This window comes from Henckelia pumila, chromosome 1 (genome assembly GCF_033568475.1).
Source record: "Henckelia pumila isolate YLH828 chromosome 1, ASM3356847v2, whole genome shotgun sequence".
Lineage (NCBI taxonomy): Eukaryota > Viridiplantae > Streptophyta > Magnoliopsida > Lamiales > Gesneriaceae > Henckelia > Henckelia pumila.
The window spans coordinates 100,606,118-100,678,206 of NC_133120.1; the positions used below are offsets into that span (position 1 = coordinate 100,606,118).

The window sequence follows — 72,089 nt, forward strand, 5'->3', positions numbered from 1 at the left end:
ATCCCTGTTATCTCTGACTCGATCCTGCCCCACCTGTTGCCAAGTACACATACAAACAAAGACAACAGCCGAATAATCCGGTGAGAATATAATTCCCAGTAAAAGAGACTATCATGCATATCAATTAAACATATAAATAAATACATGCATCAATCCAAGTCATATATCAACTTCAGATATAAATCACGTAAACATATCAAGTCATGACATGTATCAACTTCCATATATCTATCACATCAAGATAGAATTCAAGTAATTAATCCAAGTACTGAATTAAAATGATATGCATGTCTTTAAAACTTTTGGATTATCAGACTCAGATAATCAAATGAAATTCTTCTTTCTTTCTTTCTTCGGTTTGGGATCCCGAGGTTAAAATATCCAACAATCACACCGAACTCCCCTCTCGAGGTAGACGAGATATATTTTAATCCTCTAGACTCCAGAGCATTATAGAGAGTTTATTTGATAAGGTATAAAATCTCCAACCAGGTCACTCAACTACAATATCTAGATCATCTAATCAAATTGAAATGAATCAAGGCTCAATATGAATGCATATGTTATCTCATGCATTCTAATATCATTTCAATCATCAGTTCATATAGAATTCAATCATGCTTTCATTCATCAATTCAAATAATCATTCAAACATAATTTCATCAATATAAATACATATATAATCTCATGCATTCAAATAAACATTCAATCAAGCAAGTATGTGATTTCTTCGGAACACTCGAATAAAGTCTAATTCGAGTTAATCATTCCATTCAATTCTAAGTCGTCTTTTACCTTATTCGCTTTGAAGGTACTTCAATCTGAAATCAATAACAAGGATAATAATCAATATCCAATCAAGTTCATTCAAAACACAATCACACTTCTTCGATTGATAAATCAGAAAATCGATACTGTACCGACTTCAATCTTCCAACTGACCCAAGCTGCTACCTCGCAACTCTGCTGACTTCAATTCAATCTATCATAAGAAGTCATAAGGATCAATATCGACATCCAAAAGCTCAATCAAACTCGATACGATCAAAATATTGAATGAAGTCCAAAACTCAAACTGACGGCATAACGGCTATAAACTGATCAAACCGGAAACGCAGACAGCAAGATATCAATCCAATAAACTCATTTCAATCAGTACATATCATTTCCAATCCAATCCCAACACGTCTCAATTTCAAAGATTTTGAAAATCACTCAGAAAATCATAACAAATCCGAACGTCGCTCTATTTCAAAACTGACAGATAATAAACGATCAGAACTCCGCTAAGAACAACATACTCAAATCTCAATCAATTCTAACAACATCCAAAAACTAGAATGTATCTGATCGTAGAAAAACTTACGATAAAACGAAGCTCTCGCAGTCGTGATCGCTAATCTGCCTTCAGAAATAAATTCCAACGGACGGATCGAGCTCGGGAAGAAATCTGGAAGCTTGAGAAAGCTTGGAGTCGGCTCTAATGGAGGAAGAGGCGATGGAGGTGATGAAGAGTGAAGAAAATCAAGTCAAACATGCTTAAATATCTAACAAATCCAATATTTGCATTTTAGTCCCTGAAAATTCTAAAAAATTGCATTTTAGTCCCTGATCATAATCAAATCGGCCCTCGACTTCTAAAATCTCTGATTATCTCAAATAAAGTCCATTAAAATAATTTTTGGAGCGTTACAATTCTCCCCCTCTAAGAATAGATTTCGTCCTCGAAATCAATCACTGTCTATCACAAGGTCGAGGATAGTCAAAGGACTGCAATAAGAATTTACATCTCGGAACTAAGTCCAGAATCTTCTTCCAATCAAACTCTGAATCGTTCATCTCAATAGTTCGGCATCTCAATCAATCAGAGAAGTCAGAAACTCTGGTCGATTACTTCATCAATACTCCGTCCGTCTATCAAAAGTCAACTCATCGTCGTCAGAAAATTCTTCTAAACTCAGTCACAATTCGAATCATCTTACGTTCTAAACCAAGAGACAAAGGGAATTAATCTCAAAATTCAATTCGATCAACGTCTACTCTCGCACAACTTCTATAATGTGCCTCCAATAACTCGTCAAACTTTGTCGTTGCACGAAATTTCTACAAACCTCAAGAATTCTGTCAACTAGTGCTAAGTCGAGCACTACTACTCAAAGCAATTCTTCTAAATTTCGACTCATCTGATCTGGCTGTCCGTCGTTCTGAGGGTATCGAATCAAAAGTAGTTGAAATCGACAACAAAATTCTCTTCAAAGTTTATGCCGAAAGGACAATGCATCAAAGATCTCATTCTAAACTGACAGACTTCGGCAATTCATGATATCTGATAACATCTGACAAGATATCAATTCTCTGTTCTTCATCAAAATCATTCTGTACAGAACTGTAACGGATCCTATCTATCGGTCAATCAAAATCAGACAGTAGATAAAATAAGAACAAATTCTTTGGTTTTAAACATCAGTTGTTGCATTCGCTCCTTCTGTTAAAAAGAATCAAATCGGAATTCTCAATAAGAAGAAACCAAGTACTGCAAGATCATCAGTACTGAAACACAGAATACAGAAGAACGGATAATCAGAAATTCCATCATTAGATCATAAGATCGAAGAAATTCATTCGGTTCAATCAAAATTCAAACATCGAGATTATTCTACAACTGATCGGCGTATAATTCTGAAAATATTGTAGAAGGCTCTGTACGATCAGTACAATTCTCATAACCAGAAAGCAAGAAATTCATCAATAAGAATTCCTAATTCCAACTAATACTTCTGAGAGATTCGGTCAACAGAAAATTTTTCATCAATACAGGATTATTCGTCAAAACAAACGGCCTGTCAAAAGTTCAAAACGTCCATACCTCAAATCGGAAACGATTCTGAGAAAGCTCACTTCACAAACTTCCTGTAGATAAAAATTCGGATATCAATTCAGTTTCGAACTCATTCTGACAATCGGGACCAATCTAGAAGTTCAATCCGAACAACATCATTCGTTCAAAAACCACTGGCACATCAACCAGTTCAGGTTACAATTCAATACATCAACTGTAAAGCTTCGAGAGTTCGTTCATACTATTCTGTAACAACAGTCATTCAACAGAATAAATCAAGAATTCTTAGAATCGAGAATTCTTAACGGAGTATTCCATCACTCGCTCAACGATACTCAGATAACATCTTATCTCGAACTCAACAAAGTAGTCTTACTACTAAATCAACGAATTGTGATCCCAACTCCATTCTGAATCAGAATAGACTGTACAACAGAAAATTGGATCGTTCTCTTTCTGACTGCTGACAGTTCACAACAACAGAAACTATACTTCGAACCTCATACTTCATCATCCTCTATTCAATCTGATTCCTCAATTTATCAAACATCTTTCGATCATCTGGAAGAACTCTGAATAAACTTCAAAGTACCAAACTCCTGATACTCTGTCTCAAACCGAAACATCTGGCACCACAAAAGTTATTCGCTAATAATACATCAATAAAAACTTGTAACTCAGATTATACTCAGATCTGATCTATATTCATCGGATTCTGAAAGGTCGAATCAGATTCCAAAGCGTTATCAATCTTCTCAATCAACTCTGGTTCGAAGTCGAATGAAGGAGTCAAGATAAACGTTCCATCTTTTCCAGACTCTAACAAAAGTGCAGCAATCATCTATCAAGAAGACAACTGAAGTAGATAAAATAAGATCAGATCATACAGCTTACAATTGTAGCTGTTACCATCAGTTCTCCGGATAATAATAAAATTCGCAGTCAGATTAATCGTCCTCTATAACTCTCTTTCCCAACTCATAATCAGTTCGAACTGCGACAATCAAAACTTCTATCTTCCAGGATCAGAATAGATTACTGAAATCTTCCAAGCAATAAGATCTCTGTGAGACTCGAATCGGAAACTAATAATGCATCTCGAGCGTCTTCAACTTCTTCGATGCTCAAGATAACAAGGAGTTCTTCTGAACAAAAATAAGTCTCAACTCTCAATAAGAAGGAGTGCAAAGCACCGAAAGGTCATTAATACCGAAGAATCAATAATACTGAGGTGCTGATCAATCTCTCCTTCAATTCAATAAGAACTGGTCTCAAGATACAAACTAAACAGAAGAACATAATCTGCTGAGTATTTGTCTAATCAACAATAAGAATTCTTCAAAGTATTCGCGATAGAATTCGCTAAATCCAAAAATCTTCAAATTCAGATAAGGACGTCGATCCAGATCAATTCATAACAGCTCTAGTCTTGAGGTATTCAATAAAATTCCATCTTCTTAGAGAAAAGATCGAGGAAAAGACAACTTGTTCTCAACAAGATTCAGACATCAGAAGAATAGCATAATTGATCGACAAGAAAATCTGCGAACAATCCTTAAAGAATCTGAAAGATCAATACGGCTCTTCGGAGGATAAGAGATCCATCGATAAGAATACTCAAGAACTTATCTACAACTCTCTGGAAGATTCGGTTCAAAGGACTCATAATTACTGCAGATGCAATTCCAACTCAATCTGTACGATAAAAATTCAAATCGATCGTACCTCATTCCGAATTCAATCTCTGAAACTTCTTCCCTTCAGATTATCAGTCGATGATGTCTGATCTAAAATAAATGCTGAACACATCCTCTCGACTCGGAGGCAAATCTGGAATCTCAACCAGAACAACATCAGCAAACTCAACAACTCTGTTAAATCAACCGACACGGCTGATTGAAGACATCATCTGCATACCTCAAACATTCCTCCGCACCTTTCTATAACAAACGGTAATCGATAATTAATAAGAAAGGAATTCTTAACTCAGTCATTCTTACCTGAGGAAAAATCCACTCGTCTATCATCTCGGATCCGAATCTGGCAACAATCTGAAATCAACTTCGGTTGCCCTGTACTTGGTTAATACACTACATCGATAATATAATCAAAATCTGATAACCGAAGTATAGTACTGTTCAGTAAAATCAACTCCCATCGAATCAAGATTCAAAAATTCGAACTAAACTCACCGCAACTAATTCAGATACTCAAAAGTAGAGGAAGTATTAATCTAACTTCTCAATAAGAAGAAAAAGTTGCATCAATATCTAACAGCAACAGAGTCGAAAGACTAGAATCGAACAGTTACCTGCTTCATCATCGTCAAGAGCAGTTAGAGTCTGTGAATCCTCGAGCAAGTACTAAAGCCTTGCAGTTGGTAACCAACTAACTGAATCCGTCGTTCGTCGCTGTAGTTTAAAAGAATCAAACAACTGATCAATCTCTTCTAATCAGCTTTCACACCCAAACTCATTCTCAGAACTCCTCAGGGTTGAAGGGTTAACAGACTGAAATCTCATCAGTAATGCTTCCATCAATTCAGTCACAAAACAAATCTGTACAATCGGGTTCACTACTAGTTGAATCCTATTCAAACTTGCCGAGTAGAAAATCTTATTCAAGAAGATTAGGACACAACATCTCAATCACATCTATCCAGTGTCCAACAATCTCAGCTCGACATACTCATTCGATCTCAAGAGTATAAAATGTAACCCGAAACAGTTCATATCTCAATTAATTCATGCTTTAAAAATTAAATCACATATCCAAGTAATTTAATAATTCTCAATCATAAAGCATGCTCGCATATTCTTCAATCATAGAATTAATCAATCACATGCGAGAAATTAAATTCAAGCGGACTCAATCTACCCCGCTCTCTTCTAAATTCAGTCCAAGAATCTTATCGCTCTGATACCACTTAATGTGAGACCTCGATTCTAATCATCTAATTGGTAATAATCCAAACTAAATCATACAAGAACCAAGATGGAAAACAAATAAACAAAAAAAAAATTTTTTGCTGAAGAACAGTGCCCGCTCGATCGGTTAATTCTTACCGATCGAGCGGCCGAGAATTCCAGTTCTCTGCCCAAACTAAAACAGGACCCCCGCTCGATCGGTAAAATCTTACCGATGGAGCGGGCACAAAATATCAAAACCTCTGCCTCGCTGAAAGGGGTGCTCGCTCGATCGGTGAAAGTCTGTCGATCGAGCGAGACACTCTGCCCAGAAAAAGTTGGTTTTTCTTCTTTCAAAATTCTATTTCCAACTCAATCCAATATCAATCTAACATGCTCAATTCTGAATTCAACAACATGCAATCAACATACAAACTTCAATGCTCATCATTCATAATCGATTATAATATTCCATACTATAAACTTAATACAACATTCTAGTTCTAAACATGCTTTCAAAACATAAACTAGATTGACACGCATTCCGATTCTAACTCGAAGTTTCACTTCTATTCTTCATTCACATTCCATCCCTGTCATCTCTGACTCGATCCTGCCCCACCTGTTTCCAAGTACACATACAAACAAAGACAACAGCCGGATAATCCGGTGAGAATATAATTCCCAGTAAAAGAGACTATCATGCATATCAATTAAACATATAAATAAATACATGCATCAATCCAAGCCATAAATCAACTTCAGATATAAATCACGTAAACATATCAAGTCATGACATGTATCAACTTCCATATATCTATCACATCAAGATAGAATTCAAGTAATTAATCCAAGTACTGAATTAAAATGATATGCATGTCTTTAAAACTTTTGGATTATCAGACTCAGATAATCAAATGAAATTCTTCTTTCTTTCTTTCTTCGGTTTGGGATCCCGAGGTTAAAATATCCAACAATCACACCGAACTCCCCTCTCGAGGTGGACGAGGAATATTTTAATCCTCTAGACTCCAGAGCATTATAGAGAGTTTATTTGACAAGGTATAAAATCTCCAACCAGGTCACTCAACTACAATCTCTAGATCGTCTAATCAAATTGAAATGAATCAAGGCTCAATATGAATGCATATGTCATCTCATGCATTCTAATATCATTTCAATCATCAGTTCATATAGCATTCAATCATGCTTTCATTCATCAATTCAAATAATCATTCAAACATAATTTCGTCAATATAAATGCATATATAATCTCATGCATAATAAACATTCAATCAAGCAAGTATGTGATTTCTTCGGAACACTCGAATAAAGTCTAATTCAAGTTAATCGTTCCATTCAATTCTAAGTCATCTTTTACCTTATTCGCTTCGAAGGTACTTCAATCTGAAATCAATAATAAGGATAATAATCAATATCCAATCAAGTTCATTCAAAACACAATCACACTTCTTCGATTGATAAATCAGAAAATCGATACTGTACCGACTTCAATCTTCCAACTGACCCAAGCTGCTACCTCGAAACTCTGCTGACTTCAATTCAATCTATCATAAGAAGTCATAAGGATCAATATCGACATCCAAAAGTTCAATCAAACTCGATACGATCAAAATATTGAACGAAGTCCAAAACTCAAACTGACAGCATAACGGCTATAAACTGATCAAACCGGAAACACAGACAGCAAGATATCAATCCAATAAACTCATTTCAATCATTACATATCATTTCCAATCCAATCCCAACACATCTCAATTTCAAAGATTTCAAAAATCACTCAAAAAATCATAACAAATCCGAACGTCGCTCTATTTCAAAACTGACAGATAATAAACGACCAGAACTCCGCCAAGAACAACATACTCAAATCTCAATTGATTCTAACAACATCCAAAAACTAGAATGTATCTGATCGTAGAAAAACTTACGATAGAACGAAGCTCTCGCAGTCATGATCGCTAATCTGCCTTCAAAAATAAATTCCAACGGACGGATCGAGCTCGGGGAGAAATCTGGAAGCTTGAGAAAGCTTGGAGTCGGCTCTAATGGAGGAAAAGGCGATGGAGGTGATGAAGAGTGAAGAAAATCAAGTCAAACATGCTTAAATATCTAACAAATCCAATATTTGCATTTTAGTCCCTGAAAATTCCAAAAAATTGCATTTTAGTCCCTGATCAAAATCGAATCGGCCCTCAACTTCTAAAATCTTTGATTATCTCAAATAAAGTCTATTAAGATAATTTTGGGGCGTTACATCCCTAAAGGGAGGTGAGATTATCACCTAAAAATAAACTAACACCCGGAGGCATTGAACTGAGCTTAGCTCCCTAAGGGGAGCAAAGTACGTATTTAAAAATAAACTAACACCCGAAGGCGTTGAACTGATCTGAGCTCCCTAAGGGGAGCAAAGTACTTATTTAAAAATAAACCAACATCCGGAGGTGTTGAACTGAGCTGAGCTCCCTAAGGGGAGCAAAGTACTTATTTAAAAATAAAATAAACTCCCGGAGGCGTTGAACTGAGCTGAGCCCCTTAAGGGGATCAAAGTACTTATTTAAAAATAAACTAACACCCAAAGGTGTTGAACTGAGCTGAGCTTTAGGAGCCGAGCTGAGCTGCCGTAGCCAAACTTCCGAACTGACCTGACATATGTTCTCATATCGCCTAAATGGGCTCCCGAGCTCCCGAGCTCCCAAGCCAAATTGCCTTGACTCCCAGATCATCTAAATAAGAGCAATGTGAAGTGACCCCTCATAATTACCAAGTGCGTGTTTAATTAACCTACTAACACCATTTGTACTTGAGTATCTAAAATGGGCTAAGGGCTGAAATCAAAGTGTTGTAACTGAGCTGAGCCCAAAAATCAGGGTCGAGGTGACGTGACTAAGGTAGGGAGCTGAACCAAAGTCAGGGGCTAAGAGGCGTGACTAAGGTAGTGAGCTGAGCCAAAGTCAGGGGCCTAAGACGCGTGACTAAGGTGATGAGCTGAACCAAAGTCAAGGGCCTAAGAGGCGTGACTAAGGTGATGAGCTGAACCAAAGTCAGGGGCCTAAGAGGCGTGACTAAGGTGATGAGTTAAACCAAAGTCAGGGGCCTAAGAGGCGTGACTAAGATAGTGAGCTGAGCCAAAGTCAGGGGCCTAAGAGGCGTGACTAAGGTGATGAGCTGAACCAAAGTCAGGGGCCTAAGAGGCATGACTAAGGTGATGAGTTAAACCAAAGTCAGGGGCCTAAGAGGCGTGACTAACGTAGTGAGCTGAGCCAAAGTCAGGGGCCTAAGAGGCGTGACTAAGGTGATAAGTTGAACCAAAGTCAGGGGCCTAAGAGGCGTGACTAAGGTGATGAGTTAAACCAAAATCAGGGGCCTAAGAGGCGTGACTAAGGTAGTGAGCTGAGCCAAAGTCAGGGGCCTAAGAGGCATGACTAAGGTGATGAGCTGAACCAAATTCAGGGGCCTAAGAGGCGTGACTAAGGTGATGAGTTAAACCAAAGTCAGGGGACTAAGAGGCGTGACTAAGGTAGTGAGTTGAGCCAAAGTCAGGGGCCTAAGAGGCGTGACTAAGGTGATGAGCTGAACCAAAGTCAGGGGCCTAAGAGGCGTGACTAAGGTGATGAGCTGAACCAAAGTCAGGGGCCTAAGAGGCGTGACTAAGGTGATGAGCTGAGGCACATTTACATCAATATTTCCGAAAAAGTAACTGCTCATAGATAAAAATAGAATGTAACTTGCATGAATTACAACTTAAAGAAAAATTGTACTTGCAACATTAAGAATAATATTTTCGTAAATTGTAAGCGCTCCAAGGCCTCTTCAGCATCTTTTCCTTTAAATCTTCCAGGTAGTAAGCATTCGAACTGAGCCTCATCACCACCTTGTACGGTCCTTTCTACTTAGGGTCGAGCTTCCCTACAGCCACCTCCTGAACTCTCATGAGCACCAAATCTCCTACCTGAAAACCCTTCCTGTGCACCCGACGATTATAAGACCGAGCTATCCTGTTCTTGTATGCCTCCATTCTGATAGCAGCAGCTTCTCTCTTTTCATCCAAAAAGTCTAAGTCTTCCATCCTCCTTTCTCCATTTTCCTCATCATAGAAAATGATCCGAGCCGACTCTTCTCCAATTTCTGCTGGCAGGACAGCCTCATTTCCGTACACCATACTAAATGGAGTCTTTCCAGTCCCAATTCTCGGTGTGGTACGATATGACCATAACACACTAGGGAGCTCTTCCACACAATTTCCCTGGGCTTTTCCCAAGCGCGTCTTCAAGCTTTGCACCAAAGACCTATTAATCACCTCCACCTGACCATTACTCTGAGGATAATGGACAAAGGTGAAGTGTTGCTGAATTTTCATTTATTTACACCAAGCTTGCACTCAAGCCCCTTGAAACTGTCTCCCATTATCAGAAATAAGCTTCCTGGATACCCCAAATCTGCATACTATATTCTTCCATAGAAATTTCAGCACTTCCCCTTCAGTAATTCGAGCCCAGGCCTCCGCCTCCACCCACTTAGAGAAGTAATCAATAGCGACCAACAAGAATTTCTTCTGAGCTGGAGCTGGAGGGAAAGGACCCACAATATCCATTCCCCACTGATCGAAAGAACATGCTTCCACGATTCCTTTCATTAACGCTATTGGATGATGCTGAAGTCTGCTATGTCGCTGACAACTGTCACAAGAAGTCACCAAAGCTATGGCACCTTTCAAAATAGTAGGCCAAAAATATCCTGCTAAGAGAACCTTACGGGCTAGAGAATAATACCTCAAGTGATTGCCACAACACCCTTCGTGTATCTCCTTCAGGACATGATGAGCTTCCTTAGGGCCTAAACACTTGAGAAGAGGTCCAGAAAATGACCTCTTATAAAGAACTCCCTCCACCACCACAAAGCGGAGACTCCTCTGCTTCAACTGATATGCCTTCTTTGGATCTTTTGGTAACTCGCCCTTCTCCATGTATTCCAAGAGCTCTTTTCTCCAGTCACTCTCTTTCTGAGCTAATGGTGCGAGCTCAGTAGAGGGTGTTAATTCCACTTGCACGACTACCTCTCTGTTTTTCCAGTTATGAAGTGAGCTAGCCATCTTGGCAAGATAATCTGCTTTTTCATTGCTCTCCCTCGGAATTTGTTCAAACATTACCTCATCAAAGAGACCCCGAGCTTCCTTTATTGCCCTCATGTATTCCTTCAACTTTTCATTTTTGACTTCGTATGATCCATTCACCTGTTGAGCCACCAACTGGGAATCAGAGTAAAGGTGCACCCGAGCTGCCCCAGCTTGCTTAGCTGCCCGAAGACCTATTAATACAGCCTCATACTCAGACTCATTGTTGGAAGCTCGAAAATCCAACCTAACTGTCAATCTAATCTCATCCCCTTAGGGGGAGATCAAAAACACCCCCACTCCACATCCTTCATTATTAAAAGATCCATCCACATATACTTTCCACAAATCCTCTCCTTCCATATGTCTTGTCTCGGCCAGGAAATCGACCAATGCTTGAGCTTTAATGGCTGACCTGGGTTCATATTGGATGTTGTATTCGCTGAGCTCCGTAGTCCATTTTACCAATCTACCAGAAATATCAACTCGAGTCAATATTCTCCCAATAGGACTGTTGGTTAGCACCACAATGGGATGCGATAAGAAGTAAGGCCTGAGCTTCCTCGCTGTCATAACCAAAGCTAATATTAACTTTTCCACCTCTGAATACCGGAGTTCAGCACCCTTAAGGGCATGTGAGAAGAAATAAATAGGGTGTTGAGTGGTTCCCTCTTGCCGAATAAGTACTAAACTGACTGCCCCTTCTAAAGCTGATAAGTAGATATACAATGGTTCACCCAGAACTGCCTTAGCCAACACAGGGAGTTCAGCTAAGTAATTTTTTAAGTCATCAAATGCTTTCTCACATTCATCATCCCATTCGAATTTCTTGACTTTATGAAGCACCTTGAAGAAAGGTAAACTTCTATGAGCTGATCTTGATATGAATCGGGATAAAGCCGCTATCCTTCCTGCCAACCTCTGAACTTCTTGCAAATTGCGAGGAGGAGACATGGACTGGATGGCTTGCACTTTCTCCGGGTTAGCCTCAATTCCCCTCTCAGTAACCATGTATCCCAAAAACTTTCCTCCCCTGACTCCAAATACACACTTCTCCAGATTGAGTTTCACCCGATAAGTCCTCAAAGTTGAGAAAGTCTCCTCAAGATCGGCCACCAATCCCACATCATCCTGAGACTTCACAAGGATATCATCAACATAAACTTCCACATTTCTGCTAATTTGAGATGCGAACACTCTGTCCATGAGCCTCTGATAAGTAGCCCCTGCATTCTTCAGACCAAAGAGCATCACTTTGTAACAAAAAGTTCCATGAGAGGTAGTGAAGCTCACTTTGTCCTGATCTTCTTTCGCCAAAGGAATTTGGTGATACCCTTTATACGCATCCATGAAGCACAAGTATTGATTACCTGCTGTAGAGTCAACCAGCTGATCAATTCGGGGTAGTGGATAGCAATCTTTAGAACATGATTTATTCAAATCTCTGAAATCAACACACATCCTCCACTTTCCTGAGCTCTTAGGGACCAAGACCACATTTGATAACCAAGTAGGGAACTGCACTTCCCTAATGTGTCCTGCCTTAAGGAGCTCATCCACCTCTTTCTTAATGACCTTATCCTTTTCTAGTCCAAAGTGTCTCTTCTTCTGCTTTATCGGCCGCACCCCCACAAGAGTGTTGAGTCGATGAACCATAATTTCTGCACTAACCCCTGTGAGCTCTGATATAGACCAAGCAAAAACGTCTTTGTTCTTCTTCAAGCAATCAACCAATCTTTGCTTCACCGATGGGCTGAGATCAGCAGCTAATTTGACAATCTGAGCTCCAGGGCTTAACTCCACCTTCTCATGGCCTTCTTCAGACATCAGAAGCACCTTCTGACCAAACATCCTCGGTGTACAGCCCATTGAAACCATTCCTACCTCCCTCCTACTTCTCTTGGCATCAACCTTTACTTCGTTCACATAACACAACCGAGCTGCCTTTTTATCACCCCGAACGATCCCCACCTCTCTTCCACTTGGGAACTTCAACTTCTGATGATGGGTGGATGCCACGGCTCGGAAATCACTCAGGGTCAGGCGTCCCTATAATCCATTGAAAGAGGAGGGTGCATCCACCACAGTGAAACAAGCCATTTTGGTTACTCTATGCTCCCCATTTCCAAGAGATAATGGGAGCACTATTTGTCCCAAGGGTTGTAAAGCATGACCCGTGAACCCATACAACTCCGTGGTGACTGGATCCAACTCAAATCATTCCAATTTCATTTGATCAAGGGTCTCTTTGAAGATAATGTTCACCGAGCTCCCAGTATCCACGAAGATGCGAGCCACATCATAATTGGCTATGGTCAAAGTGACCAATAAAGGATCATTATGAGGCATAACCACATCTTTTCAATCTTCCCTTCCAAAATTGATGTTCGGGGATCATTAGGACAGCTAAGCTGAGAATTTACCTCGAAGTTTTCCAACCTACGCCCATGAGCTTTGTGAGCCCTTCCCGAATCTACATCCGTAGCACCCCCTGAAATCATATGGATCATACTCCTGTGAGGGTGATTCGCAACTTGCTGAACCCTCTCTTCTTGGCCGTTTTGAGGAGCTCTTCCTTGACGATCACCTTGATTTTTCCCGTCTTCATTCCTCTGATTTCTCCATTGTGGAGCTCGGCCATGACGAGGAGGATTTTCTCTCCGAGTCAGCTCAGCCCTGATTCGAGCATCCTCAGAAATAATTCTTTGCACCTCCTCCCCTAGCCTCTGGCAGTCATTAGTGAAATGCCCATATTCTTGATGAAAATCACAAAACTTATTAGATGGAGGCAAACGCGGACCTCTTTCAGCATTCCGGGGTCTCACAAGCACTTGCCTTTCCTCACATACCTGCATTGCTTTTTCCAGGCTCACTGAAAGAGGTACATAAGGATAAGGACCTTTACTTCTGCTGGATTCTTCCGCATTCCTCTTTCTCCCAACTTCCACTTTACCTTCTATCTTTAGTCCTGATTTACTTCCTGACTTACTTCCAGATGTTCCTTCCTGCCTTCTCTGTCTCTGTGCATCCTCCAAATTCACATACTTCTCAGCTCGGCCAAGGAGCTCATCATAAGTCAAAGGAGGTTTCTTGATCAAGGATTTGAAAAACTCTCCTCCCCTCAACCCTTGAGTGAAAGAGTTAACCAAGGTGTCAGCAGTGGCAGCAGGCACTTCCAGAGCTGCTGTATTGAAGCATTGAACGTACTCCCTCAAGGGTTCCACCTCATATTGCTTCAGATTAAACAAACTGAGGGAAGTCTTCAAATATTTTTTACTACTCGCATATTGGTGTAGAAAAGCTGAACTGAAATCGTTGAAACTTTGGATGCTACCAGGCTGTAAGAGGTTGAACCATTGTAGAGCTGACCTCACTAAAGTAGTGAGAAAAACCCGACACTTAATGACATCCAAATATCTATGTAACAGAGCTGCATTTTCAAATCTTCTCAAATGCTCTTCCGGATCTGAGCTCCCATCATACTCCCCTAAAGTACGCTGTTTGAAATTTGCAGGGAGTTCCTCATCTAAAATAGCCCGAGAAAAGGGGCTCTCCCTATGCATAAGCCCAGGCCGACCTCCAACCTACCGACCCAATCTCCCAATCTCCTCCCACATTGCATCCATTTGGTTCGGCTGCCCTCCTGCTGGAGGGGGAGGTGGTGGTGGGTTCTGACCCATGGCCACTTGTACCGTTTGAGTGATGAACTGACTAAGCTGATCCACAGTCATGTCCGTCACGTTCCCCACTCCTCCTCCTCTACCTCTTCCTCTTCCTCTTCCTGCCATATCTACGTCTTAACTTCAATTTCCCACAGACGGCGCCAATTGATATACCTCAATAAAGTGATCTCCTTGGATGAGCTGATGAAACTCCTCCAACAGAAGATGAGCTGCTGCTGACCTGAAACCACGAACAAGAGTGTTAAGGGGGGGCCGGAAGGTGCTCTGGCGTATCCCCACCGACGCTCAAGTCAAATGCTAGAATAGCGAAATATAGAGAGTGGTGTGTGCGCACGAGTGAAAAAATTAGGATCCAAATAATGAAAGTGAACCTGGTATTTATAGGAGAGGACTCCGAATCTTACGCTTACCTTCCTTATCAGGAACCCGATAATCCCGGGATTGCAATCCCGAATATATAGGCGGATATCTCGTCTGAATCTAGCTTGATCGTGAAAATATCGACATGTACATTTTATCCGAGCTGACCTATCATCACTAAAAATCTATATTGTTGCTCCCCTGGGGTCATATGAAAAGGGGTGAGTGAGTTATTACTGAACTCCTGAACTCGCCCTAAACATTGATCCTAACATCTTAGCTAGCTCACCAAGGTTGTCGAACCCATTTACTAAGCTAACTCCCTACTAATATTGGGGCTGAGCTGAGCCCCAAACTCCTGAACTGGGCTCCCGACCTGAGATGGGAATTATGGTGGGGGAGCTTGGCCGAGCTCCGAGCTCCCGACCTGAGCTCCCGATCCGGTTCTGGTTGATTAGGGATGTTCCTTTTATATTAGGGTCATCGATGAGCTGAGGTGGTTTCCTCCTCCGGGTATGAATATATATGTTTATATAAGAAATATCTATAATCAAAATTAAATATGAAATCTCTATATATATTACTATAATTCTCGCAGAATTTTTAAGTTAATAGCTCGTTGTGATTTCAACTTTAGCACATGCATGATGCAACATCCCAAGTAGCGAGCTATCTTTTTTCATTTATTTTTTTTTTTGTTAATAAAAACTAGATTCATTGCAATAATCATGATACATTACTTCATAAATTAAAGAAGGTATAATAAGGGACAATTGAAAATCTCGTCTTTTACTACTAGTCAGAGAACCAGCTGTTTGGCTAACAGATGAGCCGCTTGGCTCACTTATTTTTAGACAAAAGATTAAGAAACATAAGATAGTTTCAAAGGAAGGAATTTACAATCTTAACCACAATCAATCATACACTAGAAGCATCAACGATGACTTAATAATTTAAGATTATTTTAATCATTTTATTTAATTCACAAAAAAAAATAGAAAATTTGCAATAGTCAGACCGTGTTAAAAAATATACGTGAGAAACAAAAGCGTGTATACTAAAAAATTTGAAATCATGGAAAGCTATAAGAATAAATGTTCATGAAATATGAGCAATATCAAAAATTTCACATGTATGCCATTTTCCCTAGATAAATACATCAACAGTCTTTAAAATTTTAAGATAAGACAATAACTAATAAGATGATTTCACCATTTTTTAGTTATTTTATTAAAATAATTTTTTTGAGCGAAAACTTGTAATTTTATAGAGAGCAATCGTATATTACAAGTTTAACCAACCAAAATGGAAATTCATTGTTCACCCAAACAAAAGTTGAAGGGAGCAAGGAACAAAATGTGCCACATTGTGTGCTACAGTATTTGCGGATCAACGTTCATGTATCATCTCTGGAAAAATCGGATCTTGTATCTGCTTGTGTACATCATGAGCACATGTGCCAACGTAGTTGATATTTTCTTGCTTGGTGACTTGGTCATGATTGATTGTACTACTAGAAGGGAGTATGGATATGATTAAAGATATCACAGCTCTTATTGATTTAAAAAACATTCATGTAAATCAAACAATTTCAGATAATATAATATATTTATTTGACTTTTTTTAAAATTATTAAATCAACAAAAAAAATTATGAAAATTAAGAAAACCTTTTCATTTATTTTGTCGAGGAGATGGAGTTTCAAAACTTCACCTCCTAAGAAAGCAGGATTTGAAACATCAATGGTACTCACTAAAATTTTATGGTCCGAATTCAATTCAAACCCAAAGCTTCAAGTTCGAAAATGAACCTGAAATCAAGCAAAGAATGTTAGAGGAGGCCGAAAGGGTATCCCGGCGTAGCCCCTCCGACGCTCAAGTCAGAGACGTGAACGAATAAGAGAAAGATGAGGCAAGATAGGAGACCACGAATACTTTGTATGAGACCACGAGTGTGTAGTTCACGAGCCTCTCCTTCAAGGCTCGCCCTCCCAATACTGTCATAAGCTATTGACTCATCTTATGGACCCCCAAGGATAGAGTCCAATTTGATGGGGCTCACGCTCACCCTCTAGGAGTCAACATCCATGATATCCCCATAAATACTTGAGTCTTGAAAGATAAATCATATATATTATTTATTTTCTAGATACCCGCATATCTAGTAAATAAGTAAATAATTTTTGATAAAGATGAAAGTTTGAATTCAACTAGTAAAGTAAATATTTATTGTTGGTGGGACTCTTATAGGTTTCGCCTATAAATACCAGGTTTGATTCATTCTTGACAGAATATTGAGAACATACACAATCTAATACACAATATATTGCTCGTCTGAATGTATATTTCTTGAGTTTTCATCTCCAATAAGCCTTATATTGACTTAGGAATCGGAGTGGCCACGCAGGAAAACTCTTTCGGCGCCTATTCACGAGTTATTTCTCTGTGCAGATAACCGGCCTCCGCATATAGGCTATGGTGGAAAGGAAAGATCTCATTGGAAAGGGTTGCCATGTCTACCCAAATTTTTTCGGTGATAACATTTGGCGCCGTCTGTGGAAATCGAGTCTAATATGTTGTTGAGGAACATGAGTTTTTGGATTTTCGTATGGTATACACATCATCCAACTTGCGAAATTCATTTGGAAGAATTGAACCGTCGGTTCGGGTTCAAACTTGGTATGCATATTAATTAATATGTTTTATAGTATTTGAACGATGGAGAACATGAGTGGTGTCTTGTAAAATTGTCTTTTGACCTCTGAACAGCAGTTGCTTACTCGCATAGTTTATGTATGTTTTCGCAAAGCTTGCACATCAGCAACTTGCGAAAATCATTGTAATAAATTGAACCGTCGGATCGGGTTCAAATTTGGTTTAAATATGGATGATTATGTTATCAAGGATCTACATGGTGAAGATTGGGATTGGTGGCTTGTATGATTAGCTTTTGACCTCCGAACAACAGCTGCTCACTCGCACAGTTTATGTACGTTTTCGCATGGCTTGCACATCAGCAATTTGCGAAAATCATTAAAATTAATTGAACCGTCGGATCGGATTCAAATTTGGTATGCATATAGAATTTATGTTATCTAGTATCTGGACGGTGGAGATTGTGATTGGTGATTTGTAGGATCGGATTTGGACCACCGAACAGAATCTGCTCATCTCGCACAGTTTTTGTATGTTTTCGAGAATGAGGTATCCGGGTCCAGACCCACTTGTTTAAATCGGGACAGCGAGTTTTACTCTAGACCAACTAGGAGGAAGGAATTGTGATATCCCTATAAATACTCGGATGTTGAAAGATAAATCATATATATTATTTCTTATCTAGATATCTGCATATCAAGCAAGATAATTAAATAATCTTTGATAAAGATGAAAGTTTGAATTCAACTAGGAAAGTAAATATTTACTGTTGGTGAGACTCTTATAGGTTTCGTCTATAAATATCAGGTTTGATTCATTCTTGACAGAACATTGAGAACATACACAATATATTGCACTCCTGACTGCATACTTCTTGAGTTTTCATCTCCAATAAGTCATATATTGACTTAGGCATCGGAGTGGTCACGCCGAAAATGTAGCGGCCCAACCCGGATCCACTATTAATCAGATTTCTAGAGCATAATTAAGAATACAATTAAACTACTCAGAATACACTGCGAAAAGCTTAAATAAATGTTGACCGACAGAATACAACTGGTTGAATAAATTCGATATACAACCCAATCGAATAAATAGATCCTACAACTAATCCTGCTGTCCTCCCTGGTCACCGAATACTCCGAGTATCTGGGCGCACTACCTGCACCTGTACATGTCCCGTCGAATGGAGTGTCTAGACATACGAAAAACACTGGACTTGAGCGACTATGCTCGGTACGGAAGCAATGATATATAAAATATATGCAGTACATGGATGACTTAAAAACCCCGATAAAACAGTTTGCTCAGGGGCGCCATGAATATACAGCGCCGTGCTGGATAGCTAGTCCGTGGAACACTCGTATATTCCCCTATCACTGTAGCGTCTCCTCCGCCGTCACAGTCACTCCCAGTGATAGCAAAACCGTGGGCTGAGTCTCCCCAAAACCTGAACCGAATCCCTAAGGAGAAACTCATCGCATATGGAAACTGTCATGACTCACATCGTACGAGATGCAGTCCAGTGTAAAAACATGCATGTGTTAAAGTAGTAAAACATAATAAAATATATAGCACATACTCATGCAACACATATATCATATATCTCATGATGACCATCTCAGTTAGTACTTATGTACCTCACTAAAGGTAGTCCTAGAAGTCTCACTCTAGGTTCCAAGCTTATCATCAGCTCTACAATGCAAAATACTCATGCATCAATATTTATGGTCTAAAAGCCTTAATTAAGCTATAGCATACTCCTAAATATTTTTAGGAAGTCAAAGTTATACCTTCGTCCGTCATCACTCCGTTGATGGCGACAGTCCCAAACTTAGGCACAGCTCCGCTACTAGTCCCGTAGCGCGTTGCCACGTCCGGCCATTCAATAAAACGCCTAGAAAGCCCCTAAAAAAGCTGAAATACTAACTAGAAGAGGAGAAAAAAAGAGTAAAGGTGCACTTCATAAATGAGCTCGGCACCCCTATTTATAGACAGCGATCGGAGCGTCCAATCCCACGTTCGGAGCCTTCGATCCCGATCGGAGCGTCCGATCCCTGCGTCCGAACTTCCTCATGTAGTGACCCTGCATAGAATCACCTACTAACTGACAACTAATAGCATGCATTAAACTTAATATAGCAAAATGCTTAACAGAGTAAAACGTACGGAAACATAATCCATAATTTATATATCAGCTTAGAAAAACAAGTCCAGGCTTAGTAATGTAGTGATACAACCATATCGAAAAGCTTAAAGTAAACTTTCCAAAACATTTATACAGCTAAACAAATCCTGCTGTATAAAATCTCCTGAAAAGCTCCGGCTCCCTAGTCCTGCCTTGAGCTACTGGCTCCGTCCATCCTGCGACCTGCCCCATGGAATAGGGTGTCCAAGATAATAACCAGGAGGTGAGCGCTAACACCCAGTACATAAACATGAGTACACATATATATATGATGCAAGCAACATGATGACTGATAAAGGGTTATCTGAAAAGTCATGCTCAGTACTGGCGCCACATAAGTGCTGCCACCGCACGGATCAACCTTTGGGTGCAACCACACTCGTCTAGTACACCAGAGTAGTCAGACATACATGTTCCCGCCGTCGCGGTACTCTCAGTGACAGACTATCGAGTATAGAGTTGAGCGGTTCTATAATAAGGTATATCAAGATTTATGCTCAACGTGTATATGCACATGACATATGAGTATAAAAAGCGGTAAATCATATATCATGCCATATAATAATGTCAAATAAATGCAACATATAAACATGTATACTCGCTGGCAATCTTAGTCAATGTGTACGTACCTTTAGGCTAGTTCGAGTCTAATAAGATCCTAGGTTTCAAGCCTATATTCAAAAGTTCACCGTATCACTACACAAGTTCTATAAGCCTTAATTAAGGTAATAAGTACTCCCAAAACTTAAACATATTCTCGGACCATACCTTCGTCCGTAGATAGCCCTTTGAAGTCGCTGACTCTGGATGACTATAACAACTTATTTGTTATTCCAGAATCTCACTATTACCGATAGGGCCCTCAAGTGTATATCTCACACTATAAAACTGAAGAAGGAAACTCGGGAATTCGTATTCAAAAATGAACTCCGGAGACCCCTATTTATAGGCCAAGACCCGGCTTAGGTTCGGATCGTCCGATCCAACTCACTGCCTGCATGCGAGACACGTCGAGTTCGGACCGTCCGATCGCCACTTCGGGTCGTCCGAAGTGTCCATAATCCGACACTTGTCAAAAACCATGGTTGAGTAATCCTACCTACTTGTCATAGGGGAAGTTCGGGCCGTCCGATCCTGGTTCGGACCGTCCGAACGTGCCTTAACTCCGAAGTCAACATGTCCTCTTCGGAGCCTCCGGGTGCTTGAGTTCGGGTCGTCCGAAGTCCGAAGTCAACATGTTTAACATATTATTATCTTAAAATGGAATCTGGGTTACTACACCTCAGCCAACCATGTGTCTAGCTTCCAGAGGACGCCTGCCGACACTCGTTCGGAGCCTTCGATCCACCTTCGGAGCGTTCGAAGTCTCCTTAGTGATGTCATTGATGACGCAATATTTCCGACAGTTGGCCCTGAACGATCGAAGCCTCCTATCTGAGTTTGGAGCCTCCGATTCCTCCGAAGACTCGGAACCTTCCCAGCTATTTTGAGTGTTCTAAATCCATTTTTGAACTCCTTAGACTTGCCTTGAAAATTTTTGAATCATGTTTTACTTAATCTAAACATGATCACTTGATCAATTATCAATTAATTATAAATTTCGAATACGGGTTACTACATGAAAACTCTTCCGGATCCCATTCACGAGCTATTTCTCTGGGCAGATAATCGGCCTCCGCATCTGGGCGATGATGGAAAGGAAAGATCTCATTGGAAAGAGTTGTCACGTCTACCCAACTTTTTCCAGTGATAACAATACCTTTTCTTCAACTCTTTTCTCATAAGCCGACCCTACCATACCTTTTAAAATGAGACTAAAACATTAGTCCAGGGTAATTATGAACCTTCATTGAGCTCAAGCATATGATGGACCCATTCGTAGGGTATCAATCAATTTATAATAATTATTTAAATTTTTGGTTTTTTAATATATTTTTAATTTTAATAATTTATTATTTATTAAAAAAATTAAAATGTACAACACAGAACAAAAATATCAAAGAAAATCCGTAGATTTTGTTTTTTTGCCCCAAGTGTTTAGCTCGATTAATTAATTAATTAACGATAGAAAATATATCTATCCAAAAAAAGTTTTATTCCGAAACCTAAAAAAATCGAAGGATCTAGAACGGGAAAAAAACCCAAATATCACGGGTCACACAATGTTGGTTTGAAAAAAAACCGAAGGATCTAGAAACCCTAGAGATTAGAGCTATATAAATCCCCCATTCATCCCAGCAGTCCGTGCCTCCAGCAGTCGCGATTCATTGCGTTGGAACAAAGTAATCTTTGCTTTTCTTCTATAAGTTTCCTTGCAGATTGTGTTTTGGGAAGGTGAGATCCAGAGGTCGCAGCAATGGCGGATACCGAGACGTTTGCATTTCAGGCGGAGATCAACCAGCTGCTGAGCTTGATCATCAACACTTTCTACAGCAATAAGGAGATCTTTCTCCGTGAACTCATCAGTAACTCCTCTGATGTAATGGCTCCCTCCCTCCCTCCATGCTTTATGCTTTTGTTTTGCTTACGTTTTAATCTGTTTCACCTGTCTTGCTTTGTTTGGTACATGCCTCATGTTAATCCCGGTTGTCCGAGATCTATCGTCTTAACATGTTTGAGCGTCATCTACTGTCATTTGTTGTTCCTAATTCAAGTTTGATGGCCTATCATTGTGTTTTTTAGCGTAAGTATATTGTTGTTAGACGGTGGTTTGATTTTGATATTGGGATCGAACAACGTAACAAGTTCTCTGTACCGAGAACGAAGAAGCATTGGATATGTGATATTTGTTGGCTAATTCCATGAAATGAGTTTTCGTGTGGTTTTGTCTTTGAGTAAGTTCTTAGTTTTTTTTTTTGATACCGTGCTTTATGCTTTCAGCATTCTGTGCGATTATTGATATACCTGCAGAAAGTATACAATATCATTTAGAAAATGCCACTCGTGGTCGAGTGCTGGACTGATGCATGTGATTTGGTGTTGAAAAACCATTTTACCTGTGCTATGATAATGCTATAACCGTATCATTGTTTGTAATTAACTTTGTTAGTGTAGTAAAGAATGTTATTTCCCAAATTCACTTCCTGATTGCACTTGGTCATTGTTTATGATGATGGTGGAGGAATATTTTATGTTATGATGGATAACTGAATGATATATGATGAATTCAGGCTCTTGACAAGATCCGCTTTGAAAGCTTGACTGACAAGAGCAAGCTAGATGCTCAACCAGAGCTCTTCATCCACATCATCCCTGATAAGACCAACAACACACTAACCATCATTGACAGTGGTATTGGAATGTCGAAGGCTGGTAAGTGTGCGATCGTGCCAAATATTGCCTTGTTATATATGATTTAGTGTGTAGTTATGCGGTGGTTCTTTGTGCTGACATCTGTCATTGAACAGATTTGGTAAACAACCTTGGTACAATTGCAAGATCTGGAACCAAAGAGTTTATGGAAGCCATTGCAGCTGGTGCTGATGTCAGCATGATTGGGCAATTTGGTGTTGGTTTCTATTCTGCTTACTTGGTAGCTGATAAGGTTATTGTCACCACAAAGCATAATGATGATGAGCAGTATGTCTGGGAGTCCCAGGCTGGTGGTTCATTCACGGTGACCAGAGATACATCTGGGGAAAATCTCGGCAGGGGTACCAAGATCACCTTGCATCTGAAAGAGGACCAGCTTGAATATCTTGAGGAGCGCAGGCTGAAGGATTTGGTCAAGAAGCACTCTGAGTTTATTAGCTATCCAATCTCCCTTTGGGTTGAAAAGACTACAGAGAAGGAGATATCTGATGATGAGGACGAGGATGATAAAAAGGATGAAGAAGGAAAGGTTGAAGAAGTTGATGAAGAGAGTGAAAAAGCTGATAAGAAAAAGAAGAAGATCAAGGAGGTGTCCCACGAGTGGGATTTGGTGAACAAGCAAAAGCCCATCTGGATGCGGAAGCCTGAGGAAATCACCAAGGAGGAATATGCTGCTTTTTACAAGAGCCTGACCAACGATTGGGAGGAACACTTGGCAGTGAAGCACTTCTCCGTTGAAGGACAGCTTGAGTTCAAGGCTGTTCTATTTATTCCCAAGAGGGCTCCATTTGATCTATTTGACACTAAGAAGAAACCCAACAACATTAAACTTTATGTTCGCCGAGTCTTTATAATGGACAACTGTGAGGAGTTGATCCCGGAATACCTGAGCTTTGTGAAGGGGATTGTGGACTCTGAGGACCTGCCACTCAACATCTCTCGTGAAATGTTGCAGCAGAACAAGATCTTGAAGGTCATCCGCAAGAACCTGGTAAAGAAGTGCCTTGAGCTCTTCTTCGAAATTGCTGAGAACAAGGAAGACTACAACAAATTCTACGAGGCTTTCTCAAAGAATCTCAAGCTTGGTATTCACGAGGATTCTCAGAACAGGACTAAGATTGCTGAACTGCTCAGGTACCATTCTACTAAGAGTGGTGATGAGTTGACCAGCTTGAAGGATTATGTTACCAGAATGAAGGAAGGCCAAAGTGACATTTACTACATTACTGGTGAGAGCAAGAAGGCAGTCGAGAACTCACCCTTCCTTGAGAAGCTAAAGAAGAAGGGTTATGAAGTCCTGTACATGGTTGATGCAATTGATGAGTATGCCATCGGCCAATTGAAGGAATTTGAGGGTAAGAAACTTGTTTCTGCTACCAAGGAAGGTCTAAAGCTTGAGGAAGGAGAGGATGAAAAGAAGAAGGCTGAGGAGTTGAAAGAAAAGTTTGAGGGCCTGTGCAAGGTGATCAAGGATGTTCTTGGTGACAAGGTCGAGAAGGTTGTGGTATCTAACCGTGTTGTCGACTCCCCCTGTTGTTTGGTGACTGGAGAATATGGATGGACTGCAAACATGGAGAGGATCATGAAGGCACAAGCGTTGAGAGATTCTAGCATGGCTGGATACATGTCCAGCAAGAAGACAATGGAGATCAATCCCGAGAACTCCATCATGGAGGAGCTTAGAAAGAGGGCTGATGCTGACAAGAACGACAAGTCGGTGAAGGACTTGGTTATGCTGCTCTTCGAAACTGCTTTACTGACTTCGGGGTTCAGTCTCGATGAACCTAACACCTTTGGCAATAGGATTCATAGGATGCTTAAACTTGGGCTGAGCATTGATGATGATGCTGGAGATGCAGATGCCGACATGCCCGCGTTGGAAGAAGATGCTGATGCTGAAGGCAGCAAGATGGAGGAAGTGGACTAAACCCCGGGTTGTTTTTGGTTGAGTTAGTGGGAAGTTTCCTTTCTTAAAATTTATGTAGTGGTTTAATCGTGCAAGACAAATTTTATAGCTTTTTTCGCACTCGAGTTCGTGATAACTCCTTTTTTATTATTATTACTATTATTTTGTCTGCCGTTTCTGTTTTACTTTCGGACTTGTTTTTTACCAGCCGATTAAAAAGTTGGTTCCATTTTAACCCTGAACTTTTTAAGCAGCCGATCCTTGGCGCGTTTATTTAACATTTTTCTTTAGTCTGAAATTTTTCGATCTGATTTTTGTTATTTCTCAAGAACTCGCCTAAATTTAATGCATTTGGAAGGATTAAATATGTCGTTAATACCTGTAAACTCGTTAATCATCAAACTATTATCTCTCTTTTAACGTATTAGCCTTACTTTCTTGCACCAATTGATATATATGGGGTCAGTTAATGGTGGCCCTCTACACCCAAAGAAATTTAGGTAGTGAATTTGGGTACTTGGGTTAATTTCAAGTTTATGGTTATCAATTAAGGCGCAAGGCGGCGTGGTTAGATCAGATCAGTAGTTGGGAGACGATCATGTGTTTTGTTCTATATTTAATTTTAAAACAAATAAATAGTAGTGGTTATTATTATTTTGCACTATTAGTGTTATTCTATGCTACATTTGAAGTATTTCTCTTTTCATAATATGATCAAATATCAACAATTAAATCATTAACACATATGTTAATTTTCATAAAAAATATAAGGATCACACGTTATATAATAATATTGAAATAATGGAGAAAGACTCTCGACTATACTAACCAATAGATTCCTTTGATATTGGATTGGATTGTGTTAGACGGAATTTATGAGCTCGTGATTTGTATACGTACGTAAAACAAATCTATCAACTTGTCATTTTAAAAAATATATACAAACGTTTCTAAACTTTCCTTGTTTGTCTATACCGGATTTTCCTAGATTTTGTTTTTATGTTTAAAAAAATTATCTTATTGGATATATTGTACGATGAGTTTGGTTTGGATTATAGTATTATAGATATGATAAATTCTACAATCATTATTAAAGTAATTAATAGAAATTGTAATGGTGATGAATAAATAATAAGATTAAATAAAATTTGGAATAATGGTGAATAAATAATAGAGTAAAATTCATTTTGGTATACGAACAATTATTTAAATGTCAAATTGGTGCATGTACAATTGAAAATAGCTTAATTGATACATGATTCAACTTTTTTTAAGACTAATTATTTTTAGAAAATTCAACTAACTGCACATTTTATTTTTCAAAATATTTTATTGACTAAAAATGTAAAAATAAATTTATATAAATTTAAAAATTAAAAGAAATAAGTATATTACTGTTTATATATTTATATTTTACTCATCAATAAATATAATGTAATTTTAGAAGATTAATAAATAAATAATAAAATGGTTTTTTTCTATATATATTATAAATAGTTATCCGTTTTTGAAAAAAAATTAATATATTAATAAAATAATACTTAATAAATAAATCATATAAATGACTAAAATATATTTAATATCGATAAAAAATAAAAAAATAAATATTTATTTATATTTAAATTTAAGGACTATTAAAAAAATATAAAATTTTAAAATTTTAAATCAAGTAGATAAATTTTATATTATTAGAATCACGTAAATCAAAAGTAACAATTTATGATTTAATAGAAAAAGAGATAAAATTTTATTCATAATGATATTTAAAATAAAACTATGAATGGTAAGATCAAAGAATATATATATATATATATATATATATATATATATATATATAAAGAATATATATATATACTTACTGAAAAGTGAACAAATATTTATTTTGCTTAATTTAATAAAAATATCACATAACATATTATAAAAACATTGTGTCTAATATATAAATAGTATATTTCAATAAATATTTATATAACGACCCATTGTATCAAGACGAGTCTTTCCAGCGTGCTTATGTCATCACTCATACGCATCCGGAAAAACTTCCCAGGGGGTCACCCATCCTATAATTTATCCAAGTATTTATTTTGCTTAATTTAATAAAAATATAACATAACATATTATAAAAACATTGTGTCTAATATATAAATAGTATTCAATAAATATTTATGTAACGACCCACTGTATCAAGACGAGTCTTTTCAGCGTGCTTATGTCCTCATCACACGCACCCGGGGAAACTTTCCAGGGGTCACCCATCCTATAATTTCCCCAAGTCAAGCACTCTTAACTTTGGAGTTCTTATGTGAAGAGTTACCGAAAAAAATATGCATCTTCTTGATATGAGTAGTTCATATGAAATCTTTTAAGCTCTTCTCAACTATGCAGTCTCATACTTACACAGCCTCAGAATCCCTCTCATTCCGGTACGGGATCGGTTCATTCATGTCTTCCTCCGCCTAGAAGCCATCAGGAGCCGCTCATTGTCCGTGCAACCTCTTGGCACCGGCGATCACTCCCCGCCTCCTCAGCCGCGGGCGTCACATGCCCACCAGCTTCCTCTTGGTTCGTCCCCGAATCATACCGTACTAAGAGAGGTCGGCTCTGATACCATTTATAACGATCCATTGTATCAAGACGAGTCTTTCCAGCATGCTTATGTCCTCACTCACACGCACCCGAGAAAACTTCCCAGGGGTCACCCATTCTATAATTTTCCAAGTAAAGCACGCTTAACTTTGGAGTTCTTATGTAAAGAGTTACCGAAAAGAAGATGCACCTTCTTGATATGAGTAGTACATATGAAATCTTTTAAACTCTTCTCAACTATGCAGTCTCATACCTACACAGTCTCATAATCCCTCTCATTCCGGTACGGGATCGGTTCATTCATGTCTCTCTCCGCCTAGAATTCTACCAGGAGCCGCTCATTGTCCGTGCAACCTCTTGGCACCGTTACTCCCCGCCTCCTCAGCCCTGGGCATCACAATTTATATTTTAAAATTTTAAATGACCATGTCTCTCATATAACATAAAAAAGCCTAAATGTAAATGTATTAAAAAATTTGTGATTTAAACAAATATATGCTATGAATCTTTTACATTAAAATCATCAAACATCACACATTTTTAATATTTGTGCACGTGATATAGCTACGAACGATTGTCACTTTATCAAAAGTTATAGCTATTGTCAATAGTGCAACTCAAATCCTACACAATTATGACAATTATTGAGTGCAACTCAAATTTTACACAATTATGATAATTATTGCGTCAACAATCTTCTTCTCGATTATTGCATCTTTTATTATGACTGAGAATTAAACTCATGATTTTGGCTTAATGTCAATTGTAAAATTTAACATTTGTCATTTTACAAAAATTTGTAGCAAATGATAATAATGAAATTCAAATAATTTATGTCGTACAATAGCTTAAGTACCGCTTTTCAATTATTCTATACAATGTGGAACTAGTATTTATTATTGACAACCTTTTATTTTGCCATTCATTATCTAAATTACTGTGTTTCCTCTCAATTAGATACTAGTTTAAATAATTTTTATATAACTAGCATAACTAAACACATTACACGTATATAATATTATGAGTATGAATCTTGTTAGACCATAAGACATGTTGATTGATACATATTTATAGTTAATGTAATAATTTTGACATAAAAATAATATTTTTTTTATGAGTCGCGTCGCGTCGTTGAGACGCTCGTCTTACAAGATTGATATGTATATACTTTTATACAAGTTTTTTTTTTTGTGTAATATGATGTATGAATAGTAAATGGACAATATATTTTTTACAAATATATAATTTTCAATACTCGACTTAGTTAAGATCAGTCGTATCTAAACCATAAAACTAGTTGAGTTTTGACAAAAAATATTTTATGATACATGTTAACCAATGAATTGAGTATGATGTATTATCACAGTGCTTTTATGAACATTATTATTAAAAGTAATATTTTTTTATGTATTGAATCGGATCAGAGATCCATCTCATTAAATTAATGTGTGATATGATACATTTTTTTTTCCCGAAATTTCAAAAATAAAAGAAAGAAAGGAAGGGTCTAGAGTCCTCCAGTACAATATTTTTTTGAGCGAAGACCTACAATTTAATAATAATTCTTGTAAAAAAAAAAATTAATGTCAATAATATATATTATTGATAATTATTATAATTAAAAAATCGAAGGATCTAGAAACCCTAGTAAAACTCGATGATATAAAGGGGCAATTTTTGCCTCCACACTCTGCCTCTTGCGCTGCACATACAGATCACTCACTCCAAACCCTACCGATCATCTCTCTATCAGGTTTCTCTCAGGTAATTTTTGTGAGGAATTCGATAAGCAGAGACCGTAGATATGGCGGATACGGAGACGTTTGCATTCCAGGCCGAAATCAACCAGCTGTTGAGTTTGATTATCAACACTTTCTACAGCAATAAGGAGATCTTTCTCCGTGAACTCATCAGCAACTCTTCCGACGTAAGTGTTACGTGCTGTGTTGGGATCTAGGTCTGTTAGTTTTGGTTTTACAATTTTTGAGAATATGTTGCAATGTTTTGCTTGCTAACATGGATGCGTTCAGTCGTTAAAGAGTATGATGAACACTCCGAAAGTTAATTTTGTCTTCTCGTATTTTGGTTAAATTTTCGCGGACCTTCCTTTGAGGTTATCATCTGTTTTTTCGCTTTGAATTAATCAGAAGAACGGACTAGTTTTTTTTACATATGCAGCAATTTAGTACTCTGTAAACATTGTTGTAGCCACTGAACTGATTCGTGAGAATGGTTGGTTCTGGATATTAGGCGCAACTAATGGAAGATAGATTCCGTGATTAACTGTCGTTACTGTTGTAATCAGGCTCTTGACAAGATTCGTTTCGAAAGCCTGACGGATAAGAGCAAGCTAGATGCTCAACCAGAGCTCTTTATTCACATTATTCCCGACAAAGCCAGCAATACACTGACCATCATTGACAGTGGTATTGGGATGACGAAGGCAGGTAGGTGTCAAAAAACGCTTAGTTTTCTTGATTTTTCATTTTATTTTATGATTTGTACTGAATATGTTTTTTATCACAGACTTGGTGAACAATCTCGGTACAATTGCGAGGTCTGGAACCAAGGAATTCATGGAAGCCCTTGCTGCTGGTGCTGATGTCAGTATGATTGGACAGTTCGGTGTTGGTTTCTACTCAGCTTACTTGGTTGCTGAGAAGGTTATTGTAATTACTAAGCATAATGATGATGAGCAATACGTATGGGAGTCCCAGGCTGGTGGTTCATTCACAGTGACCAGAGATACATCTGGTGAAAATCTTGGCAGGGGTACCAAGATCACCTTGCATCTAAAAGAGGACCAGCTTGAATATCTTGAGGAACGCAGGCTGAAGGATTTGGTCAAGAAGCACTCTGAGTTTATTAGCTACCCAATCTCTCTTTGGGTGGAAAAGACTACAGAAAAGGAGATCTCCGACGACGAAGACGAGGAAGACAAAAAGGATGAGGAAGGTAAGGTTGAAGAAATTGATGAAGAGAAGGAGAAAGCAGAGAAGAAGAAGAAAAAGATCAAAGAAGTGTCTCACGAATGGAATCTTGTGAACAAGCAAAAGCCCATCTGGATGAGGAAACCTGAGGAAATCACCAAGGAAGAATATTCTGCTTTCTACAAGAGCCTGACCAATGACTGGGAGGAACACTTGGCAGTGAAGCACTTCTCTGTTGAAGGCCAGCTTGAGTTCAAGGCTGTTCTCTTTGTTCCTAAGAGAGCACCATTTGATCTGTTTGATACCAAAAAGAAGCCCAACAACATCAAGCTTTATGTTCGTCGTGTATTTATCATGGACAACTGCGAGGAGTTGATCCCCGAGTACCTGAGCTTTGTGAAGGGGATTGTGGACTCTGAGGACCTGCCCCTCAACATCTCCCGTGAAATGTTGCAGCAGAACAAGATCTTAAAGGTCATCCGCAAGAACCTGGTAAAGAAGTGCCTTGAGCTCTTCTTTGAGATTGCCGAGAACAAGGAAGATTACAACAAATTCTATGAAGCGTTCTCGAAGAACCTCAAGCTTGGTATCCACGAAGATTCTCAGAACAAGAGTAAGCTGGCTGAATTGCTGAGGTACCACTCTACCAAGAGCGGTGACGAGTTGACAAGCTTGAAGGACTATGTGACCAGAATGAAGGAAGGCCAGAGTGACATTTATTATATTACTGGTGAGACCAAGAAGGCTGTTGAGAACTCACCCTTCCTTGAGAAGCTAAAGAAGAAGGGTATTGAAGTCCTCTACATGGTTGATGCAATTGATGAGTATGCTGTTGGTCAATTGAAGGAATTCGAGGGTAAGAAACTCGTGTCTGCCACCAAGGAAGGTCTAAAGCTTGAAGAGGGTGAGGATGAGAAGAAGAAGGCTGAGGAGTTGAAAGAAAAGTTTGAGGGTCTGTGCAAGGTGATCAAGGATGTTCTGGGTGACAAGGTCGAGAAGGTTGTGGTCTCTAATCGTGTTGTCGATTCTCCCTGTTGTTTGGTGACTGGTGAATATGGATGGACTGCAAACATGGAGAGGATCATGAAGGCACAAGCGTTGAGAGATTCTAGCATGGCTGGATACATGTCCAGCAAGAAGACAATGGAGATCAATCCTGAGAACTCCATCATGGAGGAGCTTAGAAAGAGGGCCGATGCTGACAAGAACGACAAGTCGGTGAAGGACTTAGTCATGCTGCTGTTTGAGACTGCTCTTCTCACATCTGGATTCAGCTTGGATGAGCCCGCAACTTTTGGAAACCGTATTCACAGAATGCTAAAGCTTGGGCTGAGCATTGATGACGATGCTGCCGATGGAGATGTTGATATGCCAGCTTTGGAAGAAGCTGATGCTGATGCTGAGGGCAGCAAGATGGAGGAAGTTGATTAAACACTACTGGTGGTTTGATTTTCTCTGTTCCCTTTTTTGGCATTTTATGATGTTATGGTTTAGACTGTTTTTAATTGTTTTTTTGTTGGAACCAAATATTGTCTCTCGTATATGCTATGACTGTTGTATGCCAATGATGTCGTTGCTGGTTCTCTGGTTTTACGTGTTTTCCCTCGACGATCCAGTCATATTTGAACTACGTTGTGCCATGTCCAAATCTGGTATCTTGGTCGCATTGCTCGGCGAGCCGTGTTTGCACTTTGCCATAATGGGAAATTTTTGTACTCGGTTTTAAAATGTTACCAACATTATTTTACAAGAATGTAGCCGTTTGAAATCATGAAAGCATAAGAGAATTATATACAATTCATCAGGCAAATTAAGAGCGTAATAAGTTTTTTGATAATATTGTAATGTTAAATTTTTTATTTTAAAGTCAAATATATCGTTTGGTGGGCTGATAATAAATTCAGTGCGTCTCTCGGAATACTGATTAAACTTCCATGGTGGTTTTATTTAGAAACTGTTTAATTCTTACCTATATTTACAAGAAGTAATATTTTTTTCTTAGGAAATATCCATCTCAAAATTGTGTTATAAATAATACTCCAAACCTCCCGGCATGCGTTGCAATCCATTCGGAATTTCCGAATGTAGAACTGCTTTTTTCTTATTGAGCAGAAAAGGAAATATCAACCGAATTTCAAGAAATTCAGATTCAACATAAATCGAGAGAGATCTAGAATCGTAGTCATAACTTTACAAACATAAATTGTGAAAATGAGGTGTTAAATCAGAAATTCAGAAACACAAATCATAATTCATTATGCATTAACCGACGACGCCAAAAATGACATAGTATAAGGTTTTTCAAGTCGTAGTGCTGTCGATGCTTCAAACTTGGATGTCAAATTCGAGTTTTTATTAAATCTAATTTACAATCAAATCCGAACCCAAACCACGATTTCGATATGTCAAAGCACGACAAGAAGGTGAAAAAACAAACAAAGTGCAACAAATGTCACACGAGATGGCAGTGTCATTGATAAGAAACAAATCATCACATTTATAAACACGAAGACAACTCAACTCGAATGCAACATCTTGAATCAGGTATCCTCAACTCTCGAGTGAAATACAAAACTCGGGAACGTCGTCGTGATGTCCCTGTAAAGGAAGAACACATGATCAGCAAACGTAGGATGCACGGTGCCGACCAACAAATTCACAAATAAAGTACAATATTTTCTGATCCTGTGAAAATTTGACGGCAATAAAAGAAAATATCTCAACAAATTCGAGTTTCCACGATTCCCAAAGATTCAGGTGCTGCGTTTTCATCTCGTGATATTCAATTGTTTCCACAAGTACAATTTCTTTCTCACTTTGGACAGGCACATAATTATTTCACTAAATGGGCTATCCTTTTTGGGTTTATCAGCATACTTCTTAATCACATGAAGTTTTAAGAGTAGTTACGCGGACAACAAGATTGGCACATACTTGAGATATTGAAGTGTCATATTTTTCAAAAGAGAAGGATGCCGCAAAACAAGACTTCTCCATTCTTCTTTATCAATTTTTCCATCATGCTTCGTATCAGCTTCCTCGAAGGTCTGAAATAGAACCCAAATATCCATGAAACGATAAAAACAAGTAAAGACAAATGACAAAGCATCAATTGACCAATGATTATGTTATCGATTGACTGCTAATCATCTCGGTAATATTATGAGAAGCCAAACTTGAAATTACTTTTCTATTGAGTGGCTCGAATCAACGAACGGTTGCCTCAATAACTGAAGTTTACCGGGGTTGCTTTGGGGGCAGAGATCGGAAGGTCAAAACAAAGTTAGGTAGTAAATAACCTTGTCAATTATGCTCTCTATAACTTCATCTGACAGGTTCATACCAGATTCGGCCAGAGTAGCAACCACCATTTGCTTTACCTGTATATTCCAAGCCATAAAATTGACATGTTATTAGAAACTTTATGAAATTATGCCATCTGTTTAAGACTTGAGACTGTAGTAACAGTTTGAGCAACTTCTCAACACTTTTAAGTACATAAAATAGGTAAACTGAGTGAATTTGTTTTGTTATGTAGGATATAATTAGACAGGATGTGGACATGGTGAACACCAACTTTCAGCTTACATGTTTTCATAAAGAATGTAGTCCCATTTTCGACTGAACAACAAGCATAAAAATAACTTGACATATTACAGGACTCCTCAATTTTCTAAATTACATATTCGAGCAAATTTACAAGGGCTGTATTGAGGGTCTCTCAACTGTATTCCCAACCAGTTGCGACTGAAACAAATCTAGAAGATACTAAAAGGCAAAAGATAAATTACATCCTCAAGCATTCAGATTTCAGAGTTTCATGAATTCAAGCAAAAGAAAAGGAAATAAATTTTAATGATGGTTGTATTCCTTGAACATCGCAGATATTGACATGAATGCATACAGATCTTTTGGCTGTGTATGAACCTTTTTTTAAAAAAAAAAAAAGAAAGTGGAGAGAGATCCAAAAGTTTACGAAATTGCCTGACTGTCAACTACCTCAAGGAAAAAATAATATAAATTATTCGAACTACAAATGTTCACATATGAAAAAAATGCAATGACGAATAACATAATAATATTACGCGTTATCATTAAGAATCACCTATACAGAAGCAATGGTTTGACAAAATAATCACAACACATGCACACAAGAAGCATTATACGTTGTACATTGTGGTTATAAGATCACGTGGAAAAACAATGCATAACCATCAAGTGAAAATGCAATAAATGTGGGGAAAATATTCCCATTCTCCTGCTTCTCTTGTTAAGCATATGTAACAGTTCTCTCACTTAAGAATTGTAATATACATAATACATGTACATTTGTACGTCTATATATATATATATATATAAAACGGACAATTAAAGGAGTAAGTGGTTAAGATATCAGAAAAAATAGTAAGTGGTTAAGATATCAGAAAAAATAGACTAACTGCAGAAGCTGCAGCTCAGACTTCAAGGGTCAACATAATTAAATCTCCCCTACAGCAAAACATACAAAGCGAGAAATGTTCACCTCTTGCCTTTCGATAAAACCTTGCTGCTTGAGATCGTACAGTTGAAAAGAAACTGCAGTGAGAAATATAAGTCAAAAGGGCATGAATATCAGAAAGTCACCAAGAGCTAAACGGAGCCTAATAACGGGAGTATCAGATATTCAACATACATTCAATCTTATCATCAATAGAAGCATTTGGATGAAATACAGAGAGTGCACGGGCGAACTCCTCAAAACCAAGAATTCCATTATGTTTGGTGTCAAACAAGTCAAAAACCTGCTCCAAGAAATATGTGGATGAGAAGAGACAAGCGAAATTTTTTTAATACTCTTTAAAACTTCTGAGCATACGCACAATGTAATATCCCAAAATAAACATCATATTCTAAAGTACAAGATTTGTTCTATAAAAAATAAAATTATGTTCCAGTTGAAGGAAATAGAAAGGCTGAGGAAGATTCCTAAGTATCTGGGGAACGACCCTACGTCTTAAGGAAGTGTTACCCCAAGGATTACTTTTCATTGTTGAAAGATGCATTTCCAAGTCTCATCAAAATAGATGCGGACGAATTGCAACACATCATTTTAAATTGGCGTCTAAAACTTCATTCGCGTCAACATGTGCCTGATGTAAAACTACGATCTAACTGCATGCTGGTTGCCACTGGGAACACTCAAGATTGTACATGAAAAGAACTTTGATAATGCACGATAACAAAATTTTTACTTAATAGCAGCCACCACAAATCGTGTTCATCAGATAACTACTGATAAAACATGCTTAAAATTGTAAAGTACCCGATCGGCAAACAGACTCTCTTTTTTGTTTGTCTTAAACAATGCCAATTGAAATTCTTCCTGCAAAATAATAAAGAGAAATTTGAATTACATGAATGATGTTGAAAGGGTCGTAAACTCATGGACATGCTATAGCCCATAAGGATATTTATACGTCAAAATGACTTGAAATCATTGATCTGTGCTAATATAGTAAGAACCTTGTTGATCAGCCCGTCATCAATCACAGCGCTGCTGATCTTCTTAAAAAGCTCATAAAGTGCTTCTATTTCGCTTACACTAACTGCATAAAAGAAAAATTCAATTACAAAATAGCTGCATATCCAGTCATGCTAGAGAACAGCATATGAATACAGACGGAAGAAAATGGAGTGCCAAGAAATCAGCGAACAAGATAACAGCTCTTATGACCTATCTCCATCAACACTTTTTCACAGCTGCAGCGATTGAATGGCAATATCAGGTTATTAGTATTCCTTTCATGAAGATCCGGCCGGTTTTAAAGTGAAACACTCCTTTTGAGTATCATTAAATAAATTAATCATTTTCCTTTTCTAGGAAATCCATAAAGAAATTTCATTTCATAAAAATGGGAAGTTTCTATCCAAAAAATACCATCTTATTTAGAGGCAAAGGATAAGACACGAGACCTCAAAACCACTGTTTTGAAGAGCAAAAAGGAAAACATTTTCAAATCTCACTTTTTCAACAAATATCGCAAGATCGGGAATGGAGATAGGATATCTTAAATCCATATTCTTATGTCCATTGTATATTACAAGTTCCTTTACCCTTTCTTTTATTTTATACGGGTTGGCCGTTGGGCATTGAAGAGGTTAACTAATAAAGATTGTGGATAGAATGCATACACACAGTCTCTCTGGCAAGAATTTCAGGATCCTCGAGGCCCCTTGATTGGGTATCAAGTTCAAAGCATTGAAGCAATGGAGCACATAAATGCTTGAACCCTGCTAAGCACTGCAACATGGTATTTCTTGAACATTAATACACTCCATTCCTGCAAAAAAAATGAAGATAAAATTTTACTAAAAAATGCATTAAAAATTGCAATATGATATAAGAATAGGAAAAATAACTTGAAAAAAAAAACCACCTTTGGACCATTCTCCAAATCACGAGCTCCAAAAACAAAGTGAAAACGCTGGTGGAGACTTGATCTTGACAATACTAATACCTGATAATTAATTTTATGCACGTTAGAAAATATCATTGCAACAAAATTTCAGGATCAAAGTTTTTTTTTTAGTTTGAAAGATGGGCCAACACACAATTTCAAGATATGAACACCTTCCAAAGGATTCCACGGAGGGACACAGTATTTTCTTCATCTACCATTCATACAGTTTACACATTACGCTTTGATATCTAGTAAAAGCATTCTCTAAATTCCCGTCTTCAGCATAAAAAATTTGTAACAGTCAGTGCCATTAAAAAGAACTACTCCCACAAATCTAAATCTGCCTCTCGAGCAACATCATTTACTAAACCAATGCATACAACCTACTTCCAAATTCGCTAACCAACCCTCAATTAAAACAATTCGAAACTATAATGGCCCAGGTAACCAAACGGAAGACCCAAAATCCAACCCCAGATTCAATTGGATCCCAATAAATGTAAACTACAGGACGCACCCTAACTGCAAAAATCCGATGAAATCGCCTGAATTTCATGTTAGATCCACCTAGAACATATAAAATTATCGAACTTCCGCTGCAGCTTAGAATTAGGGTACAAACTCCCACATTCCCAAATCAGTCCTGGATCTCAGGAGCAGAAAAAAATAACATATAAATTCGCAGATTGGAATTTTCGCAATAAAAAACATTCTTTTTACCTCCGCAGGCAAGATCAGGTGAACAAGAAGGATCGAGCAACCGCTCTTTGGCCGAGATATAGAAATTGGGAGCCGACAATCTTGGACCAATAATCGAATGGTTTTTTCTTTGCCTTGATTGGATTCGGAATAGATTTGGACACAGAGATGTTGACAGGTGAAAGGGGAGTAGCTCTGTTCCGCCGGGGGAAATCAAGAGGCCAGTGGATTGGGTGGTAGCCACTCGACCATTGGGGCTCGTCCTATTTAACCTCTCCTTTTTTATATATAATCTCAAAAAAAAAGTTTTATTTTTATTTATTTGAATTTGAATTGCCAGTTTCTAAATTAAGAAATTCTGTTTTACAAATAATTTATTTTATATTTAAAGATAAAATAATATTTTTAGTTATTTCTATGAACAATTATTATAGTTATAAATGGTAAATATTAAGCAGCAAATTTATGATAAATCCCTATTAGTAAATATAAATTTCTCCTCAGTCCCCAAGTCAACAATTATTTGTTCTAAATCCCTGACATAAGGCTGCTATTTGTTACAACTCTCTATTTGGGTCAGTTTACAAAAATGCCCCTAAAATTTATTTAAACACCCAACACTATCCCTCACATATTTTTCAAATAAACAAAAAACAAGAAAACAGGGACGATCGGTAGTTTCCCTCCCTCACCCAACCGATTCTTCCCGCAGGAAAGCAGTGATCTTTTGCGACAAGTTTTTGAGATCAGAAAATGGCACCGTTGACTAAAAGAAGCAGACACTCAAAAGATAAGTCAGTTGAAGGAGCTTCTAGAGTCCGGAAGAAAAAGAAATCTAGCACGGTGAAGAAGTCGAAAAAATCAAAAATAGGTGAACCATGTTTTAAATTTGTTAAATTGGCCGCTATATATGATTAGTCTCTCGAGTAACTGAGAAAAATTATTCGTTTAGAGGAATAATTTGGTCCTCATTGTAAGAATCTTTAAGGTTTATGTGTTTCCATTATTTTTAGGGTTTCATGGCTCAATTGTCTTAGTACCGTTCTTGTTTGCATATATTTGTCAAAACATTCGCATCATTATTCCTAAATTTTGTATTTAATTTTGACAGTTCCTCAGTTTAAATTATTTATCCCCAATTTTTAGGGTTTTGTTCTTGAAATTGTTTTTGAAGTATATCTTCGTAAATGAATTCTATATTGTTATGTTGTTGTGATGTTTGTGATTTATTGAATATATATTCAATAATGTTATATTATTGAAGACAATTGATAAATTTCTGTATAAAAGTATCCAATTGTTCCCAAATTTGAAGTTTTTGTTCTTTTTCATGCAATATTCCATTCTGTTATTTTTAATGTAAAATTTTTGTAATGATTTTTAAATATTAGAAATGGCTGATGAAGAGGAAATATGTGATGATTTTGAGTCGATCAAAAGTGGCAAGGTTATATTTACTCGATGTTCTCCCGCCTATTGTAAAAAAATAATGGAGGAGTTGAAGGTGGTCATAGGGAATGAACAAATGAGCAGAATAAAAGAAACTTCATTCGGTAAATGGATAGACATGTCTGTTCTACCTGTGAGTAGTGGCAGGGTTGACTATCTGTTTAAAAGATTTGATAGTCCTTCATGCTTGTTCGTTGTTGGTGGCGATATTTCCATTCCTTTCACATCAAGAGACTTCTCAATCGTGCTTGGTTTGCATCAGAGAGGTCAACAAGTTGATCTGGACCTCAAGCTTGAATCAAGCTTTCTGTCTCGGCATTTCAGAGGGAAAATAAGCAACACTCATAGGATCATTATAAAAAAAAGCTTGTTTTCCTTGCGAGTAGTAATGTCGAAGCTGACATTGATGACTTTGTTCGAATGTTTATTTTGTTCATATTTAATTCTGTAATATTTTCGATTGGTAATTACATTACTCCTGCTTTTATCTTTCCCTATATTGATGAACTGAGCACTTTTTTTGAGTTTGGATGGGGAGATGCTGCGTTTAGGTTTTTATACCGAGAATTGGACAATCAAGTGAGTAAATTGTATTTGGATGGTTGCACGGCTGGTTTGATGGTTAGTATATAATTATCTGAGTTATTGTGCTATTAATTTGTTGAATTTGTTTACTTATATGATTTTTTGCTTAGGCTTGGTTCTATGAAAGAGTACCGTCATTAGCCGTCCCTCGTGGTGTTCATATCTGCCCCCGCCTGTTTCGTTTCGAAAAAAGCAAGATCAAGTTGGATGCTGTGAAAGCTGAAGTGGCTTTTGATGCCATATCGTCAACCAAAGTATCTTTTTTTTACTAATCATATTTCGAATGCTGGAGGTTTGCATGATATATATTTGTTTTTGGATCAGGTTTTGTCGATTCATCCCTTTTCTGAAGAGGAAATGGAGAACAAGGTAATTTGAGTAGCATCCTTCATTTCACGTTTTAAAAATAAGAAATATTCTTCATTAACTTCTTTGTTGTTGTAGTTGTTGCTGCCGGTTTCAAAGGAACAAGGAGGCAGCAGAGATAATTGTGAACTAGAAAAAATTGTGAATAAACAAATTGCTGAGATTAAAATGTTGAAAAGAACTTGTGCGCAGCTGAAACGTAAGAGAGTTGGCTCTAAGAGGAAGCTGTTTGATTTGAAAGAAAATATGGATTTGGAGAAAGAATTTGCTCGAAATCGCAAAGGCAAGGACATTGTAGTTGATAATGATCTGAGTGTTGATGACGCTGCTGATGGAATGAATGAAACCGATGAGCAAGAGGAGTTGAGTGCGAGTCATGACCTATGGGGTAATTTAAATGATTTTGTTGATGTGTCTGTTAACAATTGTGTTGATTTATCTGAAAATTTGAATGCAGAAGGTGAGGTTGTTCAGAAATTGGTTGAGACAAAAATTTCAGATATTGGTGAATTGAAGAAGGGTGAAGATGTATGTGCTGACGGATTGGGTAAGGGAAAGGGTGTGGCTGGTATCGAGTTTGAGATGAAAGAAAGTATAGCTGTTGATGACTTGGAGGATGGAAAAGGTGTTGTTGGTGCTGAGCTTGGGAGGGATAAAAATGAAGAAAGTGGTGACATGGGAATGAAAAAAAGCAAAGCTGATGGAGAGAATTCTCTTAACGGATCATGTGACGGTAGTAGTGAAGATCTGAATGAGATTGATAAGTTGTTGGATAATATTGTAACAAAAGTGGTTAAAGAGAATAATGTTTCTGCGGGTGATATTTCAACCAACGTGGTTGAAAGTCGTATTGATGAGGATACTTCTGACAAAAGTGGTGGGGTGGACGAGACTGACGATAATTCTGAGAAGGTTGAGGAAATCATTAATTTTCAATCTTCTATTGTCGATAATTTCAGAACGAGGGGTGATCGGGTAAAGAAAAGAAAACCGTCAATGTTTGTGACTCCACCCAGTACCACGCCAAAGAGAAAGGGAAGAAAAAAGGTTTAACTTTGATAGAAACCTTCCTTTAACCTTGATTATTTGATATTGAAGTCCTATATTTTAATTCGTGGAAATCTTTATTGTTTTTTACCATCTTTGTGTATTCTGACGTAGGCAAATAAAGTAATTGATGTTGAGGAGCTACCTGATAACGACTTGAGTAAGGCTTGGACTGGTGAATATCAAGGTAGAACAAATTTCTGTGGACATGAAGAAGCCACTGACGAAGAGAAAAAATTGTTGAAAGAATATCTTTTGAGTGATGACATAGCGTATAAATTTCTATCTGAAAGATCGTGTATTAATTTTAATCTTTTTTTGAGATCTTTTTTTAATACAAAATAATTCGTATTTTCTTGTAGTGTTGATGTTTGGCTAGACGGAATTGTCCATTTACCAGGGTCCGTTTTCTGTGATTTCTTGTTTGGTAAGCTTGTTAGTCATGAGATTATAAATGTTCAAATGCGGATGATGGAAAAATTCAGTGTGGATAATGGAAATGAAATATTTTGCATGGACACTTTGGTGCAGGTTAGTAAAATTTTAATATTTTACGTTTGATATACTATACACTTGAGTTAGTTTTTCATTTTTCTTGTTCTTTCATTTGCAGGCAGAATTGTTTGAGCACCTCAAAAAATTTGGGAAAAAAATGAAGGTTCAAAATAATGATTACGACTCTTTTTTTCGCGACTCTCTTCTGCCTCAAAGTTATTTTTGCAGAAAATGAATGGTGATTTGTTTAAGAGATGCAAATACCTCATTTTTCCAATCAATAGCAGAGCGCATTGGTTTCTGCTAGTGTTTCACGCAAAGGAAGGGGTGTTCAAAATGTGGAATTCACTTCCCGATTCGTTCAGCCTAGGGGCATGTAGAACGTTGGTGAGTTTTCGTTGTGTCATGTTATGTGAATTGTATAAATGTGTTTTGATAATATTTATCTTTGAAGGCACGTTTTTTGGTTGGTTGGGTTCGTCATCATTCAAATTTCATCATACCCGACTCCGCTGTGTTGAGGGAACGTATGCGTCATCAAGGTGAAACACTTGACTGTGGTGTTTATGCATGCATGTGGGTAGAGTGTCTAGCCCGTGACTCGGATGAAATGTGGACATATCAAAATACTGTGAAGATGGACACCTATCATGCAAGACTGGCTGCAATTATTTTATGTCACGAAAGGGGAATGCTGAAAAACAACTTTGATTAACATGTATAGTCTTTGTATGCTTTTATGGTTTATGGAGATACAGTATGTAAGTATGTTTAAAAATTGTGCCCCACTTTGTCTATGGTGTAGGAGGAATACATTGATAATTCATCATTTGTGGATGTCCACTAACAACCAATGTATACTATTGTGGTATATTTTCCGAATTCCATACTTGAGAGTTGCATGATGTGATTTATTCTAGTCTAAGACACCAATTTGTGGACTTTCACTTGGTATAATTTCACTCTTCTATAATAACACGAGACTCTGAGATCGAGCACAACTAGTAAACAATAATGGGATAATTGTCACTTAATAAAGAACAATTCGTTCTGATTGTAGGACATACATGTGTGACATGAGGATCTCACTCTCCTATTGGAAGTGTCTTTGGATCAAAATGTCAGTTATGTAGAACAATTACATATAAATTGAGAATAATCCTCCCGAAATACGGCACAATATGATTTGTCCTTGTGAACATGCTCCAATAATTACATATAAATTGATTGTGGTGTTTTTGCATGCATGTGGGTAGAGTGTCTAGCCCGTGACTCGGCTGAGATGTGGGAATATCAGAATACAGTGAAGATGGACACATATCATGCTCGACTGGCTGCAAGTATTTTATCACACTCCCCTAGTGGAAGTATCTTAGGATCAAAATGTCAGTTATGTAGAACAATCCAATATGAATTTGGAACCATCACCCAAGTGTTCCACTCTAATATGGTACAATACGGTGCATGACACAAGTGGAGAAGAGTGTTCAATCCTTAGAGATTGGTGGAACCATCACCCAAGTGTTCCAATTGTAGGACAAACACTTGTTTAATATGATTTTTTCTCGTCTTTAAGGACAATCATTTACTCTAATTTCACTCATCTTTAAAAATAAGTCAGTGAGAGATCGAGCACAACTAGTACGCATAGATGGGATAAATATTATTTAATCGAGAACAATTCGTTCTGATTGTAGGACATACATTGTGGGCCATGAGGATTATACTTTCCTACTGAAAGTGTCTTTGGATCAAAATTTCATGTATTAGGAACAATCTTTGAATTATGAAGTGTAGTGACCCTTACTCGGATCACCTAAACAGAACTTATGCATGCAATTTACTTAATTAAACAGATATCAGAATAAAACTGCGGAAACCAAAAACAACATACAATCCCAAGTGAAGGAATCTGTAATTTATCCAATAATATACAACCAAATCGAATAGCTGTATAAACCCAAACAACGGCAATAAAACCTAGACGAAGCTCCAGCTGGCCAACCACTGACTAGCCCCTCCTGGATCCACCCTCCTCGTTCAATCGCAAACCTGCCCCATGGAATAGGGTGTCCAGAAAATACAGAGTACGAGACGTGAGCATAAAACGCTCAGTACGACAGTATGAGTATACATGCATGCAAAGTGAACTCCCTAAAGACTCGAGGTCAAGGATCAAATAACAGAGACAGACCAGGCCCTGGTATGTAGCACGCTGTGCCGTCGCTTCAGGAGGTGGCTCCCATACCGAGATAACCGTGGATACATCGGACCCAAATCGATGGAAGTCCATCCACTAACAGGATAGGGTACAACCCTACTAACAGACATCTCGAAAGAGATACAGCAAGATGCAATGAATGCAGCATAATATCATGGCATATAAATCATGCAGTCACATAATACATGCATACTCAGTCAGGATATCTCGAACAGTACTTTCGTACCTCAAAACAGAGCAAGCTCTACCAACTCTAGGTCCACGTCTATAGTCTGCTCTACACTGCCAAATGATACTACTATCATTAAAGTGCTCTAAAAGCCTTAACTAAGCTATTGCGTACTCCTAAATATTTATAGGAAGCAAAAGCTATACCTTCGTCCGTCGTTAGCCCTTTGATGTCGATGCCCCCAGAACTTGGGCACAACTCCGCTACGACTACCGAACGCCTCGCCGACCTCCGGACCAAGTCTAAGAAGACTAAAACAGCTCCAAAAGGACTAGAAAGGAAAGGAGAACTCGGAATTGGCAAATGAAAGTGAAGCCTCGGCCTTCTATTTATAGACAACGATCGGAACTTCCGATCCTTGATCGGAACGTCCGAACCTCGATCGGAACGTCCGATCCTGCCATCGGAGCTTCCGAAGATCCTGATCTGCCACGTGTCAAAATATCACTTGTTGACTCCGGATAGGGGTGATCGGAGCTTTCGGTCCTGATCGGAGCTTCCGATCTTGCCACACGTCATGCCTGACGTAATATCGATCGGAGCTTCCGATCCTGATCGGAGCTTCCAAACTCGCCTTCGGAGCTTCCGAACTCTACCCAAGTAATTATGATTAATTCCTTAATTACTGATTTTGGTTACGGGCTACTACATTCTCCCCCACTTAAGATATTTCGTCCTCGAAATCAGATCTTAAGTACCGAATGCAAAATACAGAAATCAAAAACATTCTTTATTCAAATCAAACGTTTACAAAGTTTGCAACTGAATACAACTATAAAGAATGAAATCAAAACAACTCAGGATGGTCTTTACGCATCCTGTCCTCAAGCTCCCAAGTAGCTTCCTCAGTGCCTCGGCGCTGCCACTGAACTAAAACCAAAGGAATGACTTTGTTCCATAAAACCTTATCCTTATAATCCAGGATACGAAGAGGTTTCTCAACATAAGTCAAATCCTTGTCTACCTGAACCTCAGATCGCTGCAGAATATGAGATTCATCCGCCACATACCGTCGCAACAGAGATACGTGGAACACGTCGTGAATACTGGATAGGTGCGGTGGCAAAGCTAGTCGATAAGCCAAATCGCCAATGCTCTCTAAGATCTCAAACGGACCGATAAATCTGGGAGACAACTTGCCCTTAAGGCCAAATCTGAGAATTTTGCGGAAAGGTGACACTCTCAGAAACACTTTCTCCCCGACCTCGAACTGCAAGGGTCTACGCTTGATATTAGCATAGCTGGCCTGACGATCCTGTGCAGTCTTAATCCGTTTCTTGATTTGATCAACAATATCTATCGCCTGCTGGATAAACTCCGGTCCCTCAGCCTGTCTCTCCCCCACTTCTTCCCAGAAGAGTGGAGTACGACAACGTCGCCCATACAACGCCTCAAAAGGTGCCATCCCAATACTAGTGTGATAGCTGTTGTTGTAAGCGAACTCGATCAACGGCAAATGATTCTGCCAGGCTGAACCAAAATCCATGACGCACGCTCTAAGCATATCCTCTAACGTACGGATAGTGCGCTCTGACTGACCATCAGTCTCCGGATGATAGGCTGTACTCAAATTGAGAGTAGTACCCATCGCACGCTGAACACTCCCCCAGAATCTAGAAGTAAACCTAGGGTCCCGATCGCTGACAATGCTCACAGGCACTCCATGGAGTCGGACGATCTCCTGAATGTACATCCGTGCCATGCGATCCATAGAGTACTCTCGGCTATAGGCAATGAAATGTGCTGACTTGGTGAGTCGGTCCACCACAACCCAGATAGCATCACAGTTCCTCGGGGATACCGGCAAATGGGTCACAAAGTCCATTGTGATAAACTCCCATTTCCATTCAGGAATAGGCAGACTGTGAAGCAATCCTCCAGGTCGTCGGTGCTCTGCCTTGACCTGTTGACACACCAAACATCTCGAAACAAACTGATACACACTGCGTTTCATTCCCTTCCACCAGAAACGAGTACGTAGATCCTTATACATCTTGTTGCTCTCAGGATGAATACTCAACTTAGTGCGATGCACCTGAGACAAAATCTCCTCTCGCAACTCTTCATCCTGCGGAATCACAAGCCTACCAGACAAACACAGAAAGTCATCTGACTGATAATAAAATCCAGACGAGCTACCCTCGTTAGCTAGACGAGCTAAACGCTGGGTCTTCGAATCAGACATCTGAGTATCTCGAATCTGCGAATACAAGGCTGGCTCAGATAATATCGCAAATATCTGGATACTCTGCATACCTTTCTTATGCTTGAAGGTATAACCTGAAGTACAACAGTCACTGATCGCACTAGACATCGAACAAGTCTGAAGTGCGGATAGTCGCACCTTGCGACTCAAAGCATCAGCGGTGAGATTAGCAGCTCCCGGATGGTACTTAATCTCGCAATCATAGTCCTTAAGCAAGTCCATCCAACGTCTCTGCCTCATGTTCAACTCCGCCTGAGTGAACAAATACTTGAGACTCTTATGGTCGGTGAAGATCTCAAATTTCTCGCCATAAAGATAATGACGTCAGATCTTCAAAGCGAACACAATGGCTGCCAATTCCAAATCATGGACTGGGTAGTTGTCCTCGTGAAGCTTCAGCTGTCTAGAAGCGTATGCGATCACATGCCCATTCTGAGTCAGGACACAACCCAACCCCTGAAGAGAAGCATCCGTGTAAACTACATACCCTCCAGATCCTGACGGTAATGCCAACACCGGCGCAGAAGTCAACCGCCGTCGAAGCTCACGGAAATTCTCCTCACACTCGGAGGACCACTCAAAATCCACACCCTTGCGGGTAAGCTGCGTCAACGGTCGAGCTAACTGAGAGAAGTTCAGAATGAAGCGACGATAATACCCTGCTAGACCCAGAAAACTACGGATCTCAGCAACTGTCGTCGGACGAGACCAATTAAGTACCGCTTCAATCTTGCTTGGATCAACAGAAATCCCCTCCCTGGATATGATATGGCCAAGAAAGACCACTCTATCCATCCAGAACTCACACTTGCTCAGCTTGGCATACAACTGCTCATCCCGAAGAGTCTGCAGTACCAACCGCAAGTGAGAAACATGCTCTTCCGTATTACGCGAATACACCAAGATGTCGTCAATAAAGACCACGACAAACTTGTCCAAATAATCCCTGAAGACACGGTTCATCAGATCCATGAATATAGCCGGCGCATTAGTCAAACCAAATGGCATTACTAGGAACTCGTAATGCCCATAGCGAGTACGGAATGCAGTCTTGGCTACGTCCTGATCACGGACTCTCAACTGATGACACCCAGATCTTAAGTCAATCTTGGAGTAAACTGATGTGCCCTGCAGCTGGTCAAACAAGTCATCAATACGAGGCAACGGATACTTGTTCTTCACAGTGACTCGATTCAACTGCCGATAGTCAATGCACAGCCGCATCGACCCATCTTTCTTCTTCACGAAGAGAACAGGAGCTCCCCAAGGAGATACACTAGGATGAATGTACCCCTTGTCCAAAAGATCCTGTAGCTGATTCTTCAACTCACGCATCTCTGACGGAGCCAGACGATACGGTGCTCTAGAAATAGGCGAAGTGCCCGGCATCAACTCTATGCCAAACTTGACTTCCCTAGCAGGAGGAAAACCCGGAATCTCATCAGGAAATACATCTGGAAATTCATCCACAACAGGAATGCTCTCTATCCCAATACTCTCAGCAGACAAATCAACTGCATAGATAAGGTAGCCTTCCCCGCCAGACCCTAGAGCTCGGCAGGCTCTCAAAGCTGATACCAAAGGCATCGGGGGTCGCGCTCCCTCACCATAGAAAAACCAACTCTCACTCCCCTCTGGATGAAAGCGTACTAATCTCTGATAGCAGTCCACTGAAGCTCGATAGGTAGTCAACATATCTATTCCCAGAATGCAATCAAAGTCGTCCATCACCAGGACCATGATATTCGCTAACAGAATGTTCCCTTTGAACTCTAAAGGGCAACCCATCACTAGACGCTTAGCCAAAGCAGATTGGCCCGTCGGAGTAGAAACAGACATCACTACGTCTAGTGCAATGCATGGTAACTTATGCCTCTTAACAAAACGTGCAGAAATGAAGGAATGAGATGCACCAGTGTCAATAAGTACAAGAGCAGGTATACCATAAAACAGAAATGTACCTGCGATGACTTTCTCATTATCCTCCACAGCCTGATCATGTCTCAGGGCAAACACCTGGCCAGAAGCTCGTGGCCTCAAATGAGAACTCCCAGCAGACTGTCCCTGCGACCTCTGCTGTACGGTGGCTTGAGAACCCGATCCAGGACCAGAACCAGATCCAGAACCACCTCCCCCAGACAGTGGACAATCTCTCCGGATATGACCAGTCTCTTCACAACGGAAACAAGCTCCAGAAGCTCTACGGCACTTGTCGGATGGATGGTTCTTCCCACAGTGATCACACTTGTCCTTCTTACCATAACGGACAACACCTCCAGAACCAGAGGAAGAAGAAGATCCAGACTTCTTGAAAGTTTGGGCACGGGGACCCAAAGAACTAGCAGGCCTCGACTGAGGGAAAGACCTGTTCCGTCGAATGCTGTCCTCTGCCTGGTGACAACAGCTCACCAAACCCTCGTAGGACATGTCGTCACCAACCGCTACACGTTCATGGATCTCAGGGTTAAGGCCCTGAAGGAACAGATTATACTTCATCTCTGAGCTATCAGCAATCTCGGGGCAATAGGATAGCAGATCAAAGAACCTCTGCTGATACTCATCGATAGACATGGCTCCCAGTCGCAGACTCAGTAGCTCGCCCGCCTTCGACTGTCGGAGTGCAGGAGGAAAATACCGCTTTTGGAAAGCTATGCGGAACTCGGCCCAGGTGGCCACTCCTCTCGCCGCAACAAAAGGTGCAGAAGTAAACCTCCACCACCTGCGCACACGCCCATCCAGAAGATTGTTGGAGAACGCGGCGATCAGATCAATCAGGATTGATACCCGGTGCAGCGGAAGTTTAAATTTTTTATATGGAACGATTCCATAATGGGTATCAAAACTTTACGATTAAATTTGTGCGTGTAAATATTAAATAACAGTTATAAATTTTTACCTCCAATCTCGAATCGAGATTATGGACACCAACAGATTGCTCTGCTCTTGTTGTATCTCCCAGGAACTGATGGACGAACTGTTCTTCAATCAGGTCCACGAACAGAGATTTAATCCCTCTGATAGATTGCACTAGAAAATCTATCAGAAGTTTCTACGAAGAGAATTAACGAATTTGATCCGTTAAACCAGACTGTAATTCAAAATTCATAGGCTGGATTTTCCTGAGCAGATGGGAGGGGGGTGGCCACTGTTAGAGAAAAATACTAGGGTTTTTCGAAAAATTGTGACCTGTTGTGTCTAATTTCTGTACTGCAATAACTTATTTATAATGTAGGCCGCTAACAGCTTAGGGCCCATTAGTCATAAGTTCAAGCCCGACAAGAAAAGCCCGCGTGTTCAAAAATTAATATAAAATTCATCATGACTCCGATTGATAAACCGATTTCACCAATGTGCACAGAAACCATTTCTGCACCTTTTAAAGTCAAGATAAATTTTTCTGAATCCGAATTCAGTGATTTTCAAAAATGCCCATCCCTATGTCATTTTAGGAAATCTTACTCCTCTACTCTTAAATAAGAAGTCCAACTTCTTTGTTCATTAAATTTAACTCTTTAAATTTAACTATCTCAATGGGGATTAAAAATCCATTACTCTGTGTGACCCTCAATGGTTCAAGGATACAGCTAGCCGTGGGCTCACAACTCCTTGTGACTCGGAACAACAATTTCCGACTTGCCCATCGAATCATGGTAAGAGCGCCTAGCAACATCGCCCCATGATTCCCTAGGTATCACTGATAGTGCCTGCAAGAACCAATAGATTTTGGTTAGCGTACAGTACGGTCCCTTCATCCAAATATCCCGATCGAATCAACAACCATTGGTAAATCGAGAGTCGTTCGAGATTCGATAACTATGCAATACATCTTGAAGATCAAATAGTGACATCGCATGTGCTACTAAGAAACCATTTCTTAAAACACATCATGTACTCTGGCCAGAGATTCGTCACACTAATATCTCCTCAGATCGCATAGGATATCCACACTCGCAAATATGTGGTGAATCCTTGACAACAAAGCATCGAATCCTATATGTGTTGTAACTATACCCAATCCCGACACCTGATGACCCCAATAGAGTCGGTAAACGAGTCAAAGCACAGTACTAGCATATAGAGTCTCAATGATGTTTCAAGTAATAAGGACTAATGGTGTACAACCAAAACCGCGGACTTTATCCACTCGATAAGTGATAACCACTTGGAAAGTTCGGATAGGATAGTTCGATCATTCATCATATGAATATCCATTTGCATGCTTCGAACATCTCTATGTTCCCTACCAATGAAACGTGGTACTCTGCATCGCAAATGCTAGTCTCAAACTCGAGCGATCCTTATCCTTATTAACGGACGGCTCAATCGACTAGGAACAGTTTAGAATATACAGTGACTATAAGATGTGTTTCATGATAGACATCCCCATGTTCTACCACATCTTACATACACTATAGTATATTCAAGATCTTTATCAAAACAACAATAGTATATCACAATATAACAATATGAAGAAAGATAAAGTCATTGCCATTAATAAAAGTGTAAATTATATTAAACAAAAGATTATTTATACAAAGAGTCATCAAAGCCCTTAGCCACAAGTTGGCTCACCGGGCACCCACTCTTTCAATCTCCCACTTGCCCTAAAGCCAACTAGTCATACTACGTAGACCCATTGCTTCGCGATGTTTGTCAAATAATGGACCTGACAAGGGCTTAGTAAGTGGATCAGCGATATTGTCTGCAGAGGCCACTCTTTCGACAGTGATGTCTCCTTTTTCCACAATCTCCCGGATGATGTGGTATTTCCTCAGTACGTGTTTGGATCTTTGATGAGACCTTGGTTCCTTTGCCTGAGCAACGGCACCCGTGTTGTCACAGTACACCGGGACTGGACCAACAACTTCAGGAATAACGCCCAACTCTTGGACGAAATTCCTCATCCAAACGGCCTCTTTAGCAGCAGCTGATGCTGCAATGTATTCTGCCTCAGTGGTGGAATCCGCTGTGGTGTCCTGCTTGGAACTCTTCCAAGAGACAGCACCGCCATTGAGCATGAATACAAATCCAGAGGTTGACTTCGAGTCATCCACGTCACTTTGGAAGCTAGAGTCGGTATAGCCTTCCAATTTTAGTTCTCTTCCTCCATATACCATGAACATATTCTTAGTCCTTCGTAAGTACTTAAGAATGTCCTTCACGGCTTTCCAATGCATTTGACCGGGATTAGCTTGATATTTGCTCGTGACACTCAGATCAAATGCTACATCCGGTCTGGTAGATATCATCCCATACATGATACTACCAATGGCTGACGCATATGGTACATGTGTCATTTTCTCTATCTCTTCATCAGTCTTGGGACACATAGACTTGGATAGAGAAACTCCATGACACATAGGTAGATGTCCTCTCTTGGACCCATCCATTGAAAACCGTTTCAATATGGTGTCGATGTAGGTTGCTTGAGTAAGTCCTATCATTCTCTTAGATCTATCTCTATAGATCTGTATCCCTAGAATATAAGATGCCTCACCCAAATCCTTCATCGAGAATCTACCTGATAACCATATCTTTGTTGACTGCAACATCCCTACGTCATTCCCAATGAGTAGGATGTCATCAACATAAAGTACTAAGAATGTCACAGCATCCTTAACTACTTTCTTGTACACGCATGGTTCCTCCGGGTTCTTGATGAAACCAAAATCCTTTATTGTTTCATCAAATTTCTGGTTCCAACTTCTTGATGCTTGTTTTAGACCATAGATTGATCTCTGAAGCTTGCATACCTTATGCTCGCTTCCCATGGATGTGTATCCCTCAGGCTGCGTCATATAGATCTCTTCCTTAATGTTTCCATTAAGAAATGCAGTCTTCACATCCATTTGCCATATCTCATAGTCATACCAAGCAGCTATGACAATAAGGATTCTTATGGACTTGAACATTGCAACTGGTGAAAAGGTTTCATCATAGTCAACTCATTGTCTTTGAGTATAACCTTTCGCCACCAATCGCGCCTTGTAGGTCAATACCTTACCATCAGGCCCAAGCTTTCTCTTGTATATCCATTTACACCCTATTGAAACAATTCCATCGGGAGGATCTACTAAAGACCAAACTTGGTTTGTATGCATCGAATCTATTTCCGACTGCATAGCTTCAAGCCATAAATTTGAATCCGCATCAGAAATTGCTTCCTTGAAGTTTCTTGGATCACATCCAACATCGGGTTCATCTTGATCCCCTTCAAGAAGAAGACCATATCGAATAGGAGGTCTAGAAGTCCTCTCGGATCTTCTAGGTATATGCGTGTCTATCAATGGTTCCTGAGGTGTAGGATCGTTATTTTGTATTTCGGGTTCTTCTCGAATTTCTTCGAGTTCCATCATCTCGCCTTACTTATCCAATAAGAACTCTTTCTCCAAGAAGGTGGCATTCCTTGAAACAAACACCTTTGTTTCAGCAGGATGATAGAAATAATATCCGATTGAATTCTTCGGATACCCTACAAAATAACATAAGGTGGATCGACTATCCAACTTATCTCCCACTGTCTGCTTCACGTAAGCAGGACATCCCCAAATCCTCAAGTACGAATACTTAGGAGCTTTGCCATTCCATAACTCGTATGGTGTTTTGTCCACTGCTTTGGTGTGGACGTTGTTCAACAACAACACCGCCGTTTCATGCGCATAGCCCCAAAACGAAGGTGGAAGCTCAGTGAAGCTCATCATGGATCGAACCATGTCCAACAAAGTTCGATTACGACGCTCCGATACACCATTCAGCTGAGGTGTCATAGGAGGAGTCCACTGAGAGAGAATCTCATTCTCTTTCAGATAGTCCAAAAATTTGGTACTTAAGTATTCTCCATCTCGATTCGATCGAAGTGCTTTAATACTTTTACCTAGCTTGTTTTCTACTTCAGCCTTGAATTCTTTGAACTTTTCAAATGCTTCAAAATTATATTTCATTAAATATAAATACCCATACCTTGAATAATCATCAGTAAAGGTAATGAAGTAGGTGTGGCCAAATTTAGTACCAATTCTAAATGGACCACAAACATCTGTATGGATCAAATCCAACAGATTTTGACTACGCTCAGGTTTCCCCTTAAAAGGAGATTTAGTCATTTTTCCTTTCAGGCAGGACTCACAAGTAGGTAGAGACTTAATATCAGACATATCAAACATGCCCTCTCCCACTAGCTTGTTCATCCTCCTTGAGGAAATATGACCTAGCCTAGCATGCCAAAGGTTTTCCGGGTTTTGACTATCGATTTTCCTTTTGTTTGTTGTTACCGGTTTATCAACATAATTTATTGGAACGTCTTTTAATTTTAAGTTATATAGATCGTTTTCAAGTTGTCCATTTCCAATCAAACATTCATTCTTGTAAATATTGCAAATCCCATTCACAAAATTGCAAGAATAACCATCTCTATCAAGCATAGAAACAGAAATAATGTTTTTAATTAAATCTGGAACAAATAAAACGTCTCTAAAAAATAACTTAAAATTGTTCTGCAAAATTAAATAAATGTCTCCTATAGCTTTGGATTTATCTCTGGAACCATTCCCGAGCCTTGACTGGGTCTCACCCATCCTTAGCCTATTACTTCTTGTCATCATTTGCAACTCATTGCAAATATGAGATCTACATCTGGTATCCAATACCCAAGAATTAGTATTAAGAAAAACATTTATTTCAATGTAAAACATACCCTTTGCAGTTCGCAACTGCTCGAGGTATTCCTTGCAGTTACGTTTCCAATGACCGGGTTTCTTGCAGTGATGGCAAACTTGTTTAGACTTGTCCAATTTTTCATGTAACTTTTGGCCTTGAGATCATGGTCCAACCATTTCTCTAGTTCGGCCAACCTTTCGGCAGTTACATCAGCCGGGGCTGTTTTCGGAGAAGCCTTTTCTAACACTTAGAAAATCTTTTCCGAACTTAGGACAATCTTAACTTATGGAATCATTCTGTATTGTTTGCGCCAGTAAGTTTGTTTTGTTGGAGAATTGAAACATGTGGATTACGAAGATTCATCATAATGATATACTGAGATGAAACAGACAATTATCGATGATTGTTTAATTAATTTACTAAGACATAAAATATGACGAAATTTATTTTATGAATCTCACTCCAGGACTATTTTAACGATTTCACTACCCTCTAGTGAAAACGGGAAACTGTTTTTCTTAGTGGGAACATGGAGTCCAATTGACAAACTATGGTCCCGAATAATATCAGCCAACCATAATTTTCAAAAGGTAGAGCCCAATTGCTTCCAAAGCAACCTCCACGTTTTTACCTCATGTCCAATAAGGGCCCAATAATATGACGCCGTTTATTGTGACATGTCAAGATGACCCATCAATATTAAGTTGTGATGGACGGTCGCCATGTGGATCTCCCAATAATATGAGTCGATCCCATGGGAGTTCCACCCAACTTACAACATGTGTCGATCCAATGTACAGCTTTCCGACGAATGGCCCCCCCCCCCCCCCCCCCCCCAATAATATGAGCCGGACCGTATCCGCGGGTAGCATCTCATACATTGATCGTTGATGGAAGGTAGGAACATTTAAACAATATTTAAATTTCATTTATTTATCTTGATATCAATTTTAAATCATATTTAAAATGAGGGATTTTAATTTTGAAAATTTGTCTCATCATTTTAAAATTTGTATGCTTGCCGGATTCACACAATTTTGTCTATAACATGCATACAACTATAATATCATATATTATATAGGATGATCGATTCCATTTCTAATCGACCCGTGGTTGCCAATCACGAGTCTTAGTCCAATCCTAGGTAATATGCAGTATGCAATGCAATCCTATTACATTGAGCTTCCAATTTACATTTCTTCTGTCTTTATTGTCTGCTGGGCCCACCTCCATCTTCAAATCTTGATCTCCCACTAAATCTAATGTATTTACAATAAATAACAATGACAAGTAGGGGATACATTTTTAAGGGGTGGGAACGGGCCATAAACCAAGCCCACTTTTATTACATATGACAATTCATATTGGGCCATAAACCAGGCCCATTAATAAATCCAACAACAATAAAAACAAATGTAAATTCCTAACATACACCTATAAAATTGGTCATGGCAATCGATCATCCTTATCCAATAACATTTAATTCAAAATTAATTTATTGGATAACATGCAATGACAATTTAAATTTAAAAGGATAAAATCATATTCCATATATAAAATCTTATTTTACATACAAAATCATATTTTATCTTTTTATCAAATAAAATCATATTTTATCTATAAAATCCAATTTTATACATAAAATCATATTTTACTCAATATATCCATAAGATCATATCTTATCATCAATTGTACCAAAAATAATTAATTTCAAAATTCAATTTAACGGATAAAATATTTAAATTTTTCAAAAATTTAAATTTATCCAAAAATCAATTTTAAAATTTTCGAACTCGAACAATTCGATCCGACGCCTCGTGGACCAATCAAAAACAATTTTCGATCGGACCAAAAATAGAATTTTAACATATTAAAATTTTAATTTAAAAATTAAAAATAATTTTTGAGGGCCGCCCGGGACACTCCCGGGCTGCCCGCGCCCCAAAGGGGCTCGGGCCGGGCAGCGCCGTGCGCCGCCCTGCGCAGCTCCTAGCGCTGCGCTGGGCAGCGACCATCGCTGCCCCCCCGGGCAGCGATCCAATCGCTGCCCGGGTTTTGCCCGAAAATTTTTTTATTTTTTTAAAATATTTATTTTGTTTCAAAAACCGAGGCTTAAAATTTTTTGTACAATCGATTAATTTAATCGCTTGATCTGAGTAACCTGGCTCTGATACCACTGTTGGAGAACGCGGCGATCAGATCAATCAGGATTGATACCCGGTGCAGCGGAAGTTTAAAATTTTTATATGGAACGATTCCATAATGGGTATCAAAACTTTACGATTAAATTGTGCGTGTAAAAATTAAATAACAGTTATAAATTTTTACCTCCAATCTCGAATCGAGATTATGGACACCAACAGATTGCTCTGCTCTTGTTGTATCTCCCAGGAACTGATGGACGAACTATTTTTCAATCAGGTCCAGGAACAGAGATTTAATCCCTCTGATAGATTGCACTAGAAAATCTATCAGAAGTTTCTACGAAGAGAATTAACGAATTTGATTCGTTAAACCAGACTGTAATTCAAAATTCACAGGCTGGATTTTCCTGAGCAGAGGGGAGGGGGGTGGCCACTGTTAGAGAAAAATACTAGGGTTTTTCGAAAAATTGTGACATGTTGTGTCTAATTTCTGTACTGCAATAACTTATTTATAATGTAGGCCGCTAACAGCTTAGGGCCCATTAGTCATAAGTTCAAGCCCGACAAGCAAAGCCCGCGTGTTCAGAAATTAATATAAAATTCATCATGACTCCGATTGATAAACCGATTTCACCAATGTGCACAGAAACCATTTCTGCACCTTTTAAAGTCAAGATAAATTTTTCTCATCCGAATTCAGTGATTTTCAAAAATGTCCATCCCTATGTCATTTTAGGAAATCTTACTCCTCTACTCTTAAATAAGAAGTCCAACTTCTTTGTTCATTAAATTTAACTCTTTAAATTTAACTATCTCAACGGGGATTAAAAATCCATTACTCTGTGTGACCCTCAATGGTTCAGGGATATAGCTAGCCGTGGGCTCACAACTCCTTGTGACTCGGAACAACAATTTCCGACTTGCCCATCGAATCATGGTAAGAGCGCCTAGCAACATCGCCCCATGATTCCCTAGGTATCACTGATAGTGCCTGCAAGAACCAATAGATTTTGGTTAGCGTACAGTACGGTCCCTTCATCCAAATATCCCGATCGAATCAACAACCATTGGTAAATCGAGAGTCGTTCGAGATTCGATAACTATGCAATACATCTTGAAGATCAAATAGTGACATCGCATGTGCTACTAAGAAACCATTTCTTAAAACACATCATGTACTCTGGCCAGAGATTCGTCACACTAATATCTCCTCAGATCGCATAGGATATCCACACTCGCAAGTATGTGGTGAAACCTTGACAACAAAGCATCGACTCCTATATGTGTTGTAACTGTACCCAATCCCGACACCTGATGACCCCAATAGAGTCGGTAAACGAGTCAAAGCACAGTACTAGCATATAGAGTCTCAATGATGTTTCAAGTAGTAAGGACTAATGGTGTACAACCAAAACCGCGGACTTTATCCACTCGATAAGTGATAACCACTTGGAAAGTTTGGATAGGGTAGTTCGATCATTCATCATATGAATATCCATTTGCATGCTTCGAACATCTCTATGTTCCCTACCAATGAAACGTGGTACTCTGCATCGCAAATGCTAGTCTCAAACTCGAGCAATTCTTATCCTTATTAACGGACGGCTCAATCGACTAGGAACAGTTTAGAATATACAGTGACTATAAGATGTGTTTCATGATAGACATCCCCATGTTCTACCACATCTTACATACACTATAGTATATTCAAGGTCTTTATCAAAACAACAATAGTATATCACAATATAACAATATGAAGAAAGATAAAGTCATTGTCATTAATAAAAGTGTAAATTATATTCAACAAAAGATTGTTTATACAAAGAGTCATCAAAGCCCTTAGCCACAAGTTGGCTCACCGGGCACCCACTCTTTCAAAGATAGCCAAGGGTCTCCACCTTCTGCTCTTCGGTGCATTGGAAAGTCTGAAAAGTCGTCTCCATGCGGTCTAACCAGTTCTCCGCATCCTCCGGAGACTCACCTCCAACTAAGGGCTTAGGACCCATAGCTAAGAATCGACGAACAGTGAAACGCTCATCGTCATGATGACGATGACGCCGTTCTCGACGAGGCTCTCGGTCGGCATCACCCCAACGCCCACCAACACTGCCATGAGAACTCCGGTCGTCATGATTTGCCATCTACAAAAATACCTCATGATGAGACTAAATCCCAAGAATTCTTTTGCATGCTCTGATACCATAAATGTAGTGACCCTTACCCGGATCACCTACTAAACAGAACTTATGCATGCAATTTACTTAATTAAACAGATATCAGAATAAAACTGCGGAAACCAAAAATAACATACAATCCCAAGTGAAGGAATCTGTAATTTATCAAATAATATACAACCAAATCGAATAGCTGTATAAACCCAAACAACGGCAATAAAACCTAGACGAAGCTCCAGCTGGCCAACCACTGACTAGCCCCTCCTGGATCCACCCTCCTCGTCCAATCGCAAACCTGCCCCATGGAATAGGGTGTCCAGAAAATACAGAGTACGAGACGTGAGCATAAAACGCTCAGTACGAGAGTATGAGTATACATGCATGCAAAGTGAACTCCCTAAAGACTCGAGGTCAAGGATCAAATAACAGAGACAGACCGGGCCCTGGTATGTAGCACGCTGTGCCGTCGCTTCAGGAGGTGGCTCCTGTAAGAGTGGGTGCCCAGTGAGCCAACTGTGTGGCTATGGGCTTTGTTGACTCTTTGTATAAACAATCTTTTGTTTAATATTATTTACACTTTTATGGCAATGACTTTATATTACTTCATATTGTTATATTGTGATATACTATTGTTGTTTTGATAAAGACCTTGAATATACTATAGTGTATGTAAGATGTGGTAGAACATGGAGATGTCTATCATGAAATACATCTTATAGTCACTGTATGTTCTAAAACCGTTCCTAGTCGATTGAGCCGTCCGATAATAAGGATAAGGATCGCTCGAGTTTGAGACTAGCATTTGCGATGCGGAGTACCACGTTTCATTGGTAGGGAACATGGAGATGTTCGAAGCATGCAAATGGATATTCATAGGATGAATAGTCGAACTACCCTATCCGGACTTTCCAAGTGGTTATCACTTATCGAGTGGATAAAGTCCGCGGTTTTGGTTGTACACCATTAGTCCTTACGACTTGAAACATCATGGAGACTCTATATGCTAGTACTGTGCTTTGACTCGTTTACCGACTCTGAGGGGGTCATCAGGTGTCGAGATTGGGTACAGTTACGACACATATAGGAGTCAATGCATTGTTGTCAAGGATTCACCACATACTTGCGAGTGTGGATATCCTATGCGATCTGAGGAGATATTAGTGTGACAAATCTCTGGCCAGAGTACTTGATGTGATTTAAGAAATGGTTTCTTAGTAGCACATGCGATGTCACTAATTTGATCTTCAAGATGCATTGCATAGTTATCGAATCTTGAGCGACTCTCGATATACCAATGGTTGTTGATTCGATCGGGATATATGGATGAAGGGACCGTACTGTACGTTAACCAAAATCTACTGGTTCTTGTAGGCACTATCAGTGATACCTAGGGAATCATGGGGCGATGTTGCTAGGCGCTTTACCATGATTCGTTGGGCAAGTCGGAAAGTGTTGTTCCGAGTCACAAGGAGTTGTGAGCCCACGGCTAGCTGTATCCCTGAACCATTGAGGGTCACACAGTGTAATGGAGTTTTAATCCCCGTTGAGATAGTTAAATTTAAAGAGTTAAATTTAATGAACTAAGGAGTTGGACTTCTTAAATAAGAGTAAGGGAGTAGGGTTTCCTAAAATGACATAGGGATGGACATTTTTGGAAACCACTGAATTCGGATTCAGGAAAATTTATTTTGACTTTAAAACGTGCAGAAATGGTTTCTGTACACATTGGTGAAATCGGTTCATCAATTGGAGTCACGATAAATTTTATATTAATTTCTGAACGAGCGGGCTTTGCTTGTCGGGCCCCAGCTTATGATTAATGGGCCCTAAGGAGTTAGTGGCCTGCATTATAAATAAGTTATTTCAGTACAGAAATTAAAGATAACAGGTCATAATTTTGAGAGCAAATTTTCGAAACCCTCCTCTCTCTCAAAGCATTCGGCCGACCCCTCCCCCTCTGCCCGAGATTTTCCGGTCTGTGATTTTGAATTGCAGTCTGGAATAGCGAATCAGATTCGTTTATTCTCTTCGCAGAAAACTTCTGATAGATTTTCTAGTGCAATCTATCAGAGGGATTAAACCTCTGTTCGTGGACCTGATTGAAGGCGTTCATCGGTTCCAGGGAGAGACAACAAGAGCAGAATTGTTCTGTTGGTGTCCATTAATCTCGTTGCGAGATTTGAGGTAAAATTTATTTAATTGTTATTTAAATTTTACACACACAATAATTCAATCGTTGTATGGTTGATACCCACACCATGGAATCGTTCCATGAGAAAAATTTTAAACTTCCGCTGCACCGGGTATCAATCGTAATTGGTCTGGGAACTCGCCAGTTTTCCAACAGTGGTATCAGAGCCAGGTTGCTCAGATCAATCGATTGAATAATCAATTGTACAAAATTTTTGAGTCTCGGTTTATGAAACAAAATAAATATTTTTAATAAAAAAAAAAATTTTTTTTTCGGGGCAAAACCCGGGCAGCGATTGGATCGCTGCCCGGTGGGGCAGCAATTGTTGCTGCCCCGGGCGGCGCACGGCGCCGCCCAAAGGGGGCGCACGGCGCCGCCCAGGGCGGCGCACGGCGCCGCCCAGGGCAGCGCTGTGCGCTGCCCAGCGTAGCGCTGGGCGCTGCCCAGGGGCGGCGCTCGGCGCCGCCCAGGGCAGCGCACGGCGCCGCCCAGGGGCGGCGCCAGGCGCTGCCCTAAGGGGGCAGCCGGGCTGCCCCCGGCCCGCGCCCCGGGTGCGGGCCGGCCCGGGAGTGTCCCGGGCGGCCCGCGGGAAAAATTATATTTTAATTTTAATATTTAAAATTTTATTTTTGGTCCGGTCAAAAATTGTTTTTGATTGGTTCACGAGATTTCGGATCGAATTGTTCGAGTCCGTAAATTTTAAAATTGATTTTGGATAAATTTGAATTTTTGGAAAATTTTAATATTTTATCCGTAAATTGAATTATGAAATCAATTATTTTGGTACAATTGATGATAAGATATGATCTTATGATATATTAGATAAAATATGATTTTATTTGTAAAATTGGATTTTATAGATAAAATATGATTTTATTTGATATGGAGATAAAATATGATTTTATATATGAAATGTGATTTTATATATAAAATATGATTTTATCTTGTTTAAATTTGAATTGCCACAGCATGTTATCCAATAAATTAATTTTGAATTAAATGTTATTGGATAAGGATGATCGATTGCCATGACCAATTTTGTAGGTGTATGTTAGGAATTTACATTTTGTCTTTATTGTTGTTGGTTTTATTAATGGGCCTGGTTTATGGCCCGATATGAATGTCATATGTAATAAAAGTGGGCTTGGTTTATAGCCCGTTCCCACCCCCTAAAAATGTATCCCCTACTTGTCATTGTTATTTAATTGTAAATACATTAGATTTAGTGGGAGATCAAGATTTGAAGATGGTGGGCCCAGCAGACAATGAAGACTGAAGAAATGTAAATTGGAAGCATATGTAATAGGATTGCATTTGCATACTGCATATTACCTAGGATTGGACTAAGACCCGTGATTGGCAACCACGGGTCAATTAGAAATGGAATCGATCATCCTATATAATATGTGATATTATGATTGTATGCATGTTTAGACATAAATTGCGTGAATCCGGCAATGCATGCAATAAATTAAATATGATGAGACAAATATTTTTATAAATAAAATCCCTCATTTTAAATATGATTTAAAATTTATATCAAGATAAATAAAGGAAATTTAAATATTGTTTAAATGTTCCTACCTTCCATCAACGGTCAATGTATGTGACGCTACCCGCGGATACGGTCCGGCTCATATTATTGGGGGGGCCCGTCCGTCGGAAAGCTGTACATTGGATCGACAAATGTTGTAAGTTGGGTGGAACTCCCATGGGATCGGCTCATATTATTGGGGGATCCACATGGCGACCGTCCATCACAACTTAATATTGATGGGTCATCTTGACATGTCACTTTAAACGGCGTCATATTATTGGGCCCTTATTGGACATGAGGTAAATACATGGGGGTTGCTTTGGAAGCAATTGGGCTCTACCTTTTGAGAATTATGGTTGGCTGATATTATTCGGGACCATAAGTTTGTCAATTGGACTCCATGTTCTCACTAAGGAAAAAGTTTCCCGTTTTCACTAGAGGGTGGTGAAATCGTTAAAATAGTGGGAGTGAGATTCATAAAATTAAATTCGCCTATTTTATGTCTTAGTAAATTGTTAAACAATCATTGATATATGTCTGTTTTTCCTTTTCAGTATTTCATACAATGAATTCGCGAAATCCTTTATTCTCGATCCTCGAACAAAACAAGCTGACTGGCGCCAACTATACGGAATGGTTCCGGAAGTTGAAGATTGTCTTAACTTCGGAGAAAATGCTCTACGTGTTAGAGAAAGCACCTCCGAAGGAAGCACCAGCTGACATAAGTCCGGAGGAATTGGCCAAACTTGATGCATGGTGTGACCATGACATCAAGACCAAATGCTATATGCAAGCCTCGATGTCTGATGAACTCCAGAGGCGATTTGAGGACACGGTGAATGCTGCTGACATTCACGCGCAACTCAAGGAACTTTTTGGGGCTCAGTCGAGGGCTGAAAGGTTCTCTACTGTTAAGGAGTTGATGACGTGCCGCATGCGTGAAGGGACTTCGGTCCGTGATCATGGGGTACGAGTGATTTGGCTCATACAGAAGTTAGCGACCCTTGATTTGGTGTTGGAGCATGAACTCAATGTGGACTTGCTGCTTCTATCTCTTCCTTCTTCATTTGATGGATTCGTGATAAATTTTAATATGAACAAGATAGAGGCCACCCTTGAAGAGATGGTCAATATGCTCGTTACATATGAATCCACACTTAAGAAGGATAAGCCAGCTTTCTTGGTGGGCTCCTCATCTTCTGCTAAGAAGGGGCCAAGTATGAAGGGCAAGAAACGTTCTGCCCCACCCAAGAAAGTGGAACCCGAGAAGAAGCAAAAGACAAAGGCTTCAAACGATGGAAAATCCAAGGATGTTTGCCATTACTGCAAGAAGCCGGGTCATTGGAAGCGCAACTGCAAGGAGTATCTTGAGCAGTTGGGAACTGCAAAGGGTATGTTCTATATCGAAATAAACATGTCACTTAATACAACTTCTTGGGTATTGGATACCGGATGTGGTTCTCAAATTTGCAATGATTTGCAGGTGATGACAAGAAGTCGCAGGCTTAGAATGGGTGAGACCCAGCTGAGGCTCGGGAATGGTTCCAGAGTTGAAGCTACGGCCATTGGAGATGTTTGTTTGATTTTGCAGAATGGTTTTAAATTATTGTTGAGAGATGTTTTATTTGTGCCAGATTTAATTAAAAACATTATTTCTATTTCTATGCTTGATAGAGATGGTTATTCTTGTAATTTTGTGAATGGGATTTGCAGTATTTACAAGAATGAATGTTTAATTGGAAATGGACAACTTGAAAACGATCTATATAATTTAAAGCTAAAAGACGTTCCAGTGAATTGTATTGACAAACCGGCAACAACAAACAAAAGGAAAATCGATAGTCAAAACCCGGCAAACCTTTGGCACGCTAGACTAGGTCATATTTCCTCAAGGAGGATGAACAAGCTAGTGGGAGAGGGCATGTTTGATATGTCTGATATTAACTCTCTACCTACTTGTGAATCCTGCCTAAAAGGGAAAATGACTAAATCTCCTTTTAAGGGGAAGCCTGAACGTAGTCAAAATCTGTTGGATTTGATCCATACAGATGTTTGTGGTCCATTTAGAGTAGGGACTCAACATGGCCACACCTACTTCATTACCTTTACTGATGATTATTCTAGGTATGGGTATTTATATTTAATGAAATATAAGTCTGAAGCATTTGAAAAGTTCAAAGAATTCAAGGCTGAAGTAGAAAACAAGCTAGGTAAAAGTATTAAAGCACTTCGATCGGATCGAGGTGGAGAATACTTAAGTACCGAGTTTTTGGACTATCTAAAAGAGAATGGGATTCTCTCTCAGTGGACTCCTCCTATGACACCACAGCTTAATGGTGTATCGGAGCGTCGTAATCGAACTTTGTTGGACATGGTTCGATCCATGATGAGCTTCACTGAGCTTCCACCTTCGTTTTGGGGCTATGCGCTTGAAACGGCGGTATTGTTGTTGAATAACGTCCACACTAAAGCAGTGGACAAAACACCATACGAGTTATGGAATGGCAAAGCTCCTAAGTATTCATACTTGAGGATTTGGGGATGTCCTGCTTACGTGAAGCGGACAGTGGGAGATAAGTTGGATAGTCGATCCAGCTTGTGTTATTTTGTGGGGTATCCGAAGAATTCAATCGGATATTATTTCTATTATCCTGCTGAAACAAAGGTGTTTGTTTCACGGAATGCCACCTTCTTGGAGAAGGAGTTCTTATTGGATAAGAAAGGCGAGATGATGGAACTCGAAGAAGTTCGAGAAGAACCCGAAATACAAAATAACGATCCCACACCTCAGGAACCATTGCTGGACACGCCTGCACCTAGAAGATCCGAGAGGACTTCTAGACCTCCAGTTCGATATGGTCTTCTTCTTGAAGAGGGTCAAGATGAACCCGACATTGGATGTGATCCAAGAAGCTTCAAGGAAGCAATTTCTGATGCGGATTCGAATTTATGGCTTGAAGCTATGCAATCAGAATTGGATTCGATGCATACTAACCAAGTCTGGTCTTTAGTGGATCCTCCCGATGGAATTGTTCCAATAGGGTGTAAATGGATCTACAAAAGAAAGCTTGGGCCTGATGGTAAGGTATTGACCTACAAGGCGCGATTGGTGGCGAAAGGTTATACTCAAAGGCAAGGAGTTGACTATGATGAAACCTTTTCACCAGTCGCAATGTTCAAGTCCATAAGAATCCTAATTGCCATAGCTGCATGGTATGACTATGAGATATGGCAGATGGATGTGAAGACTGCTTTTCTTAATGGAGACATTAAGGAAGAAATCTATATGAAGCAGCCTGAGGGGTTCACATCCATGGGAAGCGAGCATAAGGTATGCAAGCTTCAGAGATCAATTTATGGTCTAAAACAAGCATCAAGAAGTTGGAACCAGAAATTTGATGAAACAATAAAAGATTTTGGTTTCATCAAGAACCCGGAGGAACCTTGCGTGTACAAGAAAGTAGTTAAGGATGCGGTGACATTCTTAGTACTTTATGTTGATGACATCCTACTCATTGGGAATGATGTAGGGATGTTGCAGTCAACAAAGATATGGTTATCAGGTAGATTTTCGATGAAGGATTTGGGAGAGGCATCCTACATTCTTGGGATACAGATCTATAGAGATAGGTCTAAGAGAATGATAGGACTCACTCAATCAACCTACATCGATACCATATTGAAACGTTTTTCAATGGATGGGTCCAAGAGAGGACATCTACCCATGTGTCATGGAGTTTCTCTATCCAAGTCTATGTGTCCCAAGACTGATGCAGAGATAGAGAATATGACACATGTACCATATGCGTCAGCTATAGGTAGTATCATGTATGGGATGATATCTACCAGACCGGATGTAGCATTTGCTCTGAGTGTCACGAGCAGATATCAGTCTAATCCTGGTCAGATGCATTGGAAAGCCGTGAAGGACATTCTTAAGTACTTGCGAAGGACTAAGAATATGTTCATGGTTTATGGAGGACGAGAACTCAAACTGGAAGGCTATACCGACTCTAGCTTCCAAAGTGATGTGGATGACTCGAAGTCAACCTCTGGATTTGTGTTCATGCTCAATGGCGGTGCTGTCTCTTGGAAGAGTTCCAAGCAGGACACCACAGCGGATTCCACCACTGAGGCTGAATACATTGCAGCATCAGCTGCTGCTAAAGAGGCCGTTTGGATGAGGAATTTCGTCCAAGAGTTGGGCGTCATTCCTGAATTTGTTGGTCCAGTCCCGGTGTACTGCGACAACACGGGTGCCGTTGCTCAAGCAAAGGAACCAAGGTCTCATCAAAGATCCAAACACGTACTGAGGAAATACCACATAATCCGGGAGATTGTGGAAAGAGGAGACATCAGTGTCGAACGAGTGGCCTCTGCAGACAATATCGCTGATCCACTTACTAAGCCTTTGCCAGGACCATTGTTTGACAAACATCGCGAAGCAATGGGTCTACGTAGTATGACTAGTTGGCTATAGGGCAAGTGGGAGATTGTAAGAGTGGGTGCCCAGTGAGCCAACTGTGTGGCTATGGGCTTTGTTGACTCTTTGTATAAACAATCTTTTGTTTAATATTATTTACACTTTTATGGCAATGACTTTATATTACTTCATATTGTTATATTGTGATATACTATTGTTGTTTTGATAAAGACCTTGAATATACTATAGTGTATGTAAGATGTGGTAGAACATGGAGATGTCTATCATGAAATACATCTTATAGTCACTGTATGTTCTAAAACCGTTCCTAGTCGATTGAGCCGTCCGATAATAAGGATAAGGATCGCTCGAGTTTGAGACTAGCATTTGCGATGCGGAGTACCACGTTTCATTGGTAGGGAACATGGAGATGTTCGAAGCATGCAAATGGATATTCATAGGATGAATAGTCGAACTACCCTATCCGGACTTTCCAAGTGGTTATCACTTATCGAGTGGATAAAGTCCGCGGTTTTGGTTGTACACCATTAGTCCTTACGACTTGAAACATCATGGAGACTCTATATGCTAGTACTGTGCTTTGACTCGTTTACCGACTCTGAGGGGGTCATCAGGTGTCGAGATTGGGTACAGTTACGACACATATAGGAGTCAATGCATTGTTGTCAAGGATTCACCACATACTTGCGAGTGTGGATATCCTATGCGATCTGAGGAGATATTAGTGTGACAAATCTCTGGCCAGAGTACTTGATGTGATTTAAGAAATGGTTTCTTAGTAGCACATGCGATGTCACTAATTTGATCTTCAAGATGCATTGCATAGTTATCGAATCTTGAGCGACTCTCGATATACCAATGGTTGTTGATTCGATCGGGATATATGGATGAAGGGACCGTACTGTACGTTAACCAAAATCTACTGGTTCTTGTAGGCACTATCAGTGATACCTAGGGAATCATGGGGCGATGTTGCTAGGCGCTTTACCATGATTCGTTGGGCAAGTCGGAAAGTGTTGTTCCGAGTCACAAGGAGTTGTGAGCCCACGGCTAGCTGTATCCCTGAACCATTGAGGGTCACACAGTGTAATGGAGTTTTAATCCCCGTTGAGATAGTTAAATTTAAAGAGTTAAATTTAATGAACTAAGGAGTTGGACTTCTTAAATAAGAGTAAGGGAGTAGGGTTTCCTAAAATGACATAGGGATGGACATTTTTGGAAACCACTGAATTCGGATTCAGGAAAATTTATTTTGACTTTAAAACGTGCAGAAATGGTTTCTGTACACATTGGTGAAATCGGTTCATCAATTGGAGTCACGATAAATTTTATATTAATTTCTGAACGAGCGGGCTTTGCTTGTCGGGCCCCAGCTTATGATTAATGGGCCCTAAGGAGTTAGTGGCCTGCATTATAAATAAGTTATTTCAGTACAGAAATTAAAGATAACAGGTCATAATTTTGAGAGCAAATTTTCGAAACCCTCCTCTCTCTCAAAGCATTCGGCCGACCCCTCCCCCTCTGCCCGAGATTTTCCGGTCTGTGATTTTGAATTGCAGTCTGGAATAGCGAATCAGATTCGTTTATTCTCTTCGCAGAAAACTTCTGATAGATTTTCTAGTGCAATCTATCAGAGGGATTAAACCTCTGTTCGTGGACCTGATTGAAGGCGTTCATCGGTTCCAGGGAGAGACAACAAGAGCAGAATTGTTCTGTTGGTGTCCATTAATCTCGTTGCGAGATTTGAGGTAAAATTTATTTAATTGTTATTTAAATTTTACACACACAATAATTCAATCGTTGTATGGTTGATACCCACACCATGGAATCGTTCCATGAGAAAAATTTTAAACTTCCGCTGCACCGGGTATCAATCGTAATTGGTCTGGGAACTCGCCAGTTTTCCAACAGCTCCCATACCGAGATAACCGTGGATACGCCGGACCCAAATCGATGGAAGTCCATCCACTAACAGGATAGGGTACAACCCTACTAACAGACATCTCGAAAGAGATACAGCAAGATGCAATGAATGCAGCATAATATCATGGCATATAAATCATGCAGTCACATAATACATGCATACTCAGTCAGGATATCTCGAACAGTACTTTCGTACCTCAAAACAGAGCAAGCTCTACCAACTCTAGGTCCACGCCTATAGTCTGCTCTACACTGCCAAATGATACTACTATCATTAAAGTTCTCTAAAAGCCTTAACTAAGCTATTGCGTACTCCTAAATATTTATAGGAAGCAAAAGCTATACCTTCGTCCGTCGTTAGCCCTTTGATGTCGATGCCCCCAGAACTTGGGCACAACTCCGCTATGACTACCGAACGCCTCGCCGACCTCCGGACCAAGCCTAAGAAGACTAAAACAGCTCCAAAAGGACTAGAAAGGAAAGGAGAACTTGGAATTGGCAAATGAAAGTGAAGCCTCGGCCTTCTATTTATAGACAACGATCGAAACTTCCGATCCTTGATCGGAACGTCCGAACCTCGATCGGAATGTCCGATCCTACCATCGGAGCTTTCGAAGATCCTGATCTGCCACGTGTCAAAATATCACTTGTTGACTCTGGATAGGGGTGATCGGAGCTTCCGGTCCTGATCGGAGCTTCCAATCTTGCCACACGTCATGCCTGACGTAATATCGATCGGAGCTTCCGATCCTGATCGGAGCTTCCGAACTCGCCTTCGGAGCTTCCGAACTCTACCCAAGTAATTATGATTAATTCCTTAATTACTGATTTTGGTTACAGGCTACTACATGAAGAATAATTTTTTCCATATGAGAAACAATAAGGCATGTCCATGTTAACATGCACCAAAATCATATAATACACTGCATGACACAAGTGGAAAGGTGTGTTCAATCCTTAGATATTGGTGGAACCATCACCCAAGTGTTTGTCTAGTAATGTATTGTGCTCTACATTGTCTAAGGTGTAGGAGAGAGACATTGATCATGACCCAATGAGAGCATCATTTGTGGATGTCCATTGCCACCCAATGTGGGGACCTCGGGTGCTAATCTCATCTTATAGGGCGATTAATAACAAGAAATATTCAATCAGAATATTAATCTGCTTAAAAATCAGATAAATAATACAGGACATTTGGCGACACAAAACCATACATTTGGCGACGCAAAAACACGTCGCAAAAGATCAACAAATTATTTTTTTTTTTAGTAGACCTTGACGCGCGGGCGCGCCTCATGTGGCACGGGCGCGCATAGGGCTCGGTCCAAGGCACCCAAGGTGCCTTGGTTAGGCGCGGCCGCGCCTCTGGGCTGGGCGGGCGCGCCTGGCCCTCTGATTTGCCTTTCAAACAGCTGAAAAATGATGTCTTTGTCCCTGTTTTGATTCTCAAACATTGACAAACACATATAACATGAATTTAACATCAAAATCTAGATGAAAACATGCAAATCCATGAACTAATCAAGTAACTAAACATGGAACTTGACATACAACCATAAGATCTTACATACTCTTGTTCTTGACAACATACATATCTATATGCTCAAATGTTCTTATTCTTGTCATTCATACAAGTCTTTATATGCAAGTGTTTATAACAAAACATAGACAAGATCTAAATACAAAGGTTGACATCAACTCTACTGCATAAACCCGAGTTCACCACATGCTACTCTTGCTCTTGTTCTTCTTACAACCTTCTTTGTCCTGTGCTCGCCCCATCTATTCCCATGCACACATACAAACATAGAAATAGCGGATATCTCCGGTGAGAATTGAATCCCAGTATAAAACAACTATATCATGCATATCTTAAAGTTTAAGGAAACACTCATATAAACATCTCAACAAGCATTAAACCAATCTATAGCAATGCATGACTTAAAAATCTGCTATCAAATTCTATATCGGTTCTTGGGATCCCGAGGAATAAGAACACAACAAATCTCCCACCTACTCTCCCTTTCGGGGTGGCGTTGAGCTCTTTTCCCGGACTTTGGCATACTATATCAAGTTTCTAACCATAGGAGTTGATCTATCTCCTAGGTTCCTTTATATATATCCAAACATCCGTATTCTTTTGGCGAATCTGCCATTTCAAATCTCAAAGGGTTGTTGGCTCAAGATGAATGCATCAAAATCTAGAAGCATAAGAGTAAAAGCCAACTAATAACAAGCTAAGTCAAACAAGCAAGTAAATGTGCAAATACAACACATATAAGCACATAGTATGTGGTTTTGGAAAGGGCATTCAAGCAAAATCTCTTGAATGTACAAGCCCTTATTCAAAGGTTGTCTTATACCTTTCAAACTTGGTTTCAAAGCTCTTCCAATCTGATATAGCTGCACAACAAGAACACAATCAAAATCTGCTCATTCTTTTCTCAATCTTCAAGGCTAACAAGTCACAAACCTTGTTCTTCCGTCGATTGGTTTCGAAGTCGTGATTCTTAACTTGAAGTCCCCTGTTTTCAATCTGAAAATACATCAAACATGTCTAAGAACATCAGCAAGAACTCACATCATACTCAGCTCAAACAATCTAGACTCAAACTTGATCATTTTTCAAACCGACGGCGTAACGGTATGGAATCGGTAACCGAAACTGAAATCCAACCAATCTATCATTCATATCTACTTCAATACATGATATACCAGCCAAAATACATCAATAAACCAGCATATCAGCAGCTACCATTTCGAAATATATGCTGAAAAATTCATAAGAAATAGAAACGGCATCCAATCTTCGACCCGATTGCGATAATACAACACATAGAATCTCAAGAATACATATTCATACTCAAATTCTGAGTTCCTTATCATCTCAATTTCGAAATATGCTGAATCATAAAAATACTTACACCAAATCGAAGCTCGTCTTTCAAGGATCGCAGAACTATGCCCGGAATTTAATTCGGCCGGACGAATCTTGAGATATCTTGGTTTGAAGATGAAATCTCAACAAAAAAATAAAGTCTCGGTTTTCTCAATTGAAGAAGATGAAAATCTGATGATTTCATACACAATACACGTGAATATGCATATGTAGACAAGTGTCCCACTCAAAATGTCAAAATTGCACTTTGGCCCCTCATCTCTTCACTATTTGCAAATTGGCCCTTGAAACTTCTTTTTAATTCAATTTCAATCCTAAATAATTTAAGAATATTAGAATTTAAATCTAAACTCCAAAAATTCTCAAATTAAATATTCTCGGATTAAAATTAACTAATCTCGGGCCTTACAATTCTCCCCCTCTAAGATATGATTTCGTCCTCGAAATCTCATGCAATCTGTACGCATATAAGAGAAAGAAATAACAGAAATACTGAAGAAGACTCACATCAGTGAAATAGGTCTGGAAAGCGTTGTTTCATATCTGATTCGACTTCCCAAGTTGCTTCTTCAACTCCATGTCTACTCCACTGAACTTTCACGAGAGGAATAGTCTTGTTTCTGAGTTGTTTCTCTTTCTGATCAAGTATTCGTATCGGCTTCTCAAAGTAACTCAGAGTCTCATCTAATTCTGCTTCATCTGGCTGGAGAACATGAGAAATATCAGGCTGATACTTCCGCAGCATAGAAACATGAAAGACATCATGTATTCCAGAAAGAGCTGAAGGAAGAGCAAGTCTATAGGCAAGATTGCCTATCTTCTCAAGAATTTCGTAAGGACCGATAAATCGTGGAGATAACTTCCCTCTCTTGCCGAATCTGAC

The 72,089-nt window shown here is 39.3% G+C and overlaps 4 protein-coding genes across 4 annotated transcripts; 2 read left to right on the forward strand and 2 right to left on the reverse strand.

Annotated features, from left to right (window-relative positions):
• Positions 1-9,655: 9,655 nt before the first annotated feature.
• LOC140870704 (uncharacterized) lies at positions 9,656-10,126 on the reverse strand. The gene has a single exon (XM_073273094.1). The coding sequence runs from the start codon at positions 10,124-10,126 to the stop codon at positions 9,656-9,658; it is 471 nt and encodes a 156-aa protein (XP_073129195.1).
• Positions 10,127-21,999: 11,873 nt separating this feature from the next.
• LOC140862812 (heat shock protein 90-2) lies at positions 22,000-25,167 on the forward strand. Its single transcript, XM_073265870.1, has 3 exons — positions 22,000-22,243; positions 22,935-23,076; positions 23,172-25,167. Exons 1-3 carry the CDS (start codon positions 22,121-22,123, stop codon positions 25,001-25,003), a joined length of 2,097 nt encoding a protein of 698 aa, XP_073121971.1. The 5' UTR covers positions 22,000-22,120; the 3' UTR covers positions 25,004-25,167.
• Positions 25,168-29,254: 4,087 nt separating this feature from the next.
• On the forward strand, positions 29,255-32,089 carry LOC140874492 (heat shock cognate protein 80-like). Its single transcript, XM_073277786.1, has 3 exons — positions 29,255-29,495; positions 29,874-30,015; positions 30,095-32,089. Exons 1-3 carry the CDS (start codon positions 29,373-29,375, stop codon positions 31,927-31,929), a joined length of 2,100 nt encoding a protein of 699 aa, XP_073133887.1. The 5' UTR covers positions 29,255-29,372; the 3' UTR covers positions 31,930-32,089.
• A 644-nt stretch (positions 32,090-32,733) lies between these two features.
• Positions 32,734-37,900, reverse strand: LOC140876442 (calcineurin B-like protein 3). The gene is made up of 10 exons (XM_073280400.1): positions 37,659-37,900; positions 36,915-36,995; positions 36,670-36,818; positions 36,001-36,083; positions 35,801-35,860; positions 35,171-35,279; positions 35,021-35,073; positions 33,798-33,878; positions 33,433-33,545; positions 32,734-33,096 (listed from the first exon to the last, which is right to left on the reverse strand). Exons 3-10 carry the CDS (start codon positions 36,785-36,787, stop codon positions 33,039-33,041), a joined length of 675 nt encoding a protein of 224 aa, XP_073136501.1. The 5' UTR covers positions 36,788-36,818; positions 36,915-36,995; positions 37,659-37,900; the 3' UTR covers positions 32,734-33,038.
• Between the last annotated feature and the right edge of the window lie 34,189 nt (positions 37,901-72,089).

What these genes read in the sequence shown, in the direction of transcription:
- LOC140862812 (XM_073265870.1), top strand. Translation starts at nt 22,121, where the DNA reads ATGGCGGATACCGAGACGTTTGCATTTCAGGCGGAGATCAACCAGCTG. An exon ending in TCATCAGTAACTCCTCTGAT is followed by an intron (nt 22,244 to 22,934) that starts GTAATGGCTCCC and finishes TGATGAATTCAG; the next exon opens with GCTCTTGACAAGATCCGCTT. An exon ending in TATTGGAATGTCGAAGGCTG is followed by an intron (nt 23,077 to 23,171) that starts GTAAGTGTGCGA and finishes GTCATTGAACAG; the next exon opens with ATTTGGTAAACAACCTTGGT.
- LOC140870704 (XM_073273094.1), bottom strand. Translation starts at nt 10,126, where the DNA reads ATGAAAATTCAGCAACACTTCACCTTTGTCCATTATCCTCAGAGTAAT.
- LOC140874492 (XM_073277786.1), top strand. Translation starts at nt 29,373, where the DNA reads ATGGCGGATACGGAGACGTTTGCATTCCAGGCCGAAATCAACCAGCTG. An exon ending in TCATCAGCAACTCTTCCGAC is followed by an intron (nt 29,496 to 29,873) that starts GTAAGTGTTACG and finishes TGTTGTAATCAG; the next exon opens with GCTCTTGACAAGATTCGTTT. An exon ending in TATTGGGATGACGAAGGCAG is followed by an intron (nt 30,016 to 30,094) that starts GTAGGTGTCAAA and finishes TTTTTATCACAG; the next exon opens with ACTTGGTGAACAATCTCGGT.
- LOC140876442 (XM_073280400.1), bottom strand. Translation starts at nt 36,787, where the DNA reads ATGTTGCAGTGCTTAGCAGGGTTCAAGCATTTATGTGCTCCATTGCTT. An exon ending in TCTTGCCAGAGAGACTGTGT is followed by an intron (nt 36,084 to 36,669) that starts GTATGCATTCTA and finishes TCTTTTATGCAG; the next exon opens with TTAGTGTAAGCGAAATAGAA. An exon ending in AGAGTCTGTTTGCCGATCGG is followed by an intron (nt 35,280 to 35,800) that starts GTACTTTACAAT and finishes TTCTTGGAGCAG; the next exon opens with GTTTTTGACTTGTTTGACAC.